At 61.4% G+C, this 68,639-nt stretch overlaps 1 protein-coding gene across 1 annotated transcript; it reads left to right on the forward strand.

Annotated features, from left to right (window-relative positions):
- The first annotated feature begins 7,751 nt into the window (after positions 1–7,751).
- Positions 7,752–29,018, forward strand: EML2 (EMAP like 2). Its single transcript, XM_077840058.1, has 19 exons — positions 7,752–7,819; positions 8,131–8,162; positions 8,420–8,549; positions 9,523–9,672; positions 10,251–10,320; positions 11,331–11,441; positions 12,173–12,268; positions 12,349–12,483; positions 16,781–16,880; positions 17,369–17,523; positions 17,935–18,060; positions 24,343–24,474; positions 24,585–24,652; positions 25,159–25,247; positions 25,614–25,711; positions 26,048–26,135; positions 26,782–26,877; positions 27,838–27,968; positions 28,380–29,018. Exons 3-19 carry the CDS (start codon positions 8,437–8,439, stop codon positions 28,503–28,505), a joined length of 1,884 nt encoding a protein of 627 aa, XP_077696184.1. The 5' UTR covers positions 7,752–7,819; positions 8,131–8,162; positions 8,420–8,436; the 3' UTR covers positions 28,506–29,018.
- Positions 29,019–68,639: the final 39,621 nt, after the last annotated feature.

Below are 68,639 nucleotides of genomic sequence, written 5' to 3' on the forward strand. Positions count from 1 at the left end.
GGGGACAGGGCTAGGGGCTGAACTATGGACCAATGGGCAGGGCTACAGGGCTGCAGTATAATATGGGGCAGGGTTAAGGGGCTGCAGCGCGGCCCAGTGGGCGGGGCTAGGGGGGGCTGCAGCATGGCCCAGTGGGCGGGGCTGGGGGGGGCTGCAGCATGGCCCAGTGGGCAGGGCTAGGGGGCTGCAGCATAGCCCAGTGGGCGGGGCTCGGGGGCTGCAGCGCGGCCCAGTGGGCGGGGCTGGGGGGGCTGCAGCGTAGCTGCTGGGGTTTGGCTGGGCAGACGAAGGCTCAGACCCTGGGAGCACCCACCAGCTGTGGTGGGAAGGTGCCGTTGGCAGGTCTCCCCGTCTCTCCAGACCCATCCTGCGTTGCTCCCCTGGGAGCGGGAGCAGCAGGGCTGGGCCAGCCGCTGACGGGCCTAGAACCGACCGAGCAGCTCCAGGCACCCAGGCCCGTGAGCGGTGCCGCAGCCAGCAGGGGGCGACAAACCCCAGCTGGCATCCTGTCCTGCTCCCATTGGGGCAAGCAGCGCCGACCCCTCCCCCAGTGTTGGTGGGGGCAGGATTGGGCCCCAAATGCCCCATAGCAACAGCTGCTTCTGCCTTTGCCTGCCCCCGCTGCTCTCTCCCAGCACAGCCGGCGTGCGAGTCCCTGGGGGGCTAACAGCCCGGGGGGGCGGGGGGGACACTGGGGGCTGCGATAGAGCTAGAGAGAGATGGAGGAAGGTGAGAAGTAAGGGCCAGATCCTGTGTGATCGTGGCTGGGCCTGCGTGTCCAGCCAGGCCCTCCCCTTCATCGGCTCTCCCTCTCAGCCCCGGCTCCAGCCCCAGCCCCAGCCTGGAGGGAAATTAAGGTTTTACCAGCTTCCCCATCCCCACTATCCAGTGCCCGGTACTCCGGGGGTTAATGCTGCCTGGCGCCAGCTGCCTGGTTGGGGGTTTGGGGCTTGCCGAGCAGGGGTGCACGTGTTGGACGCTGGGGTGTAGCTGGGACCCAGGCGGGTGCAGGGGGGGTCTGTATATGTACAGTGCATGGGGGGCTGTAGCAGCTCTGGAGGGTCTGTATCTCTGCAGTGTGTGTCTGGGGACTTGGGCGGGGGTTGTCTGTGTGTTGGGGGGGGGCAGGTTGTTGTGTGGGCTCCAGGGCCACGTGTAGCGGAGGAGGGGGGGCGTCTCCATCTGTCAGCGCTGACGTGCCCAGGCCCCCCATTGCTGTGGCTCGGCTTCCGTCGCACTCTCCCACCCCCGGGGCCAGCAGCCTCGGGCTCACATCCTGCCTCGTGCCTCCTGCTCTCCTGCTGCACCCAGTACCCACGTCCTGCCTCGGCCGGTCACTCCTGGGGGTGGGGATCTCACCATGGACCCCGCTGCCTGGTCACACAGAGACGGGGCACCACATTCACAGATGTCGTGGGGGAGGGGTGCACTGGGAAATTAAATGCCCAGGCAAACCCAGCCTGACCCTCTGTGCAGCCCCCCAGCAATGACACGGGGCTCTGGCCCCATCCTGGTACTCAGCCCCTGCAGCCCACCCCTCACCCCCCCCCCGTGCCTCTTGCACGCTCATGTCCTGTGCCCCCTGCTATCCTGCTGGCTGCCCCCCACCCCCTGGCTGGCCCCCTTCCGGCTGGCTGATGCTCTCTCTCCTGCAGCGGGCACAGGTGCCCCTCCCTGGAGCGGCCGGCCGCGCTCAGACGCGACTGTTTCAGAGAGCAGAGGAGCCGCACCACCTCGTCCAGCAGCTCCTGCAGCGGGCAGCGCGAAGGGTACGTGTCTCAGACCCCACCCTTCCTCCTGCACCCCCCTGCCCCAGGCTGCACCCTTCTCTGCCAGGCTCCTACCCGTGCTCTGAACCCTGCGTCCTCCTTGCTATCGGCGGCAGTGCCAGCTGGGCTTCCTCCTCGCCGCGCTAGGCTGTGCCACGGTGCGATGGCCCTGTGCCCAAGGAACCGCCGGCGCTGCTGGACCACCCGCGGCGGGGACCAAACCTGCGACCTCAGGAGCTGACGGCTCGAGGCTCTGCCACTGGAGCTACAGAATCGGGCCCCAGAGCGGCCAGACACGGATTGCAGCCACTAGAGGGCGCCAAGCCACACTGCATGAGCCCGGATGCCCAGAGAGACCCTTTGGGGACAGGCCCCCACTCCTGCTGCAGGGCCCCCTGCCCCTTCCTAGCCCCCCCCTCCCTCCCCCGAGGGCACTAGCCTGTCCCTGGAAGGGGTTCAGTGGCAAGTTGGTGGCTCAGTTGGGCCGGCAGTGCCCCTGGGACCTGTCTCCCAGTGGGGCTGGGATGGGGTGCTGGGCTGGCCAGGCTGCACTGGGGCAGGCTCCAGTGTGGGGCAGGCAGCCAGCCCGTCATCAAGTGGCACCCAGGCCGTCCAGCAGTGCTGTGAGCGGTCAGAGAGGGAGAGCCCCAGGCCAGGCCCACGGCTGGGAGCCAGGCTGTAGGGTGGAATTGGGGTTGGGAGCCAGGCCCCACCCAAGTTCAGGGATGCTGGGGTGGGCCAGGCTCAGAGGGACGGGCCCTGGGGCAACCCAGCCAGACGGGGTCGAGAGAAATTGCTCCCGGGACTCTGTGAAGCCCCCAGGGCTGGGGCAGTCCAGGGGTGAGGCTGGGGTGGGTCAGGAGGCAGGGACTCAGCGCCAGGTTGGCTCTGGTGTTCGTGTTTGGGGCCTGTTTGGGGGGCATACTGTGCGGGTGGGGTACCGGGCCCCAGCACCTTGCTGGGGGAGCTCAGCGGTGAGGTGGCTCTGGGGAGGGTCAGGATGCTGGGTGCGTTGGGGTTCGGGCCCCAGTGTGAGACTCGGGGAGTTGGAGGCATGGTGCCAGGGGCCCTTTGCGGGGGTTGGAAGGGGCCTGGGGTGCTCAGTGGGTTGGGGGCCCAGCCCTTGGGTGACTTAAGACTGAGGGGAGCTGGGGGCCCTGGGGGATTGGGGTAGTCCAGCACTGGAGGTGTCTAGGAGGGATATCTGGAGGTGCTGGGGACCTGGCATTGGAGGGTTTCTGGGAGGGGTGATTCAGGGATAGCGGGGCTTGGTGCTGGAGGGGGGCTGATGGTGACCCAGGAAGACTTGGCGCTGGAGGGCTGGCCCTAGGGATGTCTGAGGGCCTGGGGGTGACTCACGGGTGTGGGGGACCTGACACTGGGTGGCTGAGGGCCTGGGGACCAGGCACTACAGGAGGGACAGGGAGCTGGTGTGAGGAGTGTCTGGAGAGATAGGGGGGGTCTGGGGGTGACTGGTGGTGTGGGCGGGCCAGCACTATGGGAGGGACAGGGGTGCATGTCTGGCAGGGGCCTGGGGAGCAGAGTCCCTGGCACTAGAGGGCTAGCACTGGGGGTGTCTGGGGGTGACTCAGGCCAGCACTGGGGGGCTGGCACTGGGGGTGACCTGGAGCATGGGGATCGGGCACTGGGGGTGGCTGGGGTGACACAGGAAGCAGGGGGTCTGAAACCTGGGGGTGATTCAGGATATGGGGATCCAGCCATGGAGGGCTGGCACTGGAGGCTGGGGGTGACTTCATGTGGGGCGGGGGGTCTGGCACTGAGGGTGACTCAGAGTCCAGGCGTGGGGGTCCAGAACTGGTGGTGAGTCAGAGTCTGGGCACTGGGGTTGTGAGGGGCCAGGTACTGTGGGGCTGAGGGTGACTTGGAGTGCAGGGGTCCAGGTGCTGGAGGTGCAGGGGTCTGGGCGGTGGGGGGAACCAGGGGGTAGGGGGGACTGGGAGGCCGGATGCTGGAGAGCCCCGTGTGCTGGCAGGGGGACTGCGAGGCCGGATGCTGGGGGAACTCGGGTTCAGGGCGCTGAGGGGCTGGGGTTGTCAGGGATTGGGGGTGATTCTGGATCTGGGCGCTGGCAGTGACTCGGGGTCCAGGTGCTGGGAGGGACTCGGTGTCTCAATGTTGGGGGGACCCGGGTGCTAGGGGGGGACTGGGAGACCAGGCATTGGGGGGGATCTGGGGGCACTGGGCGGGATCTGGGGGCAGGGAGGGGGGATTGAGAGGCTGGGCACTAGGAGGACACTGGGTGCCCGGGGGGGTGGACTCGGGGGCTGGGAGGCCAGGCAATAGGGGTGATGTGGGATCCAGATGTTATGGGGGCCGGGGGACTTAGAGTCTGGGCACTGGGGTGACCAAGGGGCTGGGGGTGCCTCAGAATCCAGGTTCTGGAGGTGACTGGCGGACTCCCAGAGGTGGGTGGGGGGACTCAGGGTGCAGAGGTTCAGGTGCTGGGGGTGCAGGGGTCCAAGCGCTGGGGGGGAGACCCAGGGAGTGGAGGGGAATGGGAGGCCGGGTGCTGGGGAGACCCAGGAGGTCAGGGGGAATGGGAGGCCGGGTGCTGACAGACTCAGGGTCGGGAGACTGGGGTTGTGAGGGGCTGGGGCTGATTCTGGATCTGGGCACTGGAAGTGTTGAGGGTTTGGGTGCTGGTAGTGACTCAGGGTCCGGGCACTGGGGAAAACCCAGGGACTGGGGGGACTTGGGATCCCGGCGCTGAGGGGGCAGACCCGGGTGCTGGGGGAATTCGGGGTCCGGGAGCTGGGGGGGACTCAAGGTCCCAGGTGCTGGGGGAGGACCAGAATCCCGGCACTGGTGGGGGGGTACCCGCGTGCTGGGGAACTCGGGGTCCGGGCGCTGTGGCGGGGACCCAGGTGCTGGGGAAATTCGGGGTCTGGGCTCTGGGGGGGGACTCGGGGTCCCGGGTGCTGGGTGGGAGACCTGGGCCCTGGGGGACCTGGAATCCCGGCGCTGGTGGGGGGGGGTACCCGCGTGCTGGGGAACTTGGGGTCCAGGCGCTGTGCGGGGGACCCAGGTGCTGGGGAACTCGGGGTCTGGGCGCTGTGGGGGGGACCCGGGGTCCCGGGTGTTGGGGGGGGGATCCGGGTGCTGGGAGGATCCGGGCGCTGGTGTGGGGGGATACCCGCGTGCCGGGGAACTCGAGGTCCGGGCGCTGGGGGTGGGGACGGGGACGGGGGACCCAGGTGCTGGGGGAATTCGGGGTCCGGGCGCTGGGGGGGAGTCGGGGTCCCGGGTGCTGGGGGGACCCGGGCGCTGGGGGGACCCGGGCGCTGGTGGGGAGGGGTACCCGTGTGCCAGGGAACTCGGAGTCTGGGTGCTGGGGGAACTCGGGGTCTGGGCGCTGGGGGGGGGGAACCGGGGTCCCGGGTGCTGGGGGGGGGGATCCGGGTGCTGGGAGGATCCGGGCGCTGGTGTGGGGGGGTACCCGCGTGCCGGGGAACTCGAGGTCCAGGCGCTGGGGGGGACGGGACCCGGGTGCTGGGGGAATTCGGGGTCCGGGTGCTGGGGGACCCGGGCGCTGGTGGGGAGGGGGACCCGTGTGCCAGGGAACTCGGAGTCTGGGTGCTGGGGGAACTCGGGGTCCGGGTGCTGGGGGGGACTCAGGATCCCAGCGCTGGGGTGGGAGGCGGGTCTCGTTCCGCCCTGCAGCCGGGCCGGGGGAGGGACCGCGCCGAGGCTCCCTTCCAGCCTCCCGGGGGTGGAGCCGGACCTCGGCCCGTCCGGGAAGCGCCCGGCCCGGGCCCCAGCCCGCAGCTCCGCCCCGCAGCCCGGGACCCCAGGGCAGCCGGCACCATGCGAAAGGCAGCGGCAGGGGCCGGGGCCAGCCCCAGGTAACCCCCACGCCACTCTCGCGCACCCCCACTTTCCCCCCACCTGCCCGCCAGCCCCTCCTTGATGGGCCCCGGAGCCCGCCCCTTTCCCTGCCCCGGCCGGGGTCACAGGCCCCCGTACCCGGGGGTGCCGCTGCAGCCTGTAAGGAGCCACATGCCCCCATCGTTGGAGCTCAGGCTCCTGTCCCCCACCCCCCCGATCGGGGTGCAGCGCGGTCGGGCCCCACTGCGCCTTTCCAGAGACGGTCGGGGGTGGTGAGGGTGCCATGGGGAAGTGGGGCAGGTGGAGGGGAAGGGGGTCCTGGCTGAGAGAGCAGGGCAAGCTGGTGCAGCAGGGAAGGGCAGGTGGGGGCTGTGGGGCAGGCTGGTGCAATGGGGATCAGTGGAGGGACAGGCTGATGGGATAGACTTGGGGGGGGGGTCGTGGGGCAGGCTGGTGCAGGGGGGAAGTTGATGTGGGGCGGGTGGGTGCAGCGGGGGAGGGGCTATGGGGCTGGCTTATGTAGTGAGGGTCTTGGGGGCAGGCTGGTTGGGCAGAAGAGGGGCAATGACACAGGCTAGTGTAATGGGGATGGGGCAGGTAGTGCAGCAGGATGGGGGAGGGGCAGTGGGGCTGGAAGGTGCTGGGAGAATGGTGGGGGAGGGGCTGGCTGGGGAAGGGGGGCAGGCTGGCGCAGTGGGGGAAGAGTTGTGGGGCTGGCTGGGAAGGGGGGAGGGGCTGGCTGGGGAAGGGGAAGAGTTGTGAGGCGGGCTGGGGGAGGGGCAGGCTGGCGCAGTGGGGGAAGAGTTGTGGGGCTGGCTGGAGAATGGGGGAGGGGAAGAGTTGTGGGGCAGGCTGGCGCATTGGGGTAGAGTTGTGGTGCAGGCTGGGGAAGGGGGAGGGGCAGGCTGACACAGTGGGGGAAGGGGGGAGGGGCAGGCTGGCGCAGTGGGGGAAGAGTTGTGGGGCGGGCTGGGGAAGTGGGGAGGGGCAGGCTGGTGCAGGGGGGAGGGGAAGAGTTGGGCTGGCTGCAGGAGGGGCTCGCTGGCACAGTGGGGGAAGAGTTGTGGGGTGGGCTGGCGCAAGGGGGAGTGGAAGAGTTGTGGGGCAGGCTGGGGAAAGGGGGAGGGGCAGGCTGGCGCAGTGGGGGAAGAGTTGTGGGGCAGGCTGGGGAAGTGGGGAGGGGCAGGCTGGCGCAGTGGGGGAAGAGTTGTGGGGCGGGCTGGCGCAGTGGGGTGGGGAAGAGTTGTGGGGCGGGCTGGTGCAGGGGGGAGGGGAAGAGTTGGGCTGGCTGCGGGAGGGGCTCGCTGGCACAGTGGGGGAAGAGTTGTGGGGCGGGCTGGCGCAAGGGGGAGTGGAAGAGTTGTGGGGCAGGCTGGGGAAAGGGGGAGGGGCAGGCTGGCACAGTGGGGGAAGAGTTGTGGGGCAGGCTGGGGAAGTGGGGAGGGGCAGGCTGGTGCAGTTGTGGGGCAGGCTGGTGCAGTGGCGGAAGAGTTGTGGGGCGGGCTGGGGAAGGGGGAGGGGCAGGCTGGTGCAGTGGGGAGGGGAAGAGTTGTGGGGCGAGCTGGCGCGGGGGGGAGGGGCAGGCTGGCGCAGTGGGGTGGGCTGGGGAAGTGGGGAGGGGCAGGCTGGCGCAGTGGGGGAAGAGTTGTGGGGTGGGCTGGGGAAGGGGGGGGAAGAGTTGTGGGGTGGGCTGGGGAAGGGGGGAGGGGCAGGCTGGTGCAGTGGGGAGGGGAAGAGTTGTGGGGCAGGCTGGGGAAGTGGGGAGGGGCAGGCTGGTGCAGTTGTGGGGCAGGCTGGTGCAGTGGCGGAAGAGTTGTGGGGCGGGCTGGGGAAGGGGGAGGGGCAGGCTGGTGCAGTGGGGAGGGGAAGAGTTGTGGGGCGAGCTGGCGCGGGGGGGAGGGGCAGGCTGGCGCAGTGGGGTGGGCTGGGGAAGTGGGGAGGGGCAGGCTGGCGCAGTGGGGGAAGAGTTGTGGGGCGGGCTGGGGAAGGGGGGGGAAGAGTTGTGGGGTGGGCTGGGGAAGGGGGGAGGGGCAGGCTGGTGCAGTGGGGAGGGGAAGAGTTGTGGGGCGGGCTGGGGAAGTGGGGTGGGGCCGCTTGCAACGGTGGAGATAAAAGCCAAAGCCGCAGCAGATGGTCAGGGAGCCGGAGCCGCCCTGTGCTGGGAGCCTTAACCCCTTCTCTGCTGGGAGTTTCCATCCTGGCCACAGGGGAGATGGGCGTGTGACTGTGGGGGGCGCAGGGGTCTGTGGGGTGGGGGAGGGATCTCTGGGACAGGCTGGCTGAGCTCTGTAGGAAGAGAGCCCCCCACACTCGCTTGCATTGGCCGCCAGAGGCCTGAGGGAGGTGGCCAAGGGTGTTTTGGGGGGTCCTGATCCCCAGCTCAGCTGGCCCCGAGTGCAGGGGACAGGCCCACCCATGCCGGGGTGGGGACGCCGCTCCCTGCTGGTGGTGGTGGTGGGGGGGTGATGGGGTGCCAGTCAGGGTCCCCGGTTGTAATCTCTCCGGTTCTCACCTGCAGCAAACCCAAGGAGGCCACCTTCAGCGCTGGTGAGTGGGTGCGCCGTGCACACTGGGAAAGGGCTGGGCAGGGTGAGGCGGGGCGGGGGGCGTTATGGGGCAGCTGGCAGGGGGCAGGATGGGGAAGCCACCGATGGACAGGTGTGAGGAGGAGAACCCTGGATTGTGTGGGATGGTGGGGAGCGGTGCGCGAGGGGCTGGCTCCAGGGCGTGGGGGGAGGGTAGATCTGAGCTGTGGGGTGCGGGGGCAGTGGCTCTCCCCCCCCATGAGCCCCGTCCTTACACAGAGGATGGCTACGTGAAGATGTTCCTGCGGGGCCGTCCCATCCCCATGTACATCCCCGATGCCCTCGTCGCCACCTACAGCCTGGACGCCAAGCCGGAGCTGCCACCCAAGAAGCTGAAGCTGGACTGGGCGTATCCGCTGCTCACGACAGTGCCCCCCGCCCGCCCGCCTCCCGCTACAGATGGGTGGATTGGGCCCCGTGGTTGGCTCCACGGGGTGGGCGGGAGGAACAGCCACAAGTTTGAAATTAAATTTTTTTAAGCAAAACTTTTTTGACCCCTAGAGCCCGGTTTACCCAGAGACGTTTGACCATTTACACCGGTATAACCAGGGGCCACGCACTGCCGGATAGCCCGGGGTGGCAAACAGAGCTTAACAACTGGCCAGGACCCCTGGGTTCTATCCCTAGCTCTGGGAGGGGAGTGGGGTCTAGTGGTTAGAGCAGGGGGCTGGGAGCCAGGACTCCTGGGTTCTATCCCAGCTCGGACGGGATGTGGAGGGGGAGGAAAGTGGGGTCTAGTGGTTAGAGCAGGGGGCTGGGAGCCAGGACTCCTGGTTCTATTCCTAGCTCTGGGAGGGGAGTGGGGTCTAGTGGTTAGAGCAGGGGGCTGGGAGCCAGGACTCCTGGTTCTAGCCCTAGCTCTGGGAAGGGAGTGGGGTCTAGTGGTTAGAGCAGGGGGCTGGGAGCCAGGACTCCTGGTTCTATCCCAGCTCGGACGGGGTGTGGAGGGGGAGAAAAGTGGGGTCTAGTGGTTAGAGCAGGGGGCTGGGAGCCAGGACTCCTGGTTCTATCCCAGCTCGGACGGGGTGTGGAGGGGGAGGGGAGTGGGGTCTAGTGGTTAGAGCAGGGGGCTGGGAGCCAGGACTCCTGGTTCTATCCCTAGCTCTGGGGGGGAGTGGGGTCTAGTGGTTAGAGCAGGGGGCTGGGAGCCAGGACTCCTGGGTGACGGGGAAGGGGTGGGTGACACCACTTGGTGCCTCAGTTTCCGCCTCTCCTGGAGTTGCGGGGGCTGCAGGGTTTTTGGCCCCAGAGCGAAGATCCCTCAGGCGGGCAGAGGGGAAGGGGAGCCGCCCTGCCCTCTTTTCCTTGACCCGTCGCCCCAGCTACGGGTACCGGGGTCGCGACTGCCGGGCCAACCTCTTCCTGCTGCCCACGGGGGAGATCGTCTATTTCGTGGCAGCCGTGGCCGTGCTGTACAGCGTGGCGGAGCAGCACCAGCGCCATTACCTGGGCCACAACGACGACTTCAAGTGGTGAGGGGGGGCCCCGCGACGAGCCTTGGGGGGCCCCAGCGCCCAGGCGGGTGGACGTGCCGCAGCACGTGGGTCTGTCCTGGATCAGTGCCCCCCGAGGGGGAAAGGCCCGAGTCCCCTCCTCAACCTGCCCCCTGCCCTGCCGCTGGATGGGAGCCAGCGCCCCCCGAGGGGGGAAAGGCCCCGAGTCCCCTCCTCAACCTGCCCCCTGCCCTGCAGCTGGATGGGAGCCAGCGCCCCCCGAGAGGGGAAAGGCCCGAGTCCCCTCCTCAACCTGCCCTGCAGCTGGATGGGAGCCAGCACCCCCTGAGAGGGGAAAGGCCGCAAGTCCCCTCCTCAACCTGCCCCCTGCCCTGCCGCTGGATGGGAGCCAGTGCCCCCCGAGAGGGGAAAGGCCCCGAGTCCCACCCACACCCCCAATGAAGCGGAAGGGGAGAACAGAACTTCAATCCCTGCCCCCCATCCCCCCCAGGCCGTCTTGCCCCAAAGAGGGTTGGATGGCAGGGGGGAGGGAGAGCTGCTGAGACCCAGCAGTTCATGTCACTTGTGGGGCCTGAACTTGCTCCTCTCTCTCCTAGCCTGGCCGTGCACCCCGACATGGTAACCATAGCAACCGGGCAGGTGGCCGGGACATCTAAGGATGGCAAGGTGAGGAGATGGGGGGCACCGTGTGCCACGGAGTCCCCGGGCGATGCTCTGGAACTGCTCCCCATGAAGCCAGGCAGGACTCTGGGGAAGTCTCCTCTCTGTGAGCAGCCTGTCTGCAGGACACACAGCTCACACGGCTTCCACCTTCCTGGGTCTGACCTCGGAGCATTCAGCCTCCTATGCCCCTCCCTGCGCTTCCCACAGCGAGTCCACCCAGGCGGGGTCCTGGGGAAGCCAGAGGGTCCTGCCCCCCAACTCCGCAGTCAGACGTGACTCTCAGCCAGCCAGTAAAACAGAAGGTTTATTAGATGACAGGAACATGGTCTAAAACAGAGCTTGCAGGTGCAGAAAACAGGACCCCTCAGCCAGGTCCATTTTGTGTCCAGTGAGCCAGACAACCCCATCTGCACTTCACTCCATGTCCCCAGCCAGCCCCAAACTGAAACTCCCTCCAGCCCCTCCTCCCCTGGGCTTTGTTCCTTTCCCGGGCCAGGAGGGCACCTGATTCCTTTGTTCTCTAACCCTTTAGCTCTCACCTTGCACAGGGGAAGGGCCCAGGCCATCAGTTGCCAGGAAACAGGGTGTCGGCCATTCTCTGTGTCCAGACCCCTGCATGCACCTGCCCTCTAGGGCTCTGCAAGGATCATACACCCTTATCCCACCACCTAGAGACTTAAGAACTGCCTAGGGGAAACTGAGGCACCCCCACACTATTCAGAGGAACCATTAAGAACAGTCCCACTTCGTCACACCGTGGGTCTGCAGTGAGGACAGGGCAGATGCCTATGGGGCGGGAAAATGCCAGTCCCTGGGTGTGGGGTTATGGAGGTGGCAATAGCAAAGGGGGAGACCCCAGGCTGTCTGGGCTGTGGGGGAGGGGCTGGATGGGGGAGGGGTCTGGTGCGGGGGGGGGTATCCCCAGGGGATTTGATCCCGCCCCCAGTGAGCAGTTCGGGGGCTGGGCCAGACTGATGGTCTCCCCCTTCCCCCGCCGTGGGCTTCTCCTGCAGCCCCTACTGCCCCACGTGCGGGTCTGGGACTCGGTCAGCCTGAACACGCTGCATGTGCTGGGCCTGGGGGCCTTCGACCGAGCCGTGAGCTGCGTGGGATTCTCAAAGTCCGTAAGTGACCCCCCCTTCGCCGGGTTCCTGACCCCACCCCCTCACCTATTATCTGCCCCTACACTGGCCCCTCACCTCCCCGACCCTTCCCTTTGGCCCCTTCACCACTCCCCCCTTCCTTGCAGACCCCTCCCCATGGCCTGCCCCATCAGATGGTCCCTTTCCCTCTGCCCCCTGTCTTGGGGTGCAAGGGACTGCATTGCACTAGGGGATTTGCGGTACAGGGGGTGCATGGGCCTACGGGTTCTGGGGGTGCAGGAGGAGTCTGTTGGGCTGGGGGGTTCTGGGGTGCAAGGAGTGGAGAGCTGGGGGGCTCCCTTCTGTCTCTCAGTCCTGGGGGGGGCAGCTGGCACTCGGCTGGGTGAATCTCCTGGTTGCAGGGTCCTGGGGGGACACAAGGGGCAACTGCCTTGCACTAGAGAGGAGGATCCCCCCGCCCCACTGAGGCAGCCCTTCCCCTCTTCAAAAGGGAGCCAATGATCCAACTGTACTCCCTGCCCCTGCATACCCCCGGCAGGGAAGCGGGGCTGGGGCTGAAGTGCTGGGAGTGACAGGGACAGGAGAATGGGGGGAGAGCTGGTGAGCGGGGGGGCAGCATTGAGGGGGTCAGAGGGCGCAGTGGGGGGTCAGAGGGCATGGGGGGGCTAGGTGCACAGTGGGGAGAGTCAGCAGGCAGGGGGCATCTGTAAAGTGGGGGGTGACCCCCATCTGAGCACCCCACCTCTCCGCAGAATGGCGGGGGCCTGCTGTGTGCCGTCGATGACTCCAACGAGCACGTGCTGTCAGTGTGGGACTGGCAGAAGGAGCAGAAAATCGCTGACGTCAAGGTAACCCCCCCCCCGATATTCCCCCCACATCTCCTTCTCCCCCGGCACCCGCCCCCCCTCACGCTCTCCTTCCCCTGCAGTGCTCAAACGAATCAGTCCTGGCCGCCACCTTCCACCCCACGGAGCCAACACTGCTCATCACCTGCGGGAAGTCACATATCTACTTCTGGAGCCTGGACAAGGGCAGCCTGAGCAAACGGCAGGGCATCTTTGAGGTGAGGGGGGCTTGGGGAGCTGAGCCAGGGATCAGAAATTGGGGGGAGCCACTAGGGCTGCACCAGAAGGAGTCGGGAGGCCTTTGCCCTCGTGAGGGGTTCGGGGGGTTCAGTTTCTGTGCCTTCAAGGTTGGAGATCGGGGGTACTGAGGCCTGTGCCCCAGTAATGTTTTTTTTTGGTGCGGGGTACAAGTCCCTAATAATGGGGATTTGGGGGTCCTGGCCTGGGGGGGCAGGTCCCTGGTCCCAGGCTGGGGGGTGTTTGCCCCGAGCTGGGCGAGGCAGGTTCCTGCAAAGAAACAGGGTTTAAGATAACTTCATCATGTCCTATGGTCTTCCCATCTTCTAATGCCCACGCCTGGCGCCTGAAATTCTGGAGTGAAAATCATTTGTTGGCAGGCTGTCGGGTGTGCGGCACATTCGCTTCCCGGGCCACGAGGGGGAGACAGAACACACGGCAGGCTCTTGTGTTACAAGAGCCCTCAGTCGCTAAAGCGTTGAAACCCGATAGATCTAAGGGATCTGAGGCTAAGAATAGGAGACTGGAATTGGCTCTGGCCATGTCCGGACCCAAGAAACCCTCCTGATCAGAAACAGGAGCTTGGCTCTGGTGCCAGGCTGTAGTTCCAGCTCATTCGCAGATCTGGCTGTAACCTCGGAACATTCCCTGCTGGCGCGGGTCTGGACAAGCGATCGATGGATCCCCCGAGTATCTCAGGAGCATCTCCCTCTGTTCCCCAGAAGAGTTCCCCAGTCTGCAACCTGTCTCCAGCAGCTCCTCGGATCATTCGCGTTTCACAGATCCGAAGTCTGAAGACTCAGGAGAGATTTTAAGATCTGGTTGGACAAAGCCAATGATACAGGTTATGGCTTAAATTCATCTGGCTCCTCACCCCTCTTCAGATCCGATTGGATTGTATTTCCTGCTGGGCAAAAGACCGAGGCGAGGGGTGCCGAGAGAGAGGTCTCTGGGGTTATTGCTGCCACTGCCTCGAACCCTTCCTGGGCCGCCGGAAGAGACCTTTTCTCCACTGTTCGGTGGTTAGGATCCCTACATCGCAGCGCTCACCCACGCTATCAGCTTCAGGATCAGATCCGCTGTCAGATGGGGAACGAGATTGCGTACTTATGCCGAAGAGACGGTCTTTCCCCAAACGCAGGTTTTGTGCATGAGGTAATACCGGATTGCCGGTTTGTCCTGCTGGGGAAGTTGGCAGGACTAGCCTGTGCCTCCTTGGATGGCCTGGGCATACTGGCCAACTCCTCTCTCTCCCCTTACCAGACTCTCCGGTGCCAGAAAGAAGTCTGTGGATCTGGGCCGTTCGGATCAGAGAGTTACAGACCACTTGTCACGGACTCACAGCCCTGGGCTCTCTCGGCTCCATATGATAGGAACCCCCTTCAGTGTGTCAACCCTTCTTGAGGGGCCCACTCTCAGGGGTTAAGCCCTGGGCTCTGCCGCCTCCTGGAACAGCCCTCAGCACGCCTGTCTCTGCCGTGGGCCCCTCCGAGAGTCCACTCGCTCTGGACCCCGGGGCCTCCACACCCAGAGGGAATAATGCCCCCCAATCTCTGCCTGCAGCGACTCTCAGCCAGCATAAAACAGGAGGGTTTATTGAATGACTGAACCCAGAACAGGAAGTTCTCAGGGCCTAGCAATCCTCACCACAGTCTAACTGGGTCTGTCTCCATCCCCATGGGCTCCGGTTGTTCTCTCTGTTCCCAGTCCAGAAGCCCACTCCTTCCAGCCGAGCATCCTATATCACCTCCCCCAACAGCCTTTGTCTTTGGCCCCAGGTAAACAGGCTGCCTGGGCCTCCTCTTCCATCTTTTATTCCCCCATTGGCTGAAATGGGCCACCGGGTTTTTCTCTCCTCAGCTGATTGTCCTTACACGGGCCAAAACCAGCTGATTTCCAAGCTGGGCTGGGCCTCCCAGTCACCAGGTCACCAGTTGCTGGGGTCCCCAATCTCCAGGCGATTGTCTGGGGTCCTGGCTGCTAGGCAAGGTCACACCTGGTCCTCTGCAATTACAAACCTTCTCCCACCACCTCGTTAAACATGCAGCAGATGGGGGGGGGGGGGGAATGAGACATACACAGTATTCATGCAAAACATTAAGAAAATTCCCCACTTCGTCACAGCTCCCCCCCAAAGACCAGGAGGTATTCTCGGAAGAGGATTCCCGGGTGGGATCTCCATAGGGTGACCCTGAATGCGACGTCAAACTCCAGACTCAGCTGATGACAACGTTGGAGTAGCAACAGCATTGTCTCCTCTGAAGATGCAATTCAGCTTTACGAATCGGTTGGTAGGATGGCATCAGTAGCGTTCAAGGAGACCTCCCATCGAGTGCTCAGTCTTCTGGGTCCTACTGTCATGGACTCACAGGCCTCGTGCTCTCTCTCGGCTCTGTACGGTCCCTGGGAGGAACCCCCTTCAGTGTGACAGCCCTTCTCAGGGGTCCACTCTCCCTCGGGGGTTAAGCCCCTCCAGCTCCTGGAACCTCACCTCTCTGAGCCCTCAGCACACCTGTCTCTCGCCGTGGGCCCCCTCAGGGAGTCCGCTCGCTCTGGACCCCCAGGGCCTCCACTCCCAGAGGGAACAATGCAACTCTGTTCTCTAGACTGGAGCGACTCTCTGCCAGCGTAAAACAGGAGGGTTTATTGAGCATCTGAACACAGCATAGGAAACTCTCAGGGCCTGAGGCCTAGCCGCCCTCAGCACAGGACATCTAGGTCTGTCTAGCCTCCAGGTGGGCTCTGGCTGCTCTCTCCAGTCCAGAACGCCCCTCCTTCCAGCTGGGCATCTGATATCACCGTCCCTCAAGTCCCGCCTCTGTCCTTTGTCTTCTGTCCCAGGTAAACAGGCTGCCTGGGCCTCCTCTCCTCTCAGCCTCTCCTGTCATCTGTCCTTTGTTTCCCCTCTGGCTGGAACCGGCCGGTCACGTCACTGGGGTCCTCTCTCCGCAGCCCATTGTCCTCCTCCTAGATCTCAAATCATACATCTAACAGCCAGGGCGATAGGACTTTGAGGGACCTAGAAAAGTTACGTTCCGTTGAGGGCCAGCAAATTCTCGTTAGTGCTGGGAAACTCTCTACTAGGAGAAGTTATTACTTTAAATGGGAAAGATTCATTATACAGGCAACTAATAGAAATGTGGACCCAGTTTCAACCCCTGTTCAACTCATCATAGAATATCTGTTGTGCTTAGACTCCCTCTTTTACCTTTCTCCTGTTAAAGTACATCTAGCAGTTTTTGCATCCGTCCATACTCCTCTTCAGGGTAAATCCATGTTCTCGCACAAGCTGGTGAGGGAGGTTGTAGACGGTTTATTGAATCTTTATCCTCCAGTCCCTACATGGCAGCTGAATTGAGTATTAACTCGGCTCATGTCTTTCCCGTTTGAGCCGTTACGGTTGTTCCCCGTTTCATCTTTCTGCCAAGACAGCCTTTATACGAGCAATTGCTTCCACCCGGAGAATCAGTGAGCTGCATAGAATCATAGAAGATTAGGGTTAGAAGGAACCTCAGGAGGTCACCTAATCCAACCCCCTGCTCAAAGCAGGACCAATCCCCAACTAAATCATCCCAGCCAGGGCTTTGTCAAGCCAGGCCTTAAAAACCTTGAAGGATGGAGATTCCACCACCTCCCTAGGTAACCCATTCCAGTGCTTCACCATCCTCCTAGTGAAATAGTGTTTCCTAATATCCAACCTAGACCTCCCCCACTACAACTTGAGACCGTTGCTCCTTGTTCTGCATGCACCGATGGTGCACTCCCCAGATAAAGTGGTTCTTCGACCACATCCTACATCCCTTCTGAAGGTAGCTTTGGATTCCCGGGTTAATCAAAGTGTAACCTTATCTGGGTTTTCTCCTAAACCTCGTAGCAGTGAAGGGGATTGTAGATCACGCTAGGTGGATGTGGAAAGAGCGCTCTTCGTATTCTCGAGGTAGAACTCAGGTAATTTCATATACGGGTGATGTTTCTTTCTAGCACAGTCCCTAGCTAGAAGGATCAGGCTTTGCATCAAAGAGTGTTCTCGGGCAGCTTGGTGTTCCTCTCCGAGCTCACTGGCTAGAGGAACCGCTACACCGGCAGCATAGTCCCCTTATTGCTGCTCCATGTGGTACGGTTCCCACTAGACAAGACGTGGTGCGTCAGGGCTGGGTTTGGCAGCCTGGCAGCTGGGTTTGGCAGAGCAGCCCACCCACTGCTGGTCGGTTCCGACTCGGTCCCAAGCCTGCAGAGGCCAGTTACAGGTGGGTCACCTGCGTTTTCCTCCCCCTCCAGAAACACGACAAGCCCAAGTACGTGCTGTGCGTGGCCTTCACCGAGAATGGGGACGTGGTCACCGGGGACTCTGGGGGCAACCTCTACATCTGGGGCAAAGGTCAGTGCGGGGGGGGGCGGGGGGGCAGTGGGAACGGCCCAGGGAGAGGGCACCAGTGTTGGGGAGGGGACTGGCTGGGGGAGGGAGAATTCAAGGTGGGAGGAGCTACCAGAAAGAGCATCTGGATTTGGAGGGGGAGGCTGGAGTCATAGCAGCACCTCTGACCCTGTAACCACCTCTTGGGAACCCTAAATTACAGCTGACTCCCCCCTCACAAGGGTGGGGGAGGAAGGGCGTTGGGTCACGGGTTGGGGAGGGGGGCATGGGTCTCAGTGGAGGGGTCCTGCAGGGGTGGGGGCCTGGTTCCCAGCAGGGGGGAGGGGTCCTGCAGGGGTGGGGGCATGGTGGGTCCCCTTTGGAGGGTCCCAGCGGGAGGGGGGGAGAGATCCTGAGGGGGTGGGTCCCAGCAGGGAGGAGGGTCCTGAGGAGTGGGGGGCATGGTGGGTCCCAGCTGGGGGTCTCTCTGCTGACTGTGCCCTTGCTGGCAGGGGGGAACCGGATCAGCCAGGCGGTGCCAGGGGCCCATGAGGGTGGCGTCTTTGGCCTCTGCGTGCTGCACAATGGCACCATCGTCTCGGGTGGCGGCAAGGACCGCCGGGTCGTGCTCTGGGGGCGCGACTACCAGAAGCTGCAGGAGAATGAGGTGAGGGGGTCAGAAGGGGGGAGCAGCTACTGTGTTGCCTTCTCCCCCGCCCCGGGTCCCCATTGGGGTGCAGTGTTCCTGCCGCCACGCAGACACCACGGGGCAGGAGGGAGGGTGGACAGAATCCCAGGAGCCAGGACTGCTGGGTTCTCTCCCCAGCTTGGGCGGGGGGAAGCTGGGAGCCAGGACTCCTGGGTTCTCTCCCCAGCTCTGGGAGGGGAGTGGGGTCTAGTGGTTAGAGCAGGTGGGGGCTGGGAGCCAGGACTCCAGGGTTCTGCCCCAAGCTCGGGGAGGAGAGTGGGGGCTAGTGGGTTAGAGGGGGGGTGGGGGCGGGAGGGCAGGGCTGGGAGCCAGGACACCTGGGTTCTAGCCCCAGCTATGCCCATGGCTCAGTGCTCTCCTCTCCCCCAGGTCCCAGAGAGCTTTGGGCCGGTGCGCACCATCGCAGAAGGCAAAGATGACACCCTCTTCGTGGGAACGACCCGCAACTCGGTGCTGCAGGGCTCGCTGGCCACCGGCTTCTCCTCCCTGGTTCAGGTACCCCTCCCTGCTCTCCCATGCAGGTTCCCCTCCCCCCCATGCAGGCACCTCCCGCCCCCCCATGTAAATACTCATTGTTACAGGGCTCTGGCCCCAGCTTTGGAACAGTCTCTGGACTGTTCAGTGCGCTGGACCCCCTGGGGGTCTCATGCTTCCTCCAGGGCAGACCCCGCGGCTTCATCGCCTCTCTAGGCTGGACCCCTGGGCCGCCAGCCCCCTGCATCCCACCGTGAGCTCCGCTCAGTGAGACCCACTGAGGCAGACCCTGAGGGAGACTTGTACAGACTTGGGGAGCAACAGCCCTCTGCCAGCATCTGCAGGGACGCTCAGAGCGCGGGCACAGGCAGGGTTATTAGGCAACTAGCCCCAGCACAGAAAGTCCTTGGTGAGCAGAGAGAAGAAAGTTACAGCCTGGCCCATCTGGGTCAGTCCCAAGTCCAGCCAAGCAGTGCAACCCCCTTTGTGTGTCATCTTTGTTCACATTCCCAGGCGTCCCACCTGTCTTCTCAGTCTTTTGTTCCCAGCTGCTCAAAGCGGGCTGGGGTCCTGCAGTGGGCGACCTCCATGGTTGTTAGGTGCTAGGTAGCAAATGTCCCACTCATTGGATTGGCCATTGTCTTCGGGGACTCTCTATTGACCAGGACCCCCAAACCCCAGACAGCCCGGCACCATTCACACCTGCATCTCTAGGCCTCCACCGAGAGTAACCAGCCCTTTCCCACCCCCTCGGTAACAATGGAGGGGGGAAACTGAGGCACGCACAGTATTCATAGCAAATGTTTGCAGAAAATTCCTACTTGGTCACATCTCTTCCCGCTTTGAGCCCGAACTGATCGGGATCGCTTCAGCCAGTGACCTGAGGCAGTTCAGCCTCACCTTTCCAAGCCCCTGCCCTGCCAGGACCCTTTGGGTTTGAAACTGGCCTGGGGTGCTGCCACTCCCTGCCCCCCTCATCTGCCAGGGAGCAAGGAGGGCAGTGACCCCCATTCTGCCTTGGGGGCAGCCTGGGGTGGGACTCCTTGCCCCAGCTGTATATCTGGGGTTCTGGTGTCCCAGGGGCTGGTGAGGCCAGGATGCAGGGGGCTCCCCAACAGGGGCCACCTCCCTTTGGAGCTGTGCCCTCGCCCCCAGGGCAGAGTCCTCTCGTCTCCCCCTCCCCCCCATCCCCCGCTTCTGGAGGGCTAGGATTCCCATGGCCATGCCAGCCACAGCCTTCCAGCTGCTTCCCCCTTCCCCGGGGCTTCTCTCCCCCTTGCACAAGGCAAACCGGTTTGGCTGCCCCCTGCCCCACCTGTGTGTGCCCAAGCTCAGCTGGGGTCTCCTGGGAGCTGTGTGACTCACATCTGCGGTGTGGAGCTGGGCGGGGACTGGATCTCGGTGTCTGGTTACAGACCCGCAGGTGTCCTGAGCCAGGTGGAAAATCCCCCCCTCCCTGCCAGCCCAGCTGTTTGCCTTTCACGGATAGCTACATTCTCACCTGACTGGCGCAACTCAGAGCTTTGGCGGTTACAGAAGCTGGGCCTGGATCCTGTCTTGGAGCGATACAGTCATTCCCTTAAGGGCATCAAACCTGATATCCTGGAGAGCCCCAAGGACCAGCCCCCCGATCCTTCCTGACCCGCAGGGATCTGAGCCATCAGCAAGGTGAACGGCTTCACGGTTGGATCCTTGGCCCCAGCCCTTCAGCATCGGGTGGGGTTGCACCGCACAGGGCTTGAGCAGGGTTCTCAGTCCCAGCATCTCTCCCCACCCCATGAATGTCTTCCCCCGACCACAGCCGTCCATGCCCACACAGTTGTGTCTGAGCCCGGGGGAGGGCAGCAGGACCCGTGTCCTGGTGGCTGCAGTGGAAGCCTGTCTGTGCCCCCCAGGGCTGGCTGGGTCACTGCTTCCTCTCAATCACAGAGTTCGTTCACTCTGGGGGCCTGGCTGCAGGCTGCCTGCCTGGGCTGGCCGAGTGTGACCCAGCCTCTGTCCTGGCCAAACCAGCTGTTGGCATTTGGCCCACTTACGCCCTGTCCGCCGGCAGGTATTACCCCTTAGGTCTGTGAGGTCCCTTGGAGGAGGTCTGACCTCCCCCAACTGTGGCTTTCCCTGAGTCCCCCTCCTGGGATGCCGGCGTTGGTTCCCCTTCCCCAGACCCTTGCTCAGGCCAGTCTCCTTTGGGTCTCTTTCCATACCTGGCCCTGCTGCCCACCCACTCCTCTGCCAGCCAACCAGCACTGGGGAGATCCTTTGGCTCCCTGTCTGCTAGCCACGGTTTAAGCTCGTGGGGACAGATCTCACGGCGTGGCTCCACCCCAGCCAGGTTGTCCTGCTCCTCCAGCCTGGGGGCCCCTGCACCCTGATCCGAGGTGCAGAGAGGTTCTCCCAGCTTCTCTGTGGGTGTCTTTGCATGCCCCGAAACCACCTCCTCCACGCCGCAGGGTCCATCCCAGAGGAGCCTGTTTGAACTGTCCATAGTCCCCAGTCTCCACCCCATCCATCTGGCCATGCCCCTCTATGGCTCTGGGGCTGAGGGAGGTGTGAGACAGCTGAGCCGCAGGACCAGCCGGGTTCAGATCACAGGCCCGGGCAAAGGCAGGGAGGTCAGCGTCTATAGCTATACCCCTGCCCCATTAAACTGGGGCAACGATGTGGTATCTAGGCTCCCTGTGGAGTTGCCTTTCCCCACTTGCCCCTCAGGGGGTCCTCTCGCCCCTTGCTCCTGCTCTTCCAGGTCCTACAGCTCCTTCCCTCTCAGCTCCAGCTCCCACCACTTCAGAGCTGTCAGTGGGAAGGAGCTGTAGGACCCGGAAGAGCAGGAGCAAGGGGCGAGAGGTCATCAAGACCCAGACGGGGAACCGGGTCTTGAGGACGTCCTGTTGCTGCCTCAGCCGCTGTGTGTGTCACTGCCCGGCTGCTGCCTCCCCTCTTGGACCTGCTTCGTGGACCCATCGTCCTTCTCCAGCCGTGTAATCAGCTGCTCCTTGTTGAGCATCCCGACGCCTAACCCCGTCTCCCTGCCTGGGTTGCAATGTCCTTAGGGAGATTTCCTTTGACTGCCCTTGTTTTACTGCTGCACGTCACTTATTGCAAACAGCTTTTTGTGTATTCAGCATCCCACTGCTCCCACCACCAGTCACGGATCGACAGGGTTGGTGCTCTGACCCCAGATTTGGAAAGGCGCCCTTCAGTGTGCCAGACACCCTGGGGGTCTCACTTTTCCTCCAGAGCAGGCCCCGCAGCTTCACCACCTCCCTAGGCTGGACCCCTGGGCTGCCAGCCCCTGTGCTTCCCACTGTGAGCTCCAGTCAGTGAGACCCACTGAGGCAGACCCTGAGGGACAGTTGTACAATCTTAGGGAGCAAGGCATCTCACTCAGCATCTGCAAGGATGCTCAGCCAGCGTTGTCTAAACAGTCAGCTGTATTAGTTGACCGGACCCCAGCATAGAAAGTGTTTGGTCAGCCAAGAGAGGAAAGTTACAACCTGGCCCATTGTGGTCAGTCCAGAGCCCAGCCGAGTGGTGTGACCCCCTTCGCTCCTGCCCTGTCCCTCCGTGTCATCTTCATTCAAGTTCCCAAGCCCATCCCACCTGGCCCCTCCTGTTCCCAGCTGCACAAACTTGGTTGACTTTCTGCAGGGGGTGGGGGTTCCATGGTCATTAGTTGCTAGGTACCAAGTGTCCAGCTGATTGGATTGGCCATTGTCTTCGGGGACTCTCCATTGACCTGGGCCCCCAAACCCAAGACAACCAGGCACCATTCACACCCACATCTCTAGCCCTCCACTGAGAGAAACCAGCCCTTTCCCAATCCCTTGGTGACAATGCAGCGTAGAGGGGAAACTGAGGTACATACAGTATTCATACTAAATGTTTACAGAAAATTCCCACTTCAACACACCTATCCCTTCCCCCTCTCTCCCTTGCAGGTACCCATCCCCTCCGCCTCTCTCCCCCTTGCAGGTACCCATCCCCTCACCTGCCCCCCCCAACCACCCTTAGGTATCCATCCCCACCCCGCACCCTTGCAGGTATCTATCCCCTCTCCCTCCCACAGGTACCCATCCCCTCACCCCCCACAACCACCAGCAGGTATTCATCCCCACCCCACACCCCCACAGGTATCCATATCCGCCCCCCATGCAGGATGCCCTGCCATGGCCTGGAGTAGGAGTCCGGGGCGGGACAAACGATGCTGAGACTGGCTTCCCTGACAGCCGATAGAAGAGCTCTGTGGTGGCTCAGCCCCTCCCTCTGCCTTCTTGGTTGGCGAGGTGTGGGTGGGGCTCTCTGCGCTTTGGGGTCTGAATACTTGGGGTCACATGCCTGGTTCTTGGGGGCATCAGGCTGTGGGGAGCGAACGCAGGTAGGGCATGCCTAGAATACTCCCTGATCTGACTGAAGAGATTAGCGATTATCTTCGAAACCTCATGGAAGACAGGAGAGATTCCAAAGAACCGGAAGAGGGCAGATATGGCGCCCCCCTGCAGAAAGGGGAATGAAGACACCCCGGGGAATTCCAGACCAGTCACCTTAACTTCCATACCCAGAAAGAGAATGGAGCAAATAATCCATCAATCAATTTGCAAACACCTAGAAGATAATAAGGTGATACGTGACCGTCAGCATGGATTTGTCAAGAACAAATTGGGTCCAACCACCTGGACCGCTTTCTTTGACAGGGTGACAAAGCTTGTGGATGGGGGTGGGGAGAGCTATGGTATATCTTGCCTGTAGTAAGGCTTTTGATACTGTCTTGCGTGACCTTCTCCTAAACAAGCTAGGGAAATACAACCAAGCCCTGGTCTACACGACGTGTTTAGATCGAATTTAGCAGCATTAGATCGATTTAACTAGGGAATTACAACCTAGGTGAAGCTACTATAAGGTGGGGGTAGAACTGGTTGGAAAACCGTTCCCAGAGAGTAATTATGAGTAGTTCACAGTCATGCTGGAAGGGCAAAACGAGTGGGGTCCCCCGGGGGTCGATTCTCGGTCTGGTTCTGTTCAATATCTTCAGCAGTGATTTAGATAATGGCAGAGAGAGTCCACTTATAAAGTGTGCGGACGATACCAAGCTGGGAGGGGTTGCAAGTGCTTTGGAGGAGCGGATTAAAATGTGAAATGATCTGGACAAACTGGAGAAATGGTCTGAAGTAAACAGGATGAAATTCAATAAGGACAAATACAAAGTGCTGGACTTGGGAAGGAACAATCAGTTGCACGCATACAAACTGGGAAATGACTGCCCAGGGAGGAGTACTGCGGAAAGGGATCTGGGGTCATAGTGGACCACAAGCTAAATATGAGTCAACAGTGTGATGGTGTTGCAAAAAAAGCAAACATCATTCTAGGATGTATTCGCAGGAGTGTTGTAAGCAAGACAGGAGAAGTAATTCTTCCGTTTTACTCCACACTGATTAGGCCTCAGCTGGAGTATTGTGTCCAGTTCTGGGCGCCACGTTTCAGGAAAGATGTGGACAAATTGGAGAAAGTCCAGAGAAGAGCAACAAAAAAATGAAAGGTCTAGAAAACATGACCTAAGAGGGAAGATTGAAAAAATTGGGTTTGTTTAGTCTGGAGAAGAGAAGACTGAGAGGGGACATGATAACAGTTCTCAAGTACACAAAAGGCTGTCACAAGGAGGAGGGAGAAAAATTGTTCTCATTAACCTCTGAAGACAGGACAAGAAGCGATGGGTTAAACTGCAGCCAGGGCGGTTTAGGTCGGACATTAGCAAAAAGTTCCTGTCAGGGTGGTTAAGCCCTGGAACAAATCACCCAGGGAGGGTTGGAATCGCCGTCCCTGGAGGTTTTTAAGAGCAGGTTGGACGAAGAGCTGACAGGGGTGGGCGAGTTATTATGTGGTCCTGCCGTGAGTGCAGGGGGCTGGGCTAGTTGTCCTCTCGAGGTCCCTTCCTGTCCTACACTTCTGTGATTCTGTGGTCACCTGGGAGGAGGGGAGGGCTCATGAGGGCCTTGGGTGTGGGGGTGAGCACTTGGGATGGGGGGCAATGTAGGGGTCGCAGCCATAGTGACGTACACAGAACATAGAAAACTGTTGCAACCTGGTTTGGGGGTCAGGAGTCAGGACACTGGGTTCTATGCCCAGCTCTGGGAGGGGAGTGGGGTCTAGTGCTCAGGGCAGGGAGCGGGCCAGGACTCCTGGGTTCTATCCCCATCGCTGAGGGGGATTATGCCGACCTTGCTGAGGCACGGAGGGGCCCTGGGTGGGAAGGGCTGGGCATAGCCAGGCTGGGAATGCTGGGCACTCAGCAGGCCCATCTCTCCCCAGGGTCACACGGAGGAGCTCTGGGGCCTGGCCACCCACCCCAGCCTAGACCAGTTCCTGACCTGCGGCCAGGACAGGCAGGTTCATCTGTGGAGCGTGGCCACCCACCGGCCGCTGTGGAGCAAAGCCATCGAGGTGAGCAGATTGGGGGGCCCACTGGCTGGGAGGGTCCCGTGGGGTGGGGGTGGGGCATTTGCAGCACTTGTCCTAGGCCTGGAGTGAACCTGTCTCTCTCTGCCCCCCAGGACGCGGCCCGCTCAGCTGGCTTCCATCCCAACGGCTCCGTGCTGGCGGTGGGGACGGTGACGGGAAGGTATGGGAGTGGGGAGTGGAAGGGGCTGGCCCTATGGGGAGCCCAGGGCCTGGTGGGGAGTGGAGCACAGAGCCTCATTCCTGTGGGGTGAGGAAGGGTGCAGGGTCCATGCCGCTGCCCCCGAGCTGGCAGCCCCTTGACGGTGGTGGCGCCCTGTATAGCCCCAGAGCCTGGCAGAGCCGGGTGCGGATGGCAGAGCTCAGGCCTGGCCTGGGAGCCGGTGCTGTAATGACCCCCCACCCCCAACCCGTGTCTGAGCAGCTGTGTCTGGGCACCCCCAGGTTGGGGGTTCGCCAGCTGGCTCCAGCCATGCTGCCTGTGGGCAGGACACGCTGCTCCAGTTTGGGGGTCTGCATCCTGAACACCTCCCCCCCGCGAGGGCCAGACCCCAAGATGGAGGATTATTGGAGGGGGGGGGTACCAGGCCCTGCCCTCTCTGGGTAGCTGTCACCCATCACACAGATGCTGGGCGGGTCCCTGGACCATAGTCCCGTTCTCCCCGCCAGGTGGCTGGTGCTGGACACGGAGACGCGGGACCTGGTCACAATCCACACGGACGGCAGCGAGCCCATCTCCGTCGTCAGCTTCTCGCCAGGTAGGGGACCCCCAGCGCGCTGGGCTGGCAGGGGCTGTGGGTCGGGAGTGAGGGGCACCGGGAGATCTGGAGGAGGGGAGCCCAGGGCTGGGCTGGCTGGGGGCTGCGGGTCGGGAGTGAGGGGCAGCGGCAGAGCTGGGGGGAGTACGGGGCTGAGATGGCAGGGGGCTGCGGGTCAGGAGTGAGGGGCACTGGGAGATGCAGGGGAGGGGAGCCGACCCTGTCACGCCTGCCTTGACCCCGCATCCCCAGCCCTTCCCGTCCCCAATTCCAGTAGCTCCTCGGCTCCCGTGGGGGAGTGTCCCTCTGCCCGCCCCTGGGCTGGGCCCTGTGGCTCGGCCCAGCTCCCCCTCTCTGTGCCCCCAGATGGCAGCTACCTGGCCGTGGGCTCCCACGATAACTTCGTCTACATGTACGGCGTCTCCGAGGGCGGCAGGAAGTACAGCCGCGTCGGCAAGTGTTCGGTAGGTGGGGGCCAGGCGGGGAACGAGGGGCCCTGGGTGGGGGGCGGCAATGGGGCTAGCGGAGCTACTCGCCCTGCGGCGCAGGGGGTGGCCAGCGGGAGGCACTGCCGAGTGTCTGCCCCGTGAGGCTCACCCCGGGGCTGCCCGGGCCGGGGGCGGGGAGCCAGCCAGGGGCCTCTCGGGGTCCCTCTGGAACCAGACGCTCGTTCTCTCTGTAGCACGGGCACCCCCAGGTCAATCCTCCCCCTGGGGTCGGTCACACCCCCCGCTAGCCCCCTGCCCTGCCCCCCAGGGTCAGTCAACTTCTCTCCCCCCTGTTAACCCCCTCCCCCCCAGGGTCATTCCAGTTTCATCACTCACCTGGACTGGGCAGCCGACAGCAGCTGTTTCGTCACCAACTCTGGGGACTACGAGATCCTGTACTGTGAGTGTGGCCTGGGGTGTGGCTGGGCGCTGTGCCAGGCTCTGGGCATCGGCCTGGGGAGCTGGGCCCTGCTGGGCGCCGTGCTAGGCTCTGGGCATCAGGCTGGGGGGATCGGACCCTGCTGGGCACTGTGCCAGGAGCTGGAGTCATGCTGGGCACCACCCCTTTAAAGGCTGGGTTGCTTTGGCCCCAAAGTGTCAGGGACAAATCAAACTAGGGGCAGGTGTGTTCTTCCCCCCGGGAAGAGAGAAATTGTCCCATGTCCCCAGTGGGGCCCCTCTGCAGTGGGGCCCAGAGACACACACATCCTCAGCCTGGGGAGTAAACAGTTAATGCAGGAAGGTCCTTGCGGGGCCCAAGGTGCAGCCAGCTCAGGGCTGACCTGGAGGGGGCAGGGGGCCAGGACTCCTGGGTTCTGCTCCTGGTGCTGGCCAGTGACAGAACTGCACCCTGGTCCCCCCCCCCATAATGGGAGGATTATGGGACTGCCCTCCCCCCCGGGGCGGCACAGGGAGACCCCCGCGGCCAGGGGAGTATACTGGCTGTTGGGGTCGGGAGCTCTGGGGCTGCTCTGTGGGGCGTCTCCCTGTCCCTCCCACATTGAGTGGTGCAGGGTCCCCTGCTCATCCGGCCCCCTTTTCTCCAGGGGACCCCACCACCTGCCGGCAGATCCCCAACACCGGGGCCGTTCGCAACCTGGAGTGGGCCACGGCCAGCTGCGTGCTGGGCTTCGGGGTCTTCGGTGAGTGCCGGGGCAGCAGGGAGCTGGGGGCCAGCCCCACTCAGGACACCCTGCGCTGGGGAGGCTGTTTGGGGAACAGGGCTGGGGGAGGCTGCAGGGGCTGGGGGTGGCAGGTGAGTGAAAGGTCGGTGAGCAGATTGGGGGACTGGTCAGGAAGCAGGGTGGGGTGGGTGGTGGTTGGGGAGTGGTGCTGGAGCATGGGTGGGGCTGGGGGGACTGGTCGGGAGAGTGGCTAGGGTGGGGCTGGGGTCACTGCTTGAGGAGCAGGGCTGGGTAGGGAGCAGGACGAGGGGGTGGATGTGGCTCAGTCAGAGAGCAGGGCTGGGAGCCTGGTTGGGGAGTGGGGTTGGGGGGTGGATTGTGCTGGGAGGCAGGTTGGGGAGCGGTGCAGGGGACTGGGGGTGCGGGGCAGAAGATTAGGGAGCGGGGCTCAGGCGGCTGGTTGGGTGGTGGATTGTGCTGGGGGGAGGTCGGGGAGTGGGCCGCTGGTTGGGGAGTGGTGTAGGGAGCTGTGGTGGAAGGTCGGAGAGTGGGGCTGGGGTGTGGGTGAGGCTGGGTGGGCTGGTCGGGGAGCAGGATTGGGTGGGGAGCAGGGCTGGGGCTGGTCGGGGAGCAGGGCTGGGGTGTAGATGGGGCTCAGTCAGCGAGCAGGGCTCAGGGACTGGTTGAGGAGTGGGCTGGGCTGTGGGTGAGGCTGGGGGGGCTGGTCGGGGATTAGGATTGGGTGGGGAGCGGGGCTCGGAGGCTGGTCAAGGAGTGGGACTGGGCTGTGGGTGAGGCTGGGGGGCTGGTCGGGGAGCAGGATTGGGTGGGGAGCAGGGCTCGGGGGCTGGTTGGGGAGCAGGGCTAGGGGCTGGTCGGGGAGTGGGGCTCGGGGGATGGATGGGGCTCAGTCAGGGAGTGGGAGCGGGGGCTCTGGGGTGGCCCCGTGCTCAGGCCTGGCCTGCCCTGCCCTGGCAGGGATCTGGCCGGAGGGCGCGGACGGGACAGACATCAACGCTGCGTGTCGCTCCCACGACGGCAAACTCCTGGCCTCCGCCGACGACTTCGGCAAAGTGCACTTGTTCTCCTACCCCTGCTGCCAGCCGCGGGTGAGTGCCAGCCCCATGCCCCATCCCCTGGTGCCCCACGCCAGCCCAAGCCCCACTCTCCCGGTGCCCCACGCCCGCTGTGGGTGAGTGGCATCCACATCTCCAAGTGCCCTGGGCCCCCCCCCAGTGCCAGCCGTGTCCCCCGCTGCCCCAGCACTGCCCCCCCATCTCTCACTGCCCCTAGCTGTGGGAGGCCCTTTCTCCAGGCTGAGTCTCCTCTGGGTTGTTCCCTGCCCCTCTCTGGCTTGTGAGCCCTGCCCCGCCCCCCCAACCCAGCCCCTCTGGCACCCGTGTGCCCCCCTCATCCCTGGGGAGCGCCCAGCCACGGCCCCGGCTGCTGCAGGCCCTCGGGGTTTGGGGGCGCCCTGTCCCCCCGGTTCCCGGCCCTGACCCCGCCCGTCTCCTCGGCAGGCCCCGAGCCACGCGGCCGGCGGGCACAGCAGCCACGTGACCAACGTTGCCTTCCTGCCCGACGACAGCCTGCTGCTCTCCACCGGCGGCACTGACACCAGCGTCCTGCAGTGGCGCCTGGTCTAGGGGCGGGGTGGGGGCCGTGGGGCGGGGGCTGTATTTTCCAGAGACCTGTGTATGTATTGAGTCTGTATCCAGAGCTATATTGAAAGGCTGGAGGTTGCACAGGCTGGGGTGGGATGGGGCCCGGGGGGCAGACCCAGATCGGGGGTGGGGGGGCACTTTGTCAGGGAGGGTGCCTGGCTCCCCCCCAAGGGGAATAGTAGAGGGATCAAGGGTCACACATGCCCCTCCCTGGGGGTGGGGTTGGGAGAGGGACCCAGAATCTACCCCCAGCCAGGAGTGGGGCTGGCTCTGCCCTTCCCCACCCCCACTAGGCTGCTAAGTATGGGGGTCACCCCCCCCTCCCCAGCCAGCCGGATTTGCACTGGATCCGGGGATGGTCCTGGCGTCCCTGGCGGGGGGGGGGGGCAAGGGCAGGGGCCAAAGCATGAACCTGTATTTCCAAAGAGCGGGCGCGGGGCTGCGGGCATCGAGCTCTTCTGCGCCCAGCCCAGCCAGTAAAGGCAAGTGACTGAACCGGCCCGGCTCTGTGTGTGTGTGAGAACCGCCCTGGGGGTGTATATGAACCACTGGGGCCGGCTGAGTGTGTGTGCTGGGGGGACGCACTCAGGGGCTGGCTCTGTGTGTGTGTGTGTGTGTTGGGGCGTGTCACGGAGTCCCTGGGCGATGCTCTGGAACTGCTCCCCATGAAGCCAGGCAGGACTCTGGGGAAGTCTCCTCTCTGGGAGCAGCCTGTCTGCAGGACACACAGCTCACACAGCTTCCACCTTCCTGGGTCTGACCTCAGAGCATTCAGCCTCCTCTGCCCCTCCATGCGCTTCCCACAGCGAGTCCGCTCAGGCGGGGTCCAGGGGGGCCAGAGAGTCCTGCCCCCCAGCTTTGCAGTTAGACGTGACTCTCAGCCAGCCAGTAAAACAGAAGGTTTATTAGACGACAGGAACATGGTCTAAAACAGAGCTTGCAGGTGCAGAGAGCAGGACCCCTCAGCCAGGTCCATTTTGGGGGGCAGTGAACCAGACAACCCCATCTGCACTTCACTCCACGTCCCAGCCAGCCCCAAACTGAAACTCTCTCCAGCCCCTCCTCCTCTGGGCTTTGTCCCTTTCCTGGGCAGGAGGGCACCTGATTCCTTTGTTCTCCATCCCTTTAGCTCTCACCTTGCAGGGGGGAAGGGCCAGACCATCAGTTGCCAGGAAACAGGGTGTTGGCCATTCTCTGTGTCCAGACCCCTGCACATACCTGCCCTCTAGGGCTCTGCAATGGTCATACACCCTTATCCCACCACCTAGAGACTTAAGAACTGCATGGGAGAAACTGAGGCACCCCAACAATATTCAGAGAAAACGTTAAGAACAGTCCCACTTCGTCACAGGGGGGATGTGCTCAGGGGCTGGGTGGGGGTGGGGGTGTGTTGGGGGGGATGCACTCAGGGACCGGCTGTGTGTGTGTTGCGGGGGACATGCACTCAGGGGTTCATGCATGGGGGGGAGGTGGAATTGCCACTGTGTATCCCCCATGTTACCCTGAGCCAAGCAGTGACATCCCAGCTGCAGCCCCTAGGTGGTGCCGTTGAGCTGTACGACTCCCCTCTGAGAAAAGAAAAACCCAGGGCAGTTTCCCCCCCCCCCCGACCCCTCAGGCTGTGGGGTGAGGGGCTGGCCAGGGCTGGCGACAGAGCACTCGCCTGCACCCCCTGGGGGAGGGACACAAGCTGTCAGCCTTGGGGCTGCCATGAGGGGGCCTCTGCCCACAGTCCCCACACTGGGGTCTCAGTCGCCCCCTCCCCCTCTCACAAGCCCCTGGGGGCTGCCTCGTGGGGATTGCCAGCCCCTCGAGGGGGGTACCCTGGTGACAGGAAACGGGGTGAGGCCCCATAGCAGCAGGATTGGGGGGGCAGAACTCCTGCAGCTGCTGCGGGTGATGCCCTCGCTGGTGGAGACCCAAGGGCTGCACCCACGGAGGCCTCCAGGATCTGCAGGAGGTGAATGGAGCCAGCTGGAAGCCCTGGGGCTCCCCAACAGGCTCGAGTCTAGCTGGGAATCGTCCCGTTCCGCCCCCCGCTCCGGGGACTGGCTGGGGCTAAATAACCAGCGTAGGGCCTGGCCCAGCCCCGAGGGACAGACAGGCCAGACCAGCACGTTTGCTCCAGTCTGAGATTATCAACTGGGGCTCAGCATGCCCCACGGCCCCTGGAGAATGGCCCCAAGCCAGACACCAGAGGGCCCTGGCCGCCTCATCGCGGGCAGGTATGCGGCCAGATCAGCAGGGGAGGGACGGAGCTGGGGACATGAGCTGGTGAGAGCCCGGAGCCCGTGGGTGGCACTGGATGCCCAGCAGGGCTTGCCCAGGGGCACTGATCTCCCAGGACTAGTGCACGGGGCGATTTGATGGGCGCCCAGGGCAGCAAACGGGGCACCCACCTCTCCCCCCAAAGCCCTCGGTGGTGCTATGGTGGAGTCCGATGCCCCTCCTGTCCCCGAGCAACTGGGCCGGGAAGTCTCAGAGCCATGCTGCCTGTCAGCTGTAGTGCAGTGCCGGCCAGCATCCCTCCCTGCGGCGTCGCTTCTACGGCACAGAGCTGCGGCCTGCAGCAGGCAACAGCCAACCCGGCCCTGCGCCGGGAGCAGGAGCTCAGCCTACAGCCATTAGAGGGGGACAAAGCCTGTGACACCCCCATGGCCCACATCTGCAGGGCCAGCCCCTGTGGGGCTCAGTGCTGGGGGCGCAAGGTGGTACCCGCAGCCATACCGCCCCAGACGCCGAAACCCAGAAGGGGCTGGGCCCCATCCACGAGCAGGTGCTCAGCCCCCCCCTTGGGACCAGGCCCCTCCGGAACGTGAGGTGATTTCGGGGAGCGGGAGCAGGGACCAACAGCTGAGTGATGGTGCCACCCCTCCTGTAGGGGTTTACGGCATTGCAGCCCCCAGGGCCTGCCAGGCCTGTGAGACACAAACCAGCAGGGCGGTGGGAAAGGGCTCCTTCTGGCTGGCGCTGCCCAGAGACCCTGGTGATGGGCCCCGGCATGAGCCCCAGGGACCCAGAGAAGATCCTGGCTCCGAGCGCTGGAGAGGAAATGGGCCAAATGGTTTCGAGGAACAAGATCTTGGGACGGTGGCGATTTACTGTCTGCGCTGTCAGCCGGCTTCCAGCTCGCCCTGCCAGGGCCCTTCAGCGCACGGAGCAGACGCCGCGTCCCCCTCTGCCCCCCCGGGAACATCTGCACCAGCTGCCCCCGCCCTTGGCATTGCCACGGGCATTGGGCATGCGGAAGGGTGCAAGGGGCGCCGTGTAGCCCCACCCAGCCCGGCTCTCGCTGTCCCCGCCAGGGATCCACGAAGGGAACGGGGGCGCTCGGCTGGTACAGTGCCGGCAGGGCTCCCCGTTCCCCCATGCTGGCAGTGCGGTGGCATGAATCACCGCTTGCGCCCAGGCTCGGGCGGGGGAACCCCCAGCGGGAGACCACAGGGCAGCCCGGCCCACGGCTGGGACTCGGGCAGCTTCCTCTCGCCGGCCCCTCCGAGAGGAGCCCCGGTGCCGCCGGGGGAGAGCTCCAATGTACGTGCACCCAGCTGGCCCTGGCCCAGGGGCGTTCGTTCACGGGTCCCTGCCTGTTCCCCTGGGCCACCATCGTCCCCCCCAGGAGCAGGGCAGCCCCTCAGCCTGCTGGGAGGGGGAGGAGCCCCAGGAGTTAGAGCTGGGGCTGCGGGGCAGAAGCCTTTGCTGGGCAAGGGGGCAGGCAGCTGTGGGGGTGGTGAGGGACCCCCGACATTCAGACCAGTGTCCGATCTCCGTGGCCTCAAGCGGTGCCCTCGCCCGCCCTGCCCCGAGGGGCCACACGCCTGGAGCCCAGCTCGCCTGGGGGGGGCGGGCAGCTCTAGCCCCCCTCGGCCACCAGGCTGTGCTCCGGAGGGGCAGCTGGCAGAGGTGCCAACATGCGTCTGGGGCAGTGACGTTGGCAATATTTCTAATGTGCCCCGATGGGCCGGTGATGCGCTGAGCTCGGGGGCAGCAAGGGCGGGGGGAGGGCTGCTTTCCCCCCCTCGTTCTGCATCAAAAGAGTGAATATTTTCAAATCAGCTGCGGGGCGTGACATGCCGCGGGACTGTGTCTGGGGAAGCCTTGCCCCAAGTGACCCCTCTGGCACCAACTGCTGCGACCTGACCGACCCGCTTGCAAGCCCAGCTACCGAGGCCACAGGCTTTGAGAGCACGGGGGCGGCTAACGCCAGCTCACCGGAGGGGGCTGGTTCCCAGGAGCTCCTTGAGCTACTGCCACAAAATTTGCTCCGCCGAGTCGCGGCCTGGCCCTGGGGTGACCAACCAATTTTCAAGCTCATCCCGCACAGCATGGGAATTTTTGAGCGCTCCACAAGTTAAAGTGTCTGAGACAGCCTGTGCACGAGGAAGCCATTCACCAAATCCGCCACCCCCCCCCATTACTGACACATCAGTGGGGGGAGTTTAGAGCAACTTTCTGAGCTTGTCACTGCCACAGACCCCCCCTCGTCCCCCAGTCGCTGCTGACAGTCACCTGCGAGGGCGGGACCCGCACTCGCAGCCCTGGGGTGGCGTTTGTGTGCAAGGGCTACGGGCCGGCCACTTGCACCAGGACGTGCCAGCCGGCTGCGCTCATCCCCAGCGGGTCGCTGCAGCACATGCCCCGGGCTGGAGGCCCGTCAGGGCAGCGCCCAGGTCTCTGCGGCCAGACTGAACAGCCGTGAAAGCCTTAGCTGTCAGTCACCCTGCCGGGGAGTCCCTGGAGTGAGGCCTGTTCCCTGCCCGCCCTCCACCCCCCGAAGGGCCTGGGCAGAGGGTCTCAGACATTTCATCTCACGATCGCCCCATTCCATCACAGGGCTTTGGTGCCAAGATGCAATCACTTCTGGAGTGGGGCTGTTTATATGGGAACTCTGAACCCCAATGCAGCCACCTCTGGGGTGGGGCATGGGGGCTGTTTATACAGGGTCCCTGCACCTAGATGCAGCCACCTTTGGGGCAGGGCACATGGGGTGTTTATACAGGGCCCCTCGCCCAGCACCAAGATGCAGCAGAACTGGAAGGGACAAGCCCGTATTCACCCAAAGTGGGTCCCATGGGGCAGCAGGAGGTTCCTGGCAGGGCATCCTCCCAGGGACACCCGTGATTTGTGGCCCATTGTTCCCAACCAGGAAGTGACTCGGGCTCCTACTTTCCGGCTCAGAGGGGCTGGACGCTGCCTGGAGCAGGATGCTGACCTGGCTCTTGGCTGCCTCCTGGATCCTCCCTGCCCCATACTCTGCTTCCTGCAACACCCGGCTGCCTCAGGCACCGCCCCTAGGGTCCCCCCTCCCGCAGGCTCCACCCCCGCAGGGTCCTCCCCTCCCCCAAGCTCTGCCCCTGCAGGTCCCCCCTGCCCCAGATTTTACCTCCACAGGGTCCCCCCTGCCCCAGACTCCATCCCTGTGGCCAGGCTCCACTCCCTCAGGGTCCCACCTGCCCCAAGCTCCCTCTGACTGTGGGGGGACCCCGGCTCAGCCTGGGGAGGAGTCTGGGATCTAAGTTCTAACTTAGAGCCGGGGCCCATCGTGTGGGATTGAGGGGCTTTGCTCTGGAAGTCGCTGGGGCATTGGGGTTCCTGGGGTGGGGCCTTTCTGAGATCACTCGGAGGGGGGTGGGGGGGCTGCCAGTATGAGAGGCACAGAGCCCATGCAGGGAGTGCACTGGGGGTGCTGGTACCACGAATCAGGGAGGTGCAGAGCGGGGTGTCACGGAGTCCCCGGGCGCTGCTCTGGAACTGCTCCAGACGAAGCCAGGCAGGACTCTGGGGAAGTCTCCTTTCTGGGAGCAGCCTGTCTGCAGGTCACACAGCCCACACAACTTCCACCTTCCTGGGTCTGACCTCGGAGCATTCAGCATCATCTGCCCCTCCGTGCGCTTCCCACAGCGAGTCCGCCCAGGCGGGGTCCTGGGGAAGCCAGAGGGTCCTGATTCCTTTGTTCTCCAACCCTTTAGCTCTCACCTTGCAGGGGGGAAGGGCCCAGGCCATCAGTTACCAGGAAGCAGGGTGTCAGCCATTCTCTGTGTCCAGACCCCTGCACACACTTGTCCTCTAGGGCTCTGCAACGATCCTACACCGTTATCCCACCCCCTAGATACTTAAGAACTGCCCAGGGGAAACTGAGGCACCCCCACACTATTCAGAGGAAACATTAAGAACAGTCCTGCTTAGTCACATCTCTCCCCCCTTCAAGATTGAACTGAGCAGGGTCACTTTAGCCAGTGACCTGGGGAAGTTTGAAGCCACCAAAGTTCCCATGGATGCCCCAGCATCTCTCCCATTCCTTGGTGGGAGTTACACCAGGCCCTTCCAGTTTCACGTCCTCCCTTAGGTTGGGGGTGGTCGACAGCACTCGCAGGCCGCATGTGGGAAGGTTTATGTGGCCTGTGCCCTTTGGCCACCCCCAAAACCCCAGGGGGTCAAACTCGGATTGGGTCTTCTCCCCAACAAGCTGGCCAAACACAGCTACTTGGTTATAGGACTGTTTAACTTTCTTAACAGCTTTCACTTCATCTGAGACCTTCTCAAAGCTCTCCACACTGGATCTTTCAACAGGAAAGTCAGTGGATCCATTCACAACAGAAAATTTCTGGCTGTTAGGAACTGAAACTTTCTTGATTAAATCACTTTCACACCCTTCAGTTGCAGTAAACTGCTTGCAAAGACTCCATGAGGATTCCTTTCCCTAGGGCTTTTCTATGCAACAATTCACCCCTCACAGAAATTCTGCTCTTACCCTCTTCACCTAGGGCTTGCTCTAGAGGAACACTTTCCTGAGCAACAACAGACTCTTTCTGGGTCTCCCTTACATCCAGAATTACCTCTGACCCATCCGGCAGATTCCTACACCATCCCCTTTCAGGAAAACTTACAGACTTCCTAGATAAAAGGTCAGAAGCATTCTCCTTCCCTTTGCCACCCACAAGTTCAGGAATCTTTTCCTTCTTGCTACAGGTTTTCACACCGTCAGTAGGTAACACAATCACATCACCTTCATGCTCTGCTTGTGCCCTGGCTAGGATCTCACCCTGATCAGACAGAGTTGCTGCACCCTTTCCCAACCACACACTAGCAACAGGTGAAATACAAGCACCAAACTTGTCTGGTCTCTGGGATTTTACATAGACACTAACTGGATGCGACCTAGTTACAGGGCCATTCTCCCGAGCAGACACAAACTTAGGACCATTCCCTTCCTGGGCTTTAGCTGAATCCAGAACAAACTCTGAGACAACTGCGCGACCCTCAACCATCACAGGCTGAAAGGCCCCTTCTGTCTGCTCCACAGACAAAGAAGAGCCGGACACACTTTCTCCTTTCCCAGACACACAGCTTGGGATCTCATTCCCCTTGTCCCGCACACAAGGCTGGTGACAGACAACTGCTTGGAGACCGGGGTAGCTCCCTCCACAGGCAAGTCAATACCCCTGACAGACACAGGCACGTTTCCTTCACTGTCCCAATTCTCCACCCAGCTAACAGGTAAGGTCCAAGGACACTCGTCGTCCACTCTCCTCGCCTTCCCCCACTGCTGACTAGACAAAGCCATCAGCTCACAAGGCTGCCCAGGCTCATCCAGACTTTCCTTACCAAGCACCTTGCCACTCCCAACAGATCCCCTGCCCTGCCTGTGTCTCCCCCCACCCCTCTGCTGGGGTCTCAGCTCCCACTGTGCTCAGTGTTGCCCTTGCTGTCCCAGTGGGGGTAGGCAGCGAGCTCGCTGCTTTCCTCACTGCATCAGAGCCAGCCTGAGCCCCCATTTCCGGTGTGCAAGGGGGTGGGGAGCATCTCTCTGTCCCACCCAACCCCAGGGGTCTGGTTACAGGCCAGCAGGTATCCTGAGCCTAGCAGCTCCTCCCCCTTGCCAGCCAGGTCATCTGCATTTTCACTGACCATTTCCCTCTCCGCCAATTGGTTCCCTGGATTCAAATTCAAACCCTCAGCAATTACAGGAGCAGGGTCTGGATCTTGTCCCAAAGAGACACAGTCACCCCACAACAGGGTCTCGCAGCTGGTATCCTGGAGAACCCCAACAACCAGCCAGCCCCACCCCTCCTGGGTCTGCACAGGGATCTGGGCCATAGGCAGGGAGAGAGGCTTCATCCCTGGGACCCTCACACAGCCCCTCGGTATCTGAGGCTGCACCACCCAGGGCCTGACAACGGTTCTCTCTGTCCCCGGATCTCACCACCCAGGAATGGCTCCCCATTGACCATCACCTTCTGCTCCCACTGGAGGTCCGAGGGGCCTGACCCCAGGAAACTCCACACAGACATATAGGTTGGGGTCAGGAGTGGGAGCCTGTCCACCTCCCCACCCATCTGGCTGACGGAGTCTATGGCCTTGGGACACAGCAAGGGAGCTAGACACCGGGGCTTTTCCGCAGGGTCCCCCTGGTTCAAATCGCCAGCCTGCTCAAAGGCAGTGAGGTGGCATCCACATCCCCCCCTCCTTAACCAGGGGCAGCAATTTAGTCTCCAGGTTCCCTGCGGAATTGGCCCCCCGGGGTCTATCCCCACTCACCCCTGGGGGGTCCCCTAGGCCTCTCCGCTCCCCCACCGCCAGTTCATGCTGCTGCTGCTTCTGCAGCTCTTTCTCGGGCTCTCGCTGTCTCTCACAGTCCTCTTGCTCTCTCGGACTCAGCTCCAATCCTGTCCGTCTCCGATCCCCTGATGGGGAACCCGATCGTGAAGACCCTCATCTGGTCGAGGACAGGAGTCTTGGGGATGCCTGGCTACCACTCCAGCTGCTCCCAGATCCTGCTATAGCCCCATTTGGGTCAGGAATCTGTTCCTTAGAGTGATCATCCTCCTCCAGCTGCACGATTAACTCTGCTTTGGTGAACTTTCCAAAGCGCAACCCTCTCTTTCTGCACAGGGTTACAATGTCCTTAAGGAGACGGTGACAGGCCATCACTCCGTTCTTCCCAAGTTGTTGTGGACTCACAGGCCTGTGTGCTCTCAGCTCCCCACGGTCTCCAGGGAGAACCCCAAGTGTGCCAGCTTTCTCGAGGTCACCACCTCTTTGCCAGGGTTGAGCTGCAGACTCCTCCGCCCCTGGGACCACTCGCTGCAATCCCCAAGGGAACTGTTTCTGCAAAAGTCCTTCTCTCTGGTCACACACTCCTAGGGAATAACCGCCCCCTGAAACCGTCTCTCTCTGAATCTTCAGCATGCCTGGTCCCCGTCAATCCCCCTTTGTTTTACTGCTCTCCAGTCACTTACTGCAGGAAGCACCGTCCACGGGGTGCAGTAGATCCCACCTCTGCCACCAGTTGTCACGGAGTCCCTGGGCGATGCTCTGGAACTGCTCCCTACAAAGCCAGGCAGGACTCTGGGGAAGTCTCCTTTCTGTGAGCAGCCTGTCTGCAGGACACACAGCTCACACGGCTTCCACCTTCCTAGGTCTGACCTCGGAGCATTCAGCATCCTTTTCCCCTCTGTGTGCTTCCCACAGCGAGTCCACCCAGGCGGGCTCCTGGGGAAGCCAGAGGGTCCTGCCCCCCAACTCCGCAGTCAGACGTGACTCTCAGCCAGCTAGTAAAACAGAAGGTTTATTAGACGACAGGAACATGGTCTAACACAGAGCTTGCAGGTGCAGAGAACAGGATCCCTCAGCTGGGTCCATTTCGGGGGGCAGTGAGCCAGACAACCACGTCTGCACTTCACTCCATGTCCCAGCCAGCCCCAAACTGAAACTCCCTCCAGCCCCTCCTCCTCTGGGCTTTGTCCTTTCCCGGGCCAGGAGGTCACCTGATTCCTTTGTTCTCCAACCCTTTATCTCTCACCTTGCAGGGGGGAAGGCCCGGGCCATCAGTTGCCAGGAAACAGGGTGTCGGCCATTCTCTGTGTCCAGACCCCTGCACACACCTGCCCTCTAGGGCTCTGCAATGATCACACACCCTTACCCCACAACCTAGATACTTAAGAACTGCATAGGGGAAACTGAGGCACCCCCTCACTATTCAGAGGAACCATTAAGAACAGTCCCACTTCGTCACACGGGGCGAGGGTGCTGATGCAGGGAATGGGGGGGCATGTACCCAACACAGAGCATGCCAGGAGCTCTGCCAACTCCAAGGAGGAGAGGAGGTTGCCAAGGTGGGGTTTCGCATGGGCACCAAAGCCAGGTGGGCCGGGGAGGGTGGTCAACATAGTGGTGGAAAGTCTTGATGTGCTCCTGCGTCTCTCACTCAGCCTGACTCCCCTATGGGCCCTGCAGGGCTCACTAGCTCTTCGATGGGAACTGCGTGGTCTCCCCAGCTCCCCCAGCTGTGATGACTGAAAGCGGGGAGGGGTAGTTCCCTTTTATGGACCCAGCCAGCCAGTTGGCTATAAAATCCCTCTTCGTAGCTGTTCTCTACTTGCTTTACCTGTAAAGGGTTAAAAGAAGTGAGTGGGCACCTGGAGAGCCAATGGGAAGGCTAGAACTTTTTAAAATTGAAAAAAAAACCCTCCCCTTTTGTCTGTCTGTGATTGTTCTCCCAGAGCAAGGGAACAGGGCAGAGCTCTGCTGTAAGAAGTTTGGGGCCAGGTATGCAAAAATCAGACCTAGAAGCTACTCATTTAAAACCCCAGAGATGTAAGTAGATCAGGGAATGTCCAGGAAGATGCGATTCGGTTTACCCCTTTTATTTCTTTATGGCGTGTGGACTCCTCTATGCCAACCCCAAATGCTTCTGTTTTGCTTGTAACCTTTAAGCTGGACCCCAAGAACGTTAGTCTCGATGCTTAATCCTTGTAAGTGTTTTTTTTTTGACGGGGACCAGGTGTGCTGAAGATTCAGAGAGAGATGGTTTCAGGGGGCGGTTAACCCCTGGGAGTGTGTGACCAGCGAGAAGGACTGTGCAGTAATGGGGTCACCCTGGGGACTGCGGTGAGCAGTCTCAGGGGTGGAGGAGCCTGCGGCTTCGCCCTGAGAGAGAGAAGGACTTTTGCAGAAACAGGGTTCCCTGGGGGATTGCAGCGAGTGGTCCCAGGGGCAGAGGAGTCTGCAGCTCGACCCTGGCAAAGAGGTGGTGACCTCGAGAAGGGCTGGCACACTAGGGGTTCTCCCTGGAGACCGTGGGGAGCTGAGAGCACACAGGCCTGTGAGTCCACAACAACTTGGGAAGAGCGGAGTGATGGCCTGTCACCGTCTCCGGAAGAAGGACATTGTAACCCTGTGCAGAAAGAGAGGGTTGAGCATTGGAAAGTTCACCAAAGCACAGTTAATCGTGCAGCTGGAGGAGGATGACCGCTCTAAGGAACAGATTCCTGACCCAAATGGGGCTATAGCAGGATCTGGGAGCAGCTGGAGTGGTAGCCAGGCATCGCCAAGGCTCCTGTCCCCGACCAGATGGGGGTCTTCACGATCGGATTCCCCATCAGGGGATCAGAGACGGACAGGATTGGAGCTGAGTCCAAGAGAGCAAGAGGACTGTGAGAGACAGCGAGAGCCTGAGAAAAAGCTGCAGAAGCAGCAGCAGCAGCATGAACTGGCGGTGGTGGAGCAGAGAGGCATAGGGGACCCCCCAGGGGTGAGTGGGGATAGACCCCGGGGGGCCAGTTCCACAGGGAACCTTGAGACTAAATTGCTGCCCCTGGTTAAGGAGGGGGGGACGTGGATGCCCACCTCACCGCCTTTGAGCAGGCTGGCGATTTGAACCAGGGGGACCCTTCGGAAAAGTCCCGGTGTCTAGCTCCCTTGCTAGGTCCCAAGGCCATAGACTCCATCAGCCAGATGGGTGGGGAGGTGGACAGGCTCCCACTCCTGGTCCCAACCTATATATCTGTGTGGAGTTTCATGGGGTCAGGCCCCTCAGACCTCCAGTGGGAGCAGAAGGTGATGGTCAATGGGGAGCCATTCCTGGGGTGGTGAGATCCGGGGACAGAGAGAACCGTTGTCAGGCCCTGGGTGGTGCAGCCTCAGATGCCGAGGGGCTGTGTGAGCTGGGTGAGGGTCCCAGGGACGAAGCCCCTCGCCCTGCCTATGGCCCAGATCCCTGTGCAGACACAGGAGGGGTGGGGCTGGCTGGCCATTGAGTTGCTCTAGGACACCAGCTGCGAGACCCTGTTGTGGGGTGACTGTGTCTCTTTGCAAAAAGAAAAGGAGTACTTGTGGCACCTTAGAGACTAACCAGTTTATTTGAGCATGAGCTTTCGTGAGCTACAGCTCACTTCATCAGATGTATACCGTGGAAACTGCAGCAGACTTTATATATACACAGAGAATATGAAACAATACCTCCTCCCACCCCACTGTCCTGCTGGTAATAGCTTATCTAAAGTAATCCTCAGGTTAGGCCATTTCCAGCACAAATCCAGGTTTTCTCACCCTCCACCCCCCCACACAAATTCACTCTCCTGCTGGTGATAGCCCATCCAAAGTGACAACTCTCTACACAATGTGTATGATAATGAAGTTAGGCCATTTCCTGCACAAATCCAGGCTCTCTCACTCTCTCACCCCCCTCCAAAAAACCAACCCCCATACACACACAGACCCACTCCCCCGCTGGCAATAGCCCGCCCAAACTGACCACCCTCCAAGTCCAAATCCAAGTCAAACCAGAGCATCTGGGGGGGGGGGTAGGAAAAAACAAGAGGAAATAGGCTACCTTGCACAATGACTTAGCCACTCCCAGTCTCTATAAGTCACTATGCAAGGTAGCCCACTTCCTCCCGTTTCCTCCTACTCCCCCCCCCCCCCCCAGATGCTCCGGCCCAACCTGGATTCAAACTTGGAGAGTGGTCAGCCCGGACGAGCCACCACCAGCAGGAGAGTGAGTCCGTGCGTGCATGGGGGCTGGCTCCCCGGAGGGGGGTGAGAGAGCGAGAGAACCTGAACCCGTGCAGGAAATGGCCCAACCCCACCACCATACACATTGTGTAGAGAGAAAAGGAGTACTTGTGGCACCTTAGAGACTAACCAGTTTATTTATTTATTTATATAAACTGGTTAGTCTCTAAGGTGCCACAAGTACTCCTTTTCTCTCTACACAATGTGTATGGTGGTGGGGTTGGGCCATTTCCTGCACGGGTTCAGGTTCTCTCGCTCTCTCACCCCCCTCCGGGGAGCCAGCCCCCATGCACGCACGGACTCACTCTCCTGCTGGTGGTGGCTCGTCCGGGCTGACCACTCTCCAAGTTTGAATCCAGGTTGGGCCGGAGCATCTGGGGGGGGGGGGGAGTAGGAGGAAACGGGAGGAAGTGGGCTACCTTGCATAGTGACTTATAGAGACTGGGAGTGGCTAAGTCATTGTGCAAGGTAGCCTATTTCCTCTTGTTTTTTCCTACCCGCCCCCCCCCCAGATGCTCTGGTTTGACTTGGATTTGGACTTGGAGGGTGGTCAGTTTGGGCGGGCTATTGCCAGCGGGGGAGTGGGTCTGTGTGTGTATGGGGGTTGGTTTTTTGGAGGGGGGTGAGAGAGTGAGAGAGCCTGGATTTGTGCAGGAAATGGCCTAACTTCATTATCATACACATTGTGTAGAGAGTTGTCACTTTGGATGGGCTATCACCAGCAGGAGAGTGAATTTGTGTGGGGGGGTGGAGGGTGAGAAAACCTGGATTTGTGCTGGAAATGGCCTAACCTGAGGATTACTTTAGATAAGCTATTACCAGCAGGACAGTGGGGTGGGAGGAGGTATTGTTTCATATTCTCTGTGTATATATAAAGTCTGCTGCAGTTTCCACGGTATGCATCTGATGAAGTGAGCTGTAGCTCACGAAAGCTCATGCTCAAATAAACTGGTTAGTCTCTAAGGTGCCACAAGTACTCCTTTTCTTTTTGCGAATACAGACTAACACGGCTGTTACTCTGAAATGTGTCTCTTTGGGACAGGATCCAGGCCCTGCTCCGGTAACTGCCGAGGGTTTGAATTTGAATCCAGAGAACCAATCGGCAGAGAGGGAAATGGTCAGTGAAAATGCAGATGACCTGGCTGGCAGCAGGGAGGAGCGGCTAGGCTCAGGATACCTGCTGGCCTGTAACCAGAGCTCTGGGGTTGGGTGGGACAGAGAGATGCTCCCCGCTCCCTTGAACACCGGAGAGGGGGCTCAGGAGGCTCAGGCTGGCTCTGATGCTGTGAGAAAAGCAGCGAGCTCGCTGCCTACCCCCACTGGGACAGCAAGGGCAGCGCTGAGCACAGTGGGAGCTGAGACCCCAGCTGAGTGGGGGGAGACACAGGCAGGGCAGGGGATCTGTGGGGAGTGGCAAGGTGCTTGGTAAGGAAAGTCTGGATGAGCCTAGGCAGCCTTGTGAGCTGATGGCTTTGTCTAGTCAGCAGTGGGGGAAGGCGAGGAGAGTGGAAGAGGAGTGTCCCTGGACCTTACCTGTTAGCTGGGTGGAGAATTGGGACAGTGAAGGAAACGTCCCTACGTCTGTCAGGGGTATTGACTTGCCTGTGGAGGGAGCTACCCTGATCTCCAAGCAGTTGTCTGTGAACAGCCCTGTGTGCTGGGACAAGGGGAAAGAGATCCCAAGCTGGGTGTCTGGGAAAGGAGAAAGTGTGTCCGGCTCTTTGTCTGTGGAGCAGACAGAAGGGACCTTTCAGCCTGGGTGGTTGAGGGTCGCGCAGTTGTCTCAGAGTTTGTTCTGGATTCAGCTAAAGCCCAGGAAGGGAATGGTCCTAAGTTTGTGTCTGCTCGGGAGAATGGCCCTGTAACTAGGTCGCATCCAGTTAGTGTCTATGCAAAATCCCAGAGACCAGACAAGTCTGGTGCTTGTATTTTGCCTGTTGCTAGTGTGTGGTTGGGAAAGGGTGTTGCAACTCTGTCTAATCAGGGTGAGATTAGCCTAGCCAGGGCACAAGGAGAGCATGAAGGTGATTTGATTATGTTACTACTGAGGGTGTGGAAACCTGTAGCAAGAAGGAAAAGATTCCTGAACTTGTGTGTGGCAAAGAGAAGGAGAATGCTTCTGACCTTTTATCTAGGAAGTCTGTAAGTTTGCCTGAAAGGGGATTGTGTAGGAATCTGCCTGATGGGCCAGAAGTAATTCTGGATGTAAGGGAGACCCAGAAAGAGTCTGTTGTTGCTCAGGAAAGTGTTCCTCTAGAGCAAGCCCTAGGTGAAGAGGGTAAGAGCAGAATTTCTGTGAGGGGTGAACTGTTGCATAGAAAAGCCCTAGGGAAAGGAATCCTCATGGAGTCTTTGCGAGCAGTTTACTGCAACTGAAGAGTGTGAAAGTGATTTAATCAAGAAAGTTTCAGTTCCTAACAGTCAGAAATTTTCTGTTGTGAATGGATCCACTGACTGTCCTGTTGAAGGATCCATTGTGGAGAGCTTTGAGAAGGTCTCAAATGGAGTGAAAGCTGTTAAGAAAGTTAAACAGTCCTATAACCAAGTGGCTGTGTTTGGCCAGCTTGTTGGGGAGAAGACCCAATCCGAGTTTGACCCCCTGAGGTTTTGGGGGTGGCCAAAGGGCACAGGACACATAAACCTTCCCACATGCGGCCTGTGAGTGCTGTCGACCACCCCCAACCTAAGGGAGGACGTGAAACTGGAAGTGCCTGGTGTAATTCCTACCAAGGAATGGGAGAGATGCTGGGGCATCCATGGGAACGTTGGTGCCTTCGAACTTCTCCAGGTCACCGGTTAAAGTGACCCCGCTCAGTTCGATCTCGAAGGGGGGAGAGATGGGACGAAGTGGGGCTGTTCTTAATGTTTCCTCTGAATAGTGTGGGGGTGCCTCAGTTTCCCCTGGGCAGTTCTTAAGTCTCTAGGTGGTGGGGTAAGGGTGTAGGATAATTGCAGAGCCCTAGAGGGCAGGTGTGTGCAGGAGTCTGGACACAGAGTATGGCCGACACCCTGTTTTCTGGAACTGATGACCTGAGCCCTTCCCCCCTGCAAGGTGAGAGATAAAGGGTTGGAGAACAAAGGAATCAGGTGACCTCCTGGCCCGGGAAAGGGACAAAGCCTAGAGGAGGAGGGGCTGGAGGGAGTTTCAGTTTGGGGCTGGCTGGGACATGGAGTGAAGTGCAGATGTGGTTGTCTGGCTCACTACCTCCCAAAATGGACCCAGCTGAGGGGTCCTGTTCTCTGCACCTGCAAGCTCTGTGTTAGACCATGTTCCTGTCGTCTAATAAACCTTCTGTTTTACTAGCTGGCTGAGAGTCACGTCTGACTGCGAAGTTGGGGGGCAGGACCCTCTGGCTTCCCCAGGAGCCCGGCCTGAGCGGACTCACTGTGGGAAGCGCACGGAGGGGCAGAGGAGGCTGAATGCTCCGAGGTCAGACCCAGGAAGGTGGAAGCTGTGTGAGCTGTGTGTCCTGAAGACAGGGTGCTCCCAGAAAGGAGACTTCCCCAGAGTCCTGACTGGCTTCATGGGGAGCAGTTCCAGAGCATCACCCAGGGAGTCCGTGACACCATGGACTTGTGCACATCCAACTTTTCTAAATAGTCCTTAACCTGTTCTTTCGCCACTGAGGGCTGCTCACCTCCTCCCCATACTGTGTTGCCCAGTTCAGCTGTCTGGGAGCTGACTTTGTCTGTGAAGACAGAGGCAAAAAAAGCATTGAGTACTTCAGCTTTTTCCACATCCTCTGGCACTAGGTTGCCTCCCCCATTCAGTTAGGGTCCCACACGTTCCCCGACCTTCTTCTTGTTGCTAACATACCTGTAGAAACCCTTCTTGTTACCCTTCACATCCCTTGCTAGCTGCAACTCCAAGTGTGCTTTGGCCTTCCTGATTACACCCCTGCATGGTCAAGCAATATCTTTATACTCCTCCCGCGTCATCTGTCCACGTTTCCACTTCTTGTAAGCTTCCTTTCTGAGTTTAAGCTCACCGAAGATTTCTCTGTTAAGCCAAGCTGGTCGCCTGCCATATTTGCTATTCTTTCTGCCCATCGGGATGGTTTGTTCCTGCGCCCCCAATAAGGCTTCTTTAAAATACAGCCATGCCCCTGGGCTGTGGGCTTTGTTTGGGACCAGAGGTGCTGGGCGTGTGGCCGCACCCCTGGACTTGAAGTGGTTTCCAGCCTCTCCAGGGTGTACAGTTTGGTTCAATGGCTCACATCACCCCCACTATACATGTTGTTCCAGCAATTTGTCCTGCTTGGGACAGTACATCCCTGCTAGGCATCCCCCCACCCTGCCCAGCTCCTCAGCCCCCCGGCTCTGTCCCACCCGGGGCACTTTCCCCAGCTCTGGTGGGGGGCGGGCACTGCCCAGGCCCCCAGAGTGGGACTGTGCTGCAGGGGCTGTGGTGTCTGCTAAGCTTCTGCTCACAGGCCCCGAGTGGAGCAAACTCGCTCGGATGAGGGCGCTTGCCTGGCGCTGGGACTGGCCCCGCGCTGGCTGCAGAAATGCCCCTGCGCGCCGCGCTCCTTCTCTAGGGGTGCGTGGTCTGCCAGCCGCCAGCACCCACGCGGGGAGGGCCCAGCCTTGACCTAGTGACAGCTGCTGAGCTCTGCGCTGGGGTGGGCCCCACAGACCCTGCCAGCCGCTCCAAGGGTATGGCCAGGCTGGATTTGATGGACCCAGGCATGGAGCTGCCAGGTGGTCCTCGGGGGTGATTCTGGGCTGGATCCATCCCCCTGCTGGGGAGCGATGGAGCCCCCAGCCCTGCCCCTGGGTGTAATGGATGCTTGACTGTATTATACCGGGTAACCACCTGCTGGTGCTGTGTGCGACATACCATATTTATGCAAGCCTCAGTCATATGGTACGGGCAGAGCATTAGATACAGTGACCATATCTGGTGTGGCTCTCTCTGAGAAGGAAGCTCTGTAGCCAGCCCGTATCTGGTACAGAAACCTGACCTGCTACCAGCAGCCCTGTAACCGACCGTGTACAAGGTGTACATGGCCTGGGTTGGAAGTTAAAACTAGTGCCCGAGAACAGAACCAGCGGGAAAACAGCAACAAAGGTTAGGATGGAGGAATCCCAGGCACCGCTACAAACTGGGGGCTGACTGGCTAAGCAGCAGTTCTGCAGAAAAGGACCTGGGGATTACAGTGGACGAGAAGCTGGATATGAGTCAGCAGTGTGCCCTCGTTGCCAAGAAGGCCAGTGGCATATTGGGCTGAATTAGGAGGAGCGTTGCCAACAGATCGAGGGAAGTGACTATTCCCCTCTATTCGGCACTGGTGAGGCCACAGCTGGAGTATTGCGTCCAGTTTCGGTCCCCCCACTACAGAAATGATGTGGAGAAATTGGAGAGAGTCCAGCAGAGGGCAACAAAAATGATTAGGGGGCTGGAGCATATGACTTACGAGGAGAGGCAGAGGGAACTGGGGTTATTTAGTCTGCAGAAGAGAAGAGTGAGGGGGGATTTGATAGCAGCCTTCAACTACCTAAAGGGGGGTTCCAAAGAGGATGGAGCTTGGCTGTTCTCAGTGGTGGCAGATGACAGAACAAGGAGCAATGGTCTCAAGTTGCAGTGGGGGAGGTCTAGGTTGGATATTAGGAAACACTATTTCACTAGGAGGGTGGTGAAGCACTGGAATGGGTTACCTAGGGAGATGGTGGAATCTCCTTCCTTAGAGGTTTTTAACTCCCAGCTTGACAAAGCCCTGGCTGGGATGATTTAGTTGGTGTTGGTCCAGCTTTGAGCAGGGGATTGGACTAGATGACCTCCTGAGGTCTCTTCGAATGCTAATATTCTATGAAAGGTTGAAGGATGGCACCACCATACCACTCTTCAGCACTCCAGAGAACTTCAGCTTTGAGAAATCTTCACAGCGGACAAACCAGAAGCAGTATGGTGCAAGATTCTGAATTGCTACAAAGCGCCACCAGGAAACTGGAGATATTCGGGTATCATCTTTAATTTATGCTGTCCCATAAAGACAGAACATATCTTTAATCCCTTCGGTTTTACAGAAGACAATCACAAAGATGACAATGAAAAGGCCTGGCCATGTTTGACAGTTTCTTTATACCTCTGAGAAATGGGGGGTATGAAAGAGCATGTTTCCACCAGCGAATTCAAGAACGAGGGGAAAATGTTGAATGTTTTATAAGAGCTCTGTATGTGTTGACTGAAAACTGTAATTTTCAGAATGAAAAACATGAAAATATCAGAGCCAGGCTGGTTAGTGGGCTAACGGACAAAAATCAAAAACAGATTGACCCCTATGCACAGCTAAGCAGAGTGCAGGAGCAGCGTGAAAAACCTGAAACTTGCATAAAAGCTGCAAATAGCATGAAGGCTAAAAATACCTGTCGTAAGATCTCTGACGCTAAAAGGGACAAATTCCAGGCAACATTGAAAGACTTTCATCCTATGGGCCCAAGGTGTGGAAAAAGCCATAGCCCAACGGATGGATGTATCGCCCAAGGCACAGGTTATAAAAAGTGTGCAAACTAGCGATGTTTGTCAGCCATTTGCTGTGCCGAAGCAATATTCCAGACAATCACAGGTGGTTGTTTCTGGGATCTATCACATGTGAGGACACAGAGCCTTCCCGGAGAGTGAAACTGAATATTCATGTCAAGGCTATTGACTTTAAAACTGACTCAGGAGCTGACGTCAGTCATCTCAGAAGGAGCTCACAGTCACCTCCAACGCCTCCCGGAGCTGGAATCACCTGGCGCAGCCCTGAGTAGCCCTGGAGGGATCCTGAACTGCAGGGGCCATTTCACCACAGAAACAACTTCCAAGGACAAAAGCTTTGCATTCGGAGTGCATATGACCAAAGAACCACGGAGCGACAGCTCTCTCAGCCACAGTGTGGCAGCCAGGATGGGCCTAGTGAGACAGGTGGAAGAATTCAATGGGACCCAAGAAGCAGGGGGTGCCAAGAGGCCATGGACTGTCCACTTTTCACTACGGGCTAGGCCCCCTGCCCCTCCTCTTCTCTCTGAGACCCCACCCCATGGCCAGGCCAGAGGTGAAGCTTGACTCAGGGAGCCTGGGCAGCTGTGGGAAGCTGTGGACCCTCCACCTGGTCTGAGTGGGGGGACTAGGGGGCAGAGACACGGGCCAGGGGCTGTTCTTGGGGCCCCCACCCCAGTTCTGGCTTCCAGCTTATCCAGGGGACGTGGCCTCGGGGGAAGAGGAGGGGCAGCAGGGCCCCCCACTTTTAGGCAGAATCCGTCATCCCAATAGTACCTTTGGACTTCTGAAGGGAAATCAAGCACCAATCACCTGAAGATACAGTGCTGAGCCATATAGCCTGCACACACCTCCTAGCCCGTTACTTCATCAAGCGGGCACTGAGTTAAAAAGAAGGGAGCAGATTGGCATAATGGTGTGTGCCCCCATGGTACCAGCTATATGGGAAAAAACAAATCTGTTCTTGGTGAAGCTGTTGTGAGAGGAAGATGTAGCTTCCCCTCACTGGATGACTTCCTCTACAAAGTGGCAGGATCTGCAGTATTCTCCCAGCTCAAGTGGATTTTGGCAAATTCTTTTAGCCAAGGAGAGTTCTAAATTGACAACATGGATCGCAGCCTTTGGGAGATTTTGCTTTCGAAGGTTACCTTTCCGGATTATCAGTGCACCTGAAATTTTCCAAAGAAAGATGGCGGAACTGCTAATGAACACAAATGGAGCTGCAGTTTGCATAGACAATATTCTGATATGTGGATCTTTGACGGAAGAACGCAACAAAACCCTCAACAAATTCCTAGCCCTCCTCGGCTAGTCTGGACTGACTCTACGCAAGGAAAAGTGCAGTTTCTGCCTACCCCAAATCGAGATTTGGCACAGACAATAAAGAATGGAATCAGCCCGAGCCCTGAGAAAGTAAAGGCCATTTGAGAAAGGAATGCACCAAGGAATGGAACCAGAAGTGAGACATGTACTGGGGACGGTAAATTACCTTGGTTGCTACCTACAAGACCTTTCTACAGTGACAAAACCGTGGAATGAACTGTTACGGTGCAACTCATCTTGGCTATGGGAGGCCAATCAGGAAATTGGCTTCTGAAAGGTGAAAGAACTGATCGCAACAGCTCCAGCTCTCAAGTCCTACAAGGTGAACAAACCCACACTGGGCAGTGTGGTCACAAGCAGCTGTGGCCTAGGAGGTGAATTGTGGCAACAACATGGCTCGGGGTGGAAGCCAACCGTGTTTTGCTCTCGCACCCTGCCACAAGCAGAAGAGCGACATGCACCGATGGAACGAGAGTGCCTGGCAAGCGTATGGGCAGGTGAGACCTTTCACAGAGATCTGTGTGGACAGGATTCCTTTCACTGATAACAGACCATAACCCACTTGTAACCCTCATCAATGGGAAAGACCTGGATCAAGCTGAGATGCCAATGTCTATTGCTAAAGTTAATGTGATTTAATCCAGTTGTTAACTATGTTCCGGGGGAAAATCATAGAATATCAGGGTTGGAAGGGACCTCAGGAGGTCATCTAGTCCAACCCCCTGCTCAAAGCAGGACCAATCCCCAATTTTTGCCCCAGATCCCTAAATGGCCCCCTCAAGGATTGAACTCTCAACCCTGGGTTCAGCAGGCCAATACTCAAACCACTGAACTATCCCTCCCTCGGCAGGTAGCGGAGACTGTCACGGAGCCCGGCATCTCACTCAGCAACTCGTGAGCTGGAAGAGGAGATCAGGGTGTATGTGGATGCTGTGGACACAGACGCACCGGTGCATAGGTGCTGACTTTCTAATGTGCCGGGGGGGCGCTCCCGCACAGCTCCACCTCAGGCCCCGGACCCGGCCCCCTCCTCCCAAAGCCCCACCCCCACCCTACCTCTTCCTGCCCCATCTCTTCCTGCCCTGCCTCTTCTCACCCCATTCTGCCCCATCCCCCGAGCACACCTGGCCCTTGCTCCTTCCCCCTCTCCCCCAGCGCCTCCTGCACACTGCAGAACAGCTGATCCGCGGGAGGTGCTGGGGGAGGAAGAGGTGCTCATAGGGGGGCTGCCGTCGGTGCAGCCCCCCTGTTTCCGTGGGTGCTCCAGACCAGTGTCAGAAAAGAGACGACTCCAGCTATGGAAAGCCACCGTGACAGACACGCAACTTCAGGAAGTTCTAAATCACGTGAGGCGCGGTTGGCCCAGGTGTCTAAGGGGCACCAAGGAACTGCTTTGCCGTGCATGGACGATCAGGCAAGTCAAATGGACTCATGATTAAAGGCAATTGCAGCGGAATTCGAAACGAAATGAGAGGAGAAATGCTAAACCTCAACCCTGAAGGACATCAAGGATTATCTGAATGTCATGAACGGGCCAACCGGTCAGTACGGTGGCCGGGCATTAGCAAGAACCTAAAGAAATAGAATGTCTGCATGTGAACATTGCAGAACGAACAGACAAACCCAACCCAACCCAAAGAACCTTGAATAACAACTCCACTACCCCACCCCAGACAGGCCTTGGAAAAGACTAGCTGCCGATTCAGAGACATCATTACCCGGTCATCAATTCCAGGTAAAAGGAAGTAATGTACTGAAAGACATAACATGTTGCGGTGTTATCGAGAAGCTGGTGTACACTTTTGCTCACTCTAGTACTGAAGCACAGCTAGTAACAGACCCGACCCACAATTCACTGCAGCAGAATTTAAGTCATTCTGAACGAAATATGATTTTGACCACATTCTTAGCATACCCACAAGCGAATGGAGAGGCTGAGAGCGCTGTGCAGACAGCCAAGGACATCCTACACCATTCCTTGTTCTTCAACCCTAATAGCAGCTACTGGCTGATGGGGAGACAGCTGATCCAGTTCTGGAAAAGAATCTTTCTCCAAAGTCACCAGACACGAAGAGACTAGTAGCCAAATCGCATAAAAAGGCAAAAAAAAAAAAAGCTTATGAACTCTTTTATAAGAGACGTCACTCATTAGAGACCTGCTCAGTGTAGAACCCGGTGACTGTGTTCAGGTCAAACTGGATGGAGAAAAAAACTGACAACTCCCATTGTCATAAAGACAAAGAATTCAGGGCCCGGATTGAACATGATGGAGACCAATAGTGGAGAGGTCAACAGAAACCATCACCATCGACAGCAAGAGCGATCGGCAGAGCAAAGTGAATAAAAAGATCTAGATAAGTTCATGGAGGATAGATCCATCAATGGCTATTAGCCAGGATGGGCAGGGACGGTGTCCCTAGCCTCTGTTTGCCAGAAGCTGGGAACGGGTGACAGGGGATGGATCACTTCGTGATGATCTGTTCTGTTCACTCCCTCTGGGGCACCTGGCATTGGCCACTGTCAGAAGACAGGACACTGGGCTAGATGGACCCTTGGTCTGACCCAGTCTGGCCGTTCTTATGTTCTAAACTCTACCGATGGCAGCTGCAGAACAAGACGACGATGCTTCAAGGATCCCAAACCGACCACAGCCCACCTTTGCAACCGATGGCCACATGGCCAAGTCGTTACGCGTTCAGGTCGTGTAATTAGAAAACCAGCACGATTCAGAGACACGTGACAGACTTGAGCCACAGTGAACTTCACAGACGGCGTGAAAATAGAGCGGATGGTAGGAAGGTAGAACTTAAAGGAGGAGATGTCAGGGCAGCCATGCAAATCACGTCACACACTGTGAAATCTGGTCTCCCCCATGAAATCTGGTATCCGGCTGCCCAGCTCTGAAGGCAGTGCCGCCCGACAGCACCGTCACAGAAGTAAGGGTGGAAATACCGCCACCCCCCTACGAAAGGTTTGCCGTCCCCTTTTGGGTCAGAGCCCCCTGCGGTGACAGCACACCTTTCTCATGGGTTGATCACACGTCCGCGAAATTTGCGATTTATGTCACGACCAACCTGCAGGAAAAGGGTGATTTCTCCACGTCCTCATCGACCCCAGTATGGGATGTTAAACTGTATTGCGCAGCTCAGCCACTAGGTGGCGCCGAGTGCCACAGGCCGTATTGTAGGGAACCCCAGCGGAGCGTTTCAGGGGAACCTCCAGGGGCGTCCCTCTGGCAAGGCAGCTCCGGGGCCAGGGCCGGGACCCTGCAGGCTAGTCCCAGCCCGGCGATCTGTCATGTCAAGAAGTACATGGCACGGGGCGATTCCCGGCTGGATCTGCTCCCCACTGGGGAGCGATGGGGTCCCCAGCCCTTCCCCTGAGGGCGATTTCTGGCCAGGGCCTCAGGGCTCTCTGCCCAAGATGGTCCCTTGCCAGGCTGGGTGGCAGGGCCCTGGCACGGTTCCATGTCAATGGGCAGGAAACACATGCTGGGATCACTGTGAATGGGGGGCGGGAGGGGAGAGGGTTTCCCCTGACCCAGCCCCCGGGGCCTGTGCTCAGCACTGGAGGAGCTGGACAGGCAGGAGCGGACTGGGGAGGGGATTCCAGCCCCTGGAGCAGCTGGGGAATGGAGCAGGCCCGAAGCAGGTGTTTCCCCCTGCCAGGCACAGTCCCACCAGCAGCAGAAGGGTAGGATGGGTCAGTCCAGCCGGCCTTGTCTGCACAGGGTCCAGCCACGCTGCTGGAGCCAGCCCAGCGCTCTGCACCGGTGCACGCAGCGAGCAGGGCTGGAGTAGCCACCCCGACGCAGCGTGTCCCTGCTGGGCCCGCGTCGCTCCAGCTCCCGCACGGCCTGCAGCCCACACATGGAGCAGAGCCCGGCTCAGCACAGCCTCTGGGAACTGTGCCCGCATTGGGCCCCCGCCCTGCTCCCCGCAGCTCAGTGTCCCCCGCTGAGCCCCCGCCCCGCTCCCCACAGCCCAGCGCCCCCCGCTGAGCCCCCGCCCCGCTCCCCACAGCCCAGCGCCCCCCGCTGAGCCCCCGCCCGGCTCCCCCGCCGCCCAGCACCCCCCGCTGAGCCCCCGCCCTGCTCCCCGCCGCCCAGCGCCCCCCGTTGAGCCCCCGCCCCGCTCCCCGCAGCCCAGCGCCCCCCGCTGAGCCCCCACCCCGCTCCCCGCCGCCCAGCGCCCCCCGCTGAGCCCCCGCTCCCCGCCGCCCAGCGCCCCCCGCTGAGCCCCCGCCCCGCTCCCCGCCGCCCAGGCCCCAGCACCGCACTGACTATGGAGGCAACGCATCCCTGGCTACGTCACTCGCCCGGCTCTGCCGCACTCTGTGGTTTCCAGGGAGGCGCGTCCTTTGCCCCCTTGTCACTTCCAGGCCGGGAACAATCTACTCATTGTTGCAGAAACTTTGTTTATAGATACTTTATGAGCTGGAGGAAATGAATCCTCCGTGACCCGACGGCTCATTACCCGGCCTCCGGCCCAAGCCCCTCTCACCCACCATCAAGGTTCCTGCTGCACTGCTGAGCACCGACCAGCTCATGGCACAGGGGGCATGGTGGAGGCAGGGGGCTGCAGGCGGGAACATGTTTGTCTTGTTGATCATGGGAAAATGATGTACGTGCGGTTAACCAAGACTCCTGGCAGCGGGTAGGGGTCTAGTGGTCAGAGGAAGAGGTCTGGGCACCAGGATTCCTGGGTTCTATACCTGACTCGGGGAGGGAAGTGTTCTGTAGTGGTTGGAGCAGGGGGGCTGGGAGCCGGGACTCCTGGGTTCTCCCAGTGTAGCCTTGGGACCCTCCTAGCACATGTGTTTCTGTGAAGCACATGTGAAGCTGGTTTCCTTCCTGTCCCCACAGCTCTGGGGCTCCTTGGCTGAGAAGAGGGAACAGCTCCCCCCCTCATGGCAGCTGCTTTTCTGAGAGACTACCTCCCATGGGGGGGGGGGGGAATCGGGGTTACTAAGGCGACAGAGGGTCTGCCTGTCACAATGACTCAGTCCCCTAATTTACATAGCCCCACCCCTTCAATAAGTGGGCGGGGCCATGGCAGGTAAATCCATCAGTTGAGCCGTGGGAGAGAGGCCCTACCTCCTCTAGGGCTGGGGCAAGAGGGTCAGTTCCCTCCCCACAGGGCTCTGGCAGCAGCATGGTTAACCCAGCCTCCTTGGGCAGCACTAGGCAGAGACCACAGCTGTCCCCAGAGGCTGCGATGGGTTAGCGCTGTGAATGGGACCCAGGCAGGGGTTGGGGAAACAGCCTGCTCCTCACAGCCTGGCACAGAGAGGGTTAATTCCTGGAGCCCTGCAGAGCAAGGGTTCATCCCAGGACAGGTTGCTTGGCAGATTGGAGCTTAATCCCTTCTCCTCAAAGTTCAAACCCCATGCCTGGCGCTGAGGGGGTTAAACCTGGCGGTGGCGTCGGAAGCCTGGCACTGCAGGGGTTAACCCTGCCCCACTCCAGGAGGCTGGTGCCAGGAGGATTAACTCCCCAAGGATGGGCTACTTCGCAGGACAGAGGCCCTGAGTTCATCTCTGTATGAACTAGGGCCAAGCTCACCATCCCATGGTAATTCCCCTCCTTGTTACCGACATACCCCATCTTTCCCATCCGCATGTGGCCAGCTTCAGCTGCCAGGCATCAGCTCGTGTTCCACCTGGCTCGGCTAGACTGAAGAACCCAGGGTTAAATATTTGTGTGTCCCCCCCGCCAGGGGTACTTAGAGACTGCGACCAAGTTGCCCTTTCATCTTCTCTCTGTTAAACTGAAGAGCTGGAGCTCCTGGTGTCTCTCACTGCAAGGCAGGTTTTCCAAGCCTTTGATCATTCCGGTGGCTCTTCTCTTCTCTCTCTTTATCAACGTCCTTCTTGAACTGTGGGCGCCACCACTGGGCACAGGATCCCGGCCACGCCAACTGCAGAGGGAAAATCACCTCTCTGCTCCGTATGCATCGCAGAGTCCTGTTAACTCTTTTGGCCCCAGCATCGCCCTGGCTCAGCTGATTGTCCACCATGATCCTCAAATCTTTGTCAGTCGCCGCTTCCCAGGATAGAGTCCCCCATCAGGTAGGTATGGCCTATCGCCATTGTCCCTGGGTGGATCCATTTATATTTAGCCATATTCATTGCTTGCACCCCGTTGACCAAGTGGTTCAGACTGCTTTGTATCAGTGACCGGCAGACGAACACTATTTCCCCAAGCTTTGCACCATCTGCCGACGTGATCACTGGTGACTTTATGTTTTCTTTCAGAGCTCTGATAAAAATGTTAAATAGCTTAGGGCCAAGAACAGGACCCCACTTGATACCCACCTGCTAAGTGACAATTCCCCATTTACAGTTACATTTTGAGGCCTGTTGGTTAGCCTGGGTTTAAGCCATTTAATGGTCCCCGTGTTCATTTTATATTGTTCTAGTTTTTTAATCAAACTGCCAGATGCCTTACTGACATCTAAGGATATGACATCAACACTGTTACCTTTGTCAGTCAAACTTGTGATTTTGTTTTAAAAAAAGATATCAAATTAGCTTCACAGGATCCATGATCCATGTTGATTGCTATTAATTACATCACCCTCCTTTTATTCTTTATTAATAGGGTCCTGGATCAGCTGCTCCATTATCTTGCCTGGGATCAGTGTCAGGCTGACAAACCAATAACTACTCAGGTCATCTCACTTGCCCTTTTTAAATATTGGCAAGATTCACTTTCTTCCAGTCACCTGGAACTTCCCCAGTGCTCCAAGACATATTGAAAATCCACATTAATGGCCCAGCAGGCTCCTCAGCCAACTCTTCTTAAACTCTTGGATGATATCCAGACTTGCTGATGTAAAAATTTCTAACTTTAGTAAGTGCTATTTAAATTACTCATTGGCCCAGGAAGCTGTCACCACATGGGTTAGATCACTTCAAATTGGGGAGGCTGGCACAGAAAAGGATAACCCTGGTCCAGACCAGGGAAGCTGGTGTGGAAGTAGTTAACCTGGCTCACTGGGGAGGCACTCTAGGAGTTAAATCCACTTGCTTACTCGGGGAGGCTGGCTGTGAAGGAGGTTGATCCTGCTGGCGCTGGGAGTTTGGCACTGCAGGGGTTAACCTCGTTCGGGAAGGCTGTCACTGAAGAGGTTAACACCACTCGCTGGGGGGGCTGACAGTGAAATGGTTAACCCCGCTTGTTGGGAGTCTGGTGCTGAAGGGGTTAATCACGTTTCCTCGCCATGCTTGTGCTGAAGGGGTTAAACCCGCTCACGAGGGCGGGGCGCTGCAGGGGTTCACACTGCTCATCAGGGGCTGACGCTGCAGGAGTTAACCCACTTGTTGGGGAGCTCGGCAACACGGGGAGTCCAGCAGTGAAGGGGTTAACCCGCTGGAGGGAGGCTGGCAGAGAAGAGGTTAGCCTGCTGGCGGGGGATCGGCAGTTCAAGGGTTAACCTGCTTGTGAGGCCAGTAGCGCAGGGGTTCACTCGCCGGCCTGGGCAGGGGAGATGGCAGTACAGGGGTTCACCCGCCGGGGCGGGAAAGCCGGTAGCTCAGGGGTTCATCCGCCGGCGGGGGGGATCCGGCAGTACAGGGGTTCACCCACCGGGGGGGGGGGAGCCGGCGGTACAGGGGTTAACCCGCCAGGGCGGGAAAGCCGGTAGCTCAGGGGTTCATCCGCCGGCGGGGGGGATCCGGCAGTACAGGGGTTCACCCACCGGGGGGGGGGAGTTGTCCGGCAGCGCAGGGGTTCACCTGCCGGCGGGGGCGGGGGGAGGAGCCGGCAGTACAGGGGTTCACCCGCCGGGGGGGGAGCCGGTAGCTCAGGGGTTCACCCGCCGGGGGGGGGAGTTGTCCGGCAGCTCAGGGGTTCACCCGCCGGCGGGGGGGGGGGGAGCCGGTAGCTCAGGGGTTCACCCGCCGGGGGGGGGGATCCGGCAGTACAGGGGTTCACCCGCCGGGGGGGGGGAGCCGGTAGCTCAGGGATTCACTGCCGGGGGGGGGATCCGGCAGTACAGGGGTTCACCCGCCGGGGGAGGGAGCCGGTAGCTCAGGGGTTCACCCGCCGGGGGGGGGGAGCCGGTAGCTCAGGGGTTCACCCGCCGGGAGGGGGAGCCGGTAGCTCAGGGGTTCACCGCCGGGGGGGGATCCGGCAGTACAGGGGTTCACCCGCCGGGGGGGGGGGAGCCGGTAGCTCAGGGGTTCACCCGCCGGGGGGGGAGCCGGTAGCTCAGGGGTTCACCGCCGGGGGGGGATCCGGCAGTACAGGGGTTCACCCGCCGGGGGGGGGAGCCGGTAGCTCAGGGGTTTACCGCCGGGGGGGGGGGATCCGGCAGTATAGGGGTTCACCCGCCGGGGGGGGGGGGTCCGGCAGCGCCGGGGGGGGGGGGTCCGGCAGCGCAGGGGTTAACCCGCCGGCGGGGCCGGGCTGAGGCTGCGGCTCCCTCCCTGGGTCCTTCAGTCGCGCGGAGCCGGCGCCTCTGGACGCCGCCCGGACCCGCAGCTGCCCCAGGATTGACCCACGGAGGGCGAGGGGCTGGGCTGGCACGAGGGGCCCCATGGCACCAGGCGGAGACGGCCCAGCTGGGGGGTACGGACCCTGCCCCCTGCGCCCCACCCCCCGGTGACCCTCTGTCCCGGGAGTCCTGCACGGTGAGACCACGTCACGGGCTGATGGGGGCGCTGACATGTGGGGCTGAGGGTGCCCAGGAGGGGGACACGGGGGGGGGTGCTGACATGTGGGGCTGGGGGTGCCCGGGTGTGGGCATGGGGGGGAGAAAGGGGTGTCAAGACATTGGGTTCAGGGGAGATCAGAGCCCTGCACGGTGTGGGGATGGCCGGGGGGCAGGGAGTTGGGGAATTGTCCTGGGAGGGCAAAGTCCCCCCTGCCCTGCTCCCGCTCTTTGCCCCCCTCCTGCCTTTAGGAGATCCCCTCCCTCCAGGGTACCCCTGCCCCTCAGGATACTCCCATGCTCTCACCTGCCCTTTCTTGCCCCCACCCATCAGTCCATCTCCCCTGGGGCAGGTGTCCTTCTTGGCTCCTGAATAGGGCAGAACCCGCCACTTTGGGAAGAGAGTTGGTGGGGCTGGGCCAGGTGTCCCCTCCTGGGCTCTGGGGGTTGCCCCATGGCTCAGTCCTCTGCCAGTTTAACCCCTCCCAGAACCTGTCGGGCTAAAGGCTCGGAGCCAGGTTTGGGGCAGCATCGCCCCCTGCTGGTCAGGTGACCCCGATGCCTGGGTCACTTCTCCCGGGGAGTAAGGGGCACTGGCAGTGATAGGAGGAGCCTAGGGCTGGGGTAGCAGGGTCTACAGGTTGGGAGTGAGGGGCACTGGCAGATGGGGGGAGCCCAGGGCTGGGGTAGCAGGGGCTGCGGGGGTGGGAGTGATGGGGTGGGAGCTGTCCTGCCCCATGTAGCTGATATGAGTTTGGGTGGAGCCATTCAGAAGAGCGGGAGGGGTTGGGAGGTAGCTGGCAGCTGGCAGGTCGACTCGGGGTCTCACTGGGGGTGGTCACAGGGTGTAAGGCCGGGTGGGGAGGACCAGTGGCACCATCTGAGAGTGCTGCCCGCTGCAGGGTGAGTGCCCGGCGCTGGGCGGTAGCCAGCCACGCCCAGGATCCCACCCCCGCAGACATCCCCAGCGGGCTCTGGGCTGAGGGGCCACAGGGAAATGAGGCCAGTTTTTGTGTTGAGCCCCAGACAGGGAACAACACTGGGTCCTGGCCCGTGTGCCATGACAAACGGCCAGCTCTGCCAGGGGCCTGGCACCGGAGTCCTGGTGTGTGGGGCCCGGAGTTCTCTGCAGCTCGCCCAGCGACGGTGGCCATGCCGCACTATGCACTCAGAGCAGGCGTCCATGGCTGGGCTCCCTCCTGCACTGGCCTGCCCCCCAGCAGGTACTAGCGTGGAGCGAGGGGGGTCAGGTGTGGACAGGGCAGGAGCTGGGGGACGTGGGCTGTAACTTGACTCAGCTCTGCAGGGGAGACAAGGGGCCGGGAGGGGCGCACAGGACAGGAACCAAGGAGGCACCGACAGCCCCTAGCACGTGTGCCAGGCCCCAAGGGCAGCATAGCCCGTGGGCAGCGATGCTGGGGGAGGGCGTCACTCACCGCGCGAAGCAGCAGAGGAGCCCAGCGCCCCCACACGGAGACCTGGGCTGGGGCTCCCAGCAAGCGGCCAAAGCCGGGTCGCCTTGGACACTGGAAATAAACAGTGAATTTGGGAGCCCTCCCCAGAGCTGGGCGCAGCCTGGGCAGGTGGTGCTGGACCGGTGAGTGGGGTAAATTGGAGCTAGGGTGCTTTCACCTGGAGCCAAAGTTTCCCAATGGGTTGGGGGAGCTGGGGGCATTGCGGGGGCTGGGGGCCTGGCCCCAAATATGGGTGCAAAGTGAGTGAAAACGTGGCTGTTCCCGGGCTGCTCTTGGCTCACCCCGCAGCTGGGTTTGGCGTGGAGGGGCCCTGGCCAGGTTTGGGGCGGGGTGGGGGTCCAGTTGAGGGGTGTTGGCCAGTGCTGCGGGCGGGATGGGCAGGTGCCATGTCTGTGTGACAGGCCAGAGAGGAGACTTCGGAGCGGCAGCTGCATGGGGTGCCCAGACTTGAGCCATTAATTCTCTGTGCTGCTGGCACACCAGGGGCCCCAGCCAAGTGCCTTTCCCACCGGGCGCTGCCCAGACATGGCCAAGATGGGCCCTGCCCGGCGGGGGCTGGGAGTAGCCCAAACCTGGCTCCTCAGGGTGCCGGGAAGGTAGGATGAGCTGTGACGGCTGTATCCAGCCCCTATGGAGGGGCGAAGGGATGAGGGCTGGCAGGACATGACCCCTCACTCTAGGCCCCTGGCCCCCAGAGGAGGGGCCCTGCCCTATTTCCCAGGCCACCTCTGCAGCCTGCAGGAATCCTGGCGCCAGACCCCACCCCTCCAGCCGCACTCCCAGCACGTTCCCAGAAGGGAGGAGTGTCCGGGTCATTGGGGGAAATTGAGGCACCAAGTCGAGGGGCAGGGGCTGGCCCCAGCCCACAGAGCCAGGGACATGGCTGGGAACAGGACCCAGGAGGGACTCTGGCTGGGAGGGGACCCTGGGCTCAGGTCCCATTGCCAGGGTTCCCCTCCCTGCCAGCGCAGACCCCAGGACTTGTCTCCGCTGACGCTGGTGCCAGGGGGCAGTGACCCAGCACCTGGGGGGTTCGGGAGAAGCTAGCTGCCCCCAAAACCCACCTCAGGCTCTGACCCCCAGCCCCCGCAGGGAGCTCTGGTAGCCCCAAACCCCCCAGCCTCTGGGCTCTGACCCCCAGCCCCTTCAGGGAGCTCTGCCAGCCCCCCCACGCCGACCTCAGGGTCTGACCCCCAGCCCCTTCAGAGAGCTCTGCCAGTCCCTCCCTGCAGCCTCAGCCCCTGGGCTCTGACCTCCAGCCCCTTGCAGAAAGCTCTGCCAGTCCCTGAGCTCTGACCCCTAACCCTCCGCCATGCTGGGAGCTCTGCCAGCCCCCCCCCAAGACCCAGTTCCTGGGCACTGCCTGCCCGGTGGCTGTTCAGAGGCAGCACTCGTAGCCCCCACCTCTCCCCATAATCCCACTGCCAGGGACTGGTCAGAGCAGGGGTTGGTCGCCCAAGGGGCTGGGATGACATCTGGGCACAGGGCCTGGGCCGTTGGGGTCTGTCGGGGGCCTGGCTGGTCTCGGCCCTTCATCCCCATTGTGGGTCATGGTCAGGGCTGACCCATGGGGGGAGGGGGCGTGTCCCCTCCCCTCCCCCCCGTGGCAGAACTGCCCACGGTGACGTCGCCTGAGACAAACTAATTTGCCGACTTGTTCCCCATAGCTCTGAACCGGCTGCCCGGAGCCAGCTGCCCCCTGGGGAATATTAACCCCTAGGGTGCCAGCCGCGGCTGAGCGGCCAGGCCTCGGAGCCCGGGCATTGGCAGCGCCCTGGGCGGGGGCTGGAATCCCCCCAAGGGGGCTGTCCTGTCCCCGGCCAGGGCCCTGCTGCCAGCCCCACGGCTCCCCCTCCCGGCGGGCAGGGGAGGGGCCAAGGCGCTCCTGGGGCACAGGGCCAGATTGGCAGCAATGCACTCTTGGAAGCTATCCCACAATTCCCAGCTTCGCTCTCAACAGCACTGGGGTGCAGATGATTTCGCACAGGCCCCAGGGCATTGTGGGATAGCAGTGGGGAGCGGCACGGGCCCCAGGGCATTGTGGGATAGCAGTGGGGAGCAGCACGGGCCCCAGGGCATTGTAGGGAGTGGCATGGGCCCCAGGGCATTGCGGAGTGTGGCACGGGCCCCAGGGCATTGTGGGATAGCAGTGGGGTGCGGCATGGGCCCCAAGGCATTGTGGGATAGCTGTGGAAGGACCACTAGAGCCATTCCTAGAGCACCCCCGATGCCAGTCTCCCTGGTTCCCCCCCGCACACACCCGTGCCCCTGGCCGGCGGAGCTGGGGCAGGGCTAGGAGCCAAGTTTACAGTCGTGGGCTGCCCGTTGAGCTTGGACTGACACGCCGAGACTCTTGCGTGGTTTTTGCAGGGCAGCGGTTGGCCCATGGCAATGAGGCCCATCGTGTGGGTAGCACCCAGCCCTGCTGCCCTCTGCCTGGAGCAGAGCTGGGCGGGTCAGGTTGCGATGGCGGGGGGCTGTGTGTAGGGATTGAGGGGCACCCATGTGGGGAGGGGTCACAGCAGGAGACTGGATAGTTTGGCACAATTGGAGTTGATCTGCCCACCCCCATCTCTTGCCTCCCAGCTTCCGGAAAGTGACTCCTGAGAGTCCCCTGCGATGGCCTCATGCAGGGACTGGGGTAGCTGGGGGCTCCCCGCAAGCCAACTCCTGCCCCACTCCCCACAGCACCCCCTGCTGGCAGAGGCCAGGCCTGGCATAGCCGCGAGCTCCCCTGCCCAGACTCCGAGGACAGGCTGGTGCGGCTCTGTCCTGGTGCGTGGCTGCCGGGGCCCAGCTGGGCTGCAGCGCGAGACCCTGGCACATCCGGCCGCGCAGACGGGCAAGCAGGTTATAAATAGCCCCGCACTGGGGTAATCGAATTGGGCTGAGAGCACAGGCTGCCGCAAGTGCACCAGCTGGGGGGCTGGTCCCGGCTGGGCCAGCCTGGGGGGACGCTTTAACCCCTTCACGCCTGGGACTGCTTGCATGCTCAGAGGAGAGGGGGGTGGGACCCCAGTCCTCACCGCCAGAGGGCAGGAGGGGCCTCAGGTGCTGGGGATACCAGCAGAGGCCCAGTTCATGCCCGTGGGGTGTGTGTGTGACAGGGTGGGTCTGGCTGGCTGGGGTTGGCTAGGGGGTTAGGTCGGGGGTAGCTGTGGGGGGGATGAGGGGGCTGGGGAGGGGAGTCGCTGTGTGGTATATGGGGGGCTGGGGAAGGGGTGGCCGTGGGGGGGATATGGGGCTGGGGAGGGGGCTGAGAGGGTGAGTTGGCATGGGGAGGAGGTGGCTGTCCGGGGAATGAGGGGCTGTGGAGTGGGCTGGGAAGGTGGGCTGGCATGAGGAGGGGGTGGTGTGGGGGGCAATCAGGGGGCTGGGGAGGGAGCGTCTCTCCCTCAGGTCCATCTGCGTGGGCAGCAGGTGGGCAGCGGGGCCTGGGCTGGGCTAATGTCATTGCAGCTGGTAATGGGCAGACAGAGGAGCCCTGAGCGGGGGAGGGAAAGGGGGGCTGGGGCTGGACACGCTGCCTCCCTCTGGGCCCCCACCCTCAGGGTGCTGAAACCTACCGGGGATGGCCTTGGGGGCCCACTGGGCGGGGCTGGTGGGGGGCTGAGGACAGGAGCCCCCTACCCTGGGGTGATGCCCCCCAGGATCTCATTCACTGTCTCTCTCTCTCTGTGTCAGGCAGCGTCCCTCGTCCTCGCACCATCCCGCCTCCCTTGGGACCTTGTGGCCCCACTGACAGGCCAGTCGGCAGGACCCTCCGGGTGAGCCCATGGGGCAGGGGCCCCCCCTTCCTTCCCCACACACTTCGGGCTCCGGGACGCTGCGCTCGGGGCAGGGTAATGTTAGCTCTGCTCAATGGTACTGGCAGAAACACCAGTGGGGCTGCGGGTCGGGAGTGAGGGGCGCTGGCTGGGTTGGGGGGAGCCCAGGGCTGGGCCAGCTGGGGGCTGTGGGTCGGGAGTGAGGGGCGCTGGCAGAGGTAGGGAGGGGGTCAGGGCTGGGTTAGCAGGGGGCTGCGGGTCGGGAGTGAGGGGCGCTGGCTGGGTTGGGGGGAGCCCAGGGCTGGGCCAGCCGGGGGCTGCGGGTCGGGAGTGAGGGGCGCTGGCTGGGTTGGGGGGAGCCCAGGGCTGGGCCAGCCGGGGGCTGTGGGTCGGGAGTGAGGGGCGCTGGCAGAGGTAGGGAGGGGGTCAGGGCTGGGTTAGCAGGGGGCTGCGGGTCGGGAGTGAGGGGCGCTGGCTGGGTTGGGGGGAGCCCAGGGCTGGGCCAGCCGGGGGCTGTGGGTCGGGAGTGAGGGGTGCTGGCTGGGTTGTGGGGAGCCCAGGGCTGGGTTAGCAGGGGGCTGTGGGTCGGGAGTGAGGGGCATCATACAGTCGCACTGGCCCAGCCACAGCTCCCAGCTGAGCTGTCGTGCCCCTGGTTTCATCCGAAGGAAAGGGCCCCCTGGAAGCTGTGGGGCAGGTCCCTGGGCCCGATCCCGGGCATGGCACCGGGCCCTCTCTGGCCATGCCAATGCGCTGCCCGCTGGATCTCATGAAATGGTGGGGAGACGGGGCCCAACGTGCCACGTGATGGGGAGGGGTCCACAGTGACCAGGATATGGCCCCAGGTGTCGGGTGGGCCCAGCCCCCCTTCCCCAGCCCCCCTTCCCCAGCCCGGCCGCTAGCCAGCTGGTTACACAGTAACGAGGCTCTGCCGGCATCACTAACACACCACAGCTCCGGCCTCACCCGGCTCACACAGCGCTGCTCGGCCCCGCCAGGCTCCAGCTCGGGGAGGGGAGCGGGGCTTATTGGGTATTGCTGGGGGCTGGGACTCCTGGGTTCTATCCCCAGCTCTGAGAGGGGAGTGGGGTCTAGTGGTCAGAGCAGGGGGCTGGGAGCCAGGACTTTTCGGTTCTACGCCCAGTTCTGAGACGAGAGTGGGGTGTAGTGGGGATTGCTCGGGCCTGGGAGCCAGGACTCCTGGGTTCCATTCCAATGGCTCCGAACGACTCCCTATAGACTTTGGTTACGTCCCTTCCGCTCTCTGTGTTCCAGGCCACTTGGCCTCTGGGGCTGGACTGGGCAGAGTCCATCCAGCCGAGACTCTGGAGGGACGAATTCCTGGGCTCCTGCCGGTGGGGCAGGCCTGGGTTAGCGCTTTCGCTGGAGCAATGGGGCAGGCAGTCCCCAGCTGGAGAGCAGGCCTGGGGGGCAGAGTGGGGGCCGCAAGTTCTGGCTCGTCCTGGGAGCCCAGAGGCTTCCATCCTCAAGCAGCTTCCTGGCTAGCCTAGCCCAGAGCCGCCAGCTCCCTGCTTCCTCTGGGTGACCTGAGAAGGGGCAGAGCCAGCCAGGGCACCCCTCAATGCTCCCCAGCGCTCAGCCACCTCCCTTCTACCATCAGCTGTGTGGGAGGGGAGGAGGGGAGGTGTCAGGCTGCTGAGGGGCAGGGAGTGTCAGGCAGCAGGGAGGTGAAGGGGGGTCGGGAGCGTCAGGCGGCCGGGTCGGCGGGGGGGGGGTTGGCAATGGGGAGTGGGGTGAGAGTCAGGCAGCCAGGGGTGTGGGGGGGGGGGTTGGGCAGTGGGATGGGGTGAGAGTCAGGCAGCCGGGGGAGTGGGGGCGTGTTGGACACTGGTGGGTGGGGAGTGTCGGGCAGCCAGGGGAGTGGGGGGATGTTGGATACTGGGGGGTGGGGAGTGTCAGGCAGCTGGGGAAGTGGGGGAGTGTTGGACACTGGTGGGTGGGGAGTGTCGGGCAGCTGATGGAGTAGGGGGGTGTTGGGTAGTGGGGGGTGGGGAGTGTTGGGCAGCCGGGGGAGTGGGGGGGTGTTGGGTAGTGGGGGTGGGGAGTGTCGGGCAGCCAGGGGAGTGTGGGGGGGTGTTGGGTAGTGGGGGTGGGGAGTGTCGGGCAGCCAGGAGCGTGGGGGGGGGTGTTGGGTAGTGGGGGTGGGGAGTGTCGGGCAGCCGGGGGAGTGGGGGAGTGTTGGACGCTGGCGGGTGGGGAGTGTTGGGCAGCCGGGGGAGTGTTGGACACTGGTGGGTGGGGAGTGTTGGGCAGCTGATGGAGTGGGGGGTGTTGGGTAGTGGGGGGTGGGGAGTGTCGGGCAGCCGGGGGAGTGGGGGGGGTTGTTGGACACTGGCAGGTGGGGAGTGTTGGGCAGCCGGGGGAGTGGGGGGATATTGGACACCAGGGGGGGTGGGAGTGTCAGGCAGCTGGAGGAGTGGGGGGTGTTGGACACTGGCGGGTGGGGAGTGTCAGGGAGCCAGGGGAGTGGGGAGATGTTGGGGGGTGGGGAGTGTCAGGCAGCCGGCAGAGTGGGGGGGTGTAGGACACTGGCGGGTGGGGAATGTCAGGCAGCCAGGGGAGTGGGGGGGTGTTGGACACTGGCGTGGTGGGGGGTGTCAGGCAGCCGGGGGAGTGGGGTTGGGCAGTGGGGTGGCGGGATGGGTCTGACTGGGAAGGAAGTGGACAAGTGGCCAGTTTCCTCCCAACCCTGGAAAGTCCCAAAATGTCCAAGGAAGGCGGCGGTCGGGGGTGGGGGGAGAACCAGAATTCTGGAGCAGCAGCTCAGTTACCCCCTCTGCAGGGCTGGGGGCTGGATAAGGGTGCGGCCAGACCAGAGCCCGCAGCCCTGCAGTTCCCCGTCCTACAGCCTCCACTGGCCAAGCCCTGCATCCCACAGCTTCCCACCCCACTGGCCAGGCCTAAGCCGGGTCGCTGGGGACAGGGGCAGAAGGTACAAGTCAGCCCCTAGCTCAACCCAAGGGCACCCCCTGCCTTCGCCCCAGGTGTCCCTGGCAATGTTCCCAGGGAGTTTCCCACCCAGCAGGGTCCCTCTTCATCCCACAGGGGTGCCCCCAATGCCCAGGTGGGGGCATCAGGACCCAGGCGTCCTAGCCCCAAGATGCGGTCCCTCCTCAGAAATGGGTCAGGGCTCCCCATCTCCTCCAGTCAGCCCAGAGCCAAACCATGGGCCTCACTGGCCCCATGGCCAATCCACCCCTCGGGAGCTGTCTGCCTGGGGCAGGCCAAGTGCACTGTGGGCCATTCCCTCCTCCCCTTGTGTGGGGGCGGGCCAGGTGCATTGTGGGCCATTCCCTCATGCGGGGGTGGGGGGGGGAGGCCAGGTGCATTATAAAATATTCCCTCCTCCCTTTATGTGGCGGTAAGCCAGGTGCATTGTGGGATATTCCCTTGTCCCCTCGTGAGGGGGCAGGCCAGGTGCACTGTGGGTGGTTTCCTCGTGCCCGGGGACGCCAGGTGCTTTGTGGGATATCCCCTTCATTGCTCTTGTGCCCAGGGCCCCCAGCCCTCCCGAGGAGGCCTCCGTATCTGGATATCCGCGTTCTATCCCCAAACCCTGTTTACAACCCTTGTTAGTGGCTTTGGGGCTGCAGCCCCTTGGGGGGTCTGGCCATCAGATGGGGGGACTGTTACTGCTAACAGCCCAGCTGGCACCAGGGCCTGAGCCCAAGGATGGAGCCCGGAGGGCACCTGCTCCGGCCAGTGGGTGAGGGGTGAAGCATTTTCCTTTGTTTCGGTAAAAATTCAGTGTTTTTATTGGGATCTGACCAGCAGCTTCCCTGAGGCCCAATCAACAGGTCCTTTTAGAGACCCCCCAACCCACTGGGTGCCCCTTTCCTCCCTGAGCTGGGACTAGAACCCAGGAGTCCTGACTCCCAGACCCCCCAGCTCTAACCACTCACTTTAACCCCCCAGCTTGCTTTATGAGTTTGGGAGCCACGACTCCTGGTTTCTAACCCAGCTCTGTCACTCACTCATTTGATGCGGATCCCTTCCTGCCAATCAGTGCCTCAGTTTCCCCATCTGTGATATATGGAGAAGGACGCTGCCCCCCTGCCTGAATTTGGGTACTCTAAGAACCCCCTCGGAAGATCCCAGCCTGCCCTACCGCAAGGCCCCAAACAATGGGAGCAAAGGCCCCGCAGCCCAGCCCCACAGCCAGTAACCGGGATCAAAGGTACAGGGTGTGCGGGGATGGCGCTATCTAATCGGGCATGAATTGCGATGCAAATAAAGCACCCATTGCCAGGGAACTGGGTCTGGCCTTGGTTGGCAATAAGAGGGCTGGGACTGGGGGCAGGGACAGATGGAGCCACCCCCTCACCTCACCCTGGTGCTGCTGACCCCTGATCCCCACCAGTCTTTACCCTCCGGTCACTCCATGCTATGAGGAGGGGAATTTCCCATTCCCAGCCAAGCCAGGTCCATTGGCTTGTGCTCCCCCACCCTCAGTGCAGATGCTCTCAGACATGAGCTGTCTGTCCTTAGCCCCAGCCAAAGGAGCCAGGTCATGCCACTAATTTTTATTCTATCAACCCTGGGTGGGGATAGAACCTGGCACCGAGGAGCTGCCAGATGGCAGCAGTAGTGGGCTGTTACCCACCCCAGGGAGCGGCCCGGGGCTGCCGGGCCCTTGGAGAGGAGCCAGGACAGAACCATCAGGGATGTTGTTGGGATGGGGGCATGGCGAGGGGCTCTGGCGGGATTGGGCCCCGCTGGGGGTGTGTGGGGCTCTGGCGGGATCGGGACCCATTGGGGGGGATCCGGGGCTCTAGCAGGATTGGGCCCCTTGGGAGGGCTCTGGTGGGATCGGGCCTCTCTGGGGGGGGTACTAGGCTCTGGCAGGATTGGGCCATGTTGGGGGGGGCTCTGGCGGGATCGGGCCCTGCTGGGGGGGCTCTGGTGGGATCGGGCCCTGCTGGGGGGGGTGCGAGGCTCTTGCAGGATTAGGCCCCATTGGGGTTGCGGGGCTCTGGTGGGATCAGCCCCCATTGCAGTGGGTGCGAGGCTCTGGTGGATCAGGCCTCTCTGGGGCGGGTACTAGGCTCTGGCAGGATTGGGCCCCGTTGGGGGGGCTCTGGCAGTATCGGGCCTTATGGGGAGGATGTAGGGCTCTGGTGGGATCGGGCCCCGCTGGAGGGGGTGCAAGGCTCTGGTGGGATCAGGTCCCTCGGGGGGGGGGTACGAGGCTCTGGCAGGATTGGGCCATGTTGCGGGGGGCTCCGGCGGGATCGGGCCCCATGGGGAGGATGCAGGGCTCTGGCAGGATAGGGCCCCGTTGGGGGAGCTCCAATGGGATTGGGCCTGGCGCTGGTGCTCTGGGGCCAGGGGGTCCCGTTGGGGCTGCGCTGGGCCCTGGAATCTCGTCTCACAGGGCCGCTGGCTCGCTTGCCTTTGCCCTTTGGCGCCCGGCAGGGGCGTTCCGGGCCGGCCGGGGGGATTAGTGGATTAGGGGCCTGGAAAGGTCGCGCTCACCTGCCCGTGGCTGCCGGCCCAGCCAGCGCCACTGGGCCCCTTGCACTTGGCCTCAGCCAGCCCCGCCCTCCTGGTCCCCAGCCATCACCCCCCAGCCTCCTGGCCCCCGGCCACCAGCCTCCTGG

Source organism: Eretmochelys imbricata, chromosome 23 (assembly GCF_965152235.1).
Source record: "Eretmochelys imbricata isolate rEreImb1 chromosome 23, rEreImb1.hap1, whole genome shotgun sequence".
In the NCBI taxonomy this organism is placed as follows: Eukaryota; Metazoa; Chordata; order Testudines; family Cheloniidae; genus Eretmochelys; species Eretmochelys imbricata.

Excerpts from the sequence above, each read along its gene's own strand:
- EML2 (XM_077840058.1), top strand. The coding sequence starts at position 8,437 with ATGTTCCTGCGGGGCCGTCCCATCCCCATGTACATCCCCGATGCCCTC. Across the intron at positions 8,550-9,522 it reads AAGCTGAAGCTGGACTGGGC|CTACGGGTACCGGGGTCGCG; the intron begins GTATCCGCTGCT and ends CCGTCGCCCCAG. Across the intron at positions 12,269-12,348 it reads AGAAAATCGCTGACGTCAAG|TGCTCAAACGAATCAGTCCT; the intron begins GTAACCCCCCCC and ends CTTCCCCTGCAG.